This window comes from Mus caroli, unplaced genomic scaffold (genome assembly GCF_978045245.1).
Source record: "Mus caroli unplaced genomic scaffold, Mus_caroli_1 scaffold_10, whole genome shotgun sequence".
Taxonomy (NCBI): Eukaryota; Metazoa; Chordata; class Mammalia; order Rodentia; family Muridae; genus Mus; species Mus caroli.
In genome coordinates this window covers 124,297,469-124,369,557 of record NW_028227265.1, presented here as the reverse complement: position 1 = coordinate 124,369,557, position 72,089 = coordinate 124,297,469, and the positions used below count along the sequence as shown (strand labels likewise).

At 38.1% G+C, this 72,089-nt stretch overlaps 1 protein-coding gene and 2 pseudogenes across 1 annotated transcript; 1 reads left to right on the top strand and 2 right to left on the bottom strand.

The window, feature by feature from the left end:
* Positions 1 to 18,306: 18,306 nt before the first annotated feature.
* Positions 18,307 to 18,425, bottom strand: LOC115031855 (5S ribosomal RNA; annotated as a pseudogene).
* A 12,279-nt stretch (positions 18,426 to 30,704) lies between these two features.
* Positions 30,705 to 32,409, top strand: LOC110300657 (ezrin pseudogene; annotated as a pseudogene).
* Positions 32,410 to 37,243: 4,834 nt separating this feature from the next.
* Positions 37,244 to 56,233, bottom strand: Slc10a2 (solute carrier family 10 member 2). The gene is made up of 6 exons (XM_021170946.3): positions 55,712 to 56,233; positions 49,495 to 49,613; positions 44,191 to 44,279; positions 42,596 to 42,771; positions 40,149 to 40,306; positions 37,244 to 37,410 (listed from the first exon to the last, which is right to left on the bottom strand). The coding sequence occupies exons 1-6, from the start codon at positions 56,086 to 56,088 to the stop codon at positions 37,283 to 37,285; spliced, it is 1,047 nt and encodes a 348-aa protein (XP_021026605.1). The 5' UTR covers positions 56,089 to 56,233; the 3' UTR covers positions 37,244 to 37,282.
* Positions 56,234 to 72,089: the final 15,856 nt, after the last annotated feature.

Here is a 72,089-nt window from a genome sequence, read left to right as displayed (position 1 = left end):
AAAAATAAAATTAAAAACATGTGAAATCGTGTGATCTATAGGGCAGTGGTGCTTTGATGAATGAGATTACCCTTTCAAAGATTTGCAAATCAGTTTTAAGAAACTCCAGCTGAGCAGTTATTGAAGAATATGATAGTAATAGCAGGAACAGTCTGCTGAGACTCCTGCAGAAGGCTCTTGGAACCATCACCCAGCATACAGACAACAGGTAAGCCAAGATGAGGGAACTCTTTTCATAAATCTTTTCAAACGCAATTAGGAGGATGCGAAGTAGAATTGTTTTAAACTCTCATAACCTGTTGAGATAAAAAATCATGACTAAATAAAATTATGAAGTCAAAATACAATTCAAAAGGATCTTGTGTAATATTGCTCCTTTCTGTAAGTGACTCAGAGAGAAAACTATGTGATAAACCAAATCATTTCAATTTTCTCCTCAGGGATTTTATAACCATATACTTTTAAGTAGAAAAATGTGATTAATAAATAGTTCTGCCCCTAAGATTCCTCTTCCCAGTGGGGCCAAGCATAGACTCACTGTAGGATGTCCAGCTGACTTGCTTTGTCTCCTAATGACATTTTATGGAGTAGGAAAGGCTGTGCCTCTGTCCTTCTGAAGGGATTCATATTTAATAAAACTCTATGCAATAATTGTTGCTTTGGGTTAAAGTATTTTTCTAGAAAGGTCAAGTTAAAATTACAAGTATATCAGCAGGGATAAACAACATGTAAATTCAATTATAAGCATAAACAGCTCAATGCAAATATTCTTAAAATGTCTTTTACAGACTGTTATTCTGGCCAGATAAGCTTGGCAATTTCTGCATTAATACAGTGCTTACACTGCCTCTTTCATTCTTCCTTCTTCCTCTATCACTTTCATGCATCTCCTCTGACTTCCTTTTGAAACCATAGATTTCTGCAGTGCTTTCATGTATGCTGAATGAATTTCCCTGAAGGGAACACAGTGAAAGCATTTCTAAAATTTACCTGAACACAAAGAGGCCCTTGATATCAGAGAGACACAATTTGGCTTACCTTTATAACAGATGTGGAGCTCGAGTTCTGATTTTGGGAGTGGCAAGTATCTATGAGAGTAGATCAGAGCTTAATTCCTGCTATAGGGTGCTGGTTCCCTGGGAAAGGACCAACAGGAACCAAGAAAGACAAATTCTAAAATAATTCTTACTCTGATGAATATAATATCTTCTAGTTTACATTATTTTGTGGCTGTTTTGAGACAGTCTCATCTAGTTCAAGCTGATCTATAACTCTCTATTTAGTTGAGGCAAGCCTTGAACTCCTAATTGATTTGTTTTGGCCTCTTGAATTCTGGGCTTGTAGACATGTGAAACTCAGCTTGATACATTTCTGATATGTTAATATATTTGTATAAAATGGAGTCTAAAGGGGTAGGAGTTAATATGATAGCATTTTTAGGTAGAATTTGATTAAGGAGAATTTTGGTATTTATACACCTCAATGTTAACTAACTCTGTTTAGATAAGTGATGTATTGTTTGATAATGAAACTCTGAGTTAAGATTCTTGAAATTTCTGATTGAAACCATTTAATTATTAAAAGTAAGTGAATCCAGCTATGTGTCTGGGCATAGTAGTTTATGCTTTTATGTCAATATTTCTACGAGGCTCCAATTATTCACAAATGCTATCACAGCAACTCACAAGCATATTTATTAGAGAGTGTTATATGATTTATTTGCTTTCTTGATGGTGAAAGCAAGATGGAAAGAAGAGATCCTAAGAAACATTGAAGGAAGGGATATAACTTGGAATTAAGCCCAAACCATACAGTTTTCATCACCCATTGTGTCTAGCCTTCAGTGAGGAAAATAATGCTTACAACAATGTTTTGAACAGGTACAGCTGCTCGCGATAAGTCTCTTATCCATTTTATAAAGTAGAGGAAATACGGGGTTAAAAATTGAAGAGTGAGACTCTCCCTTCTCATTCCCAATCACTGAACTGAGAGACATCAGTCAATGCTTCTCTCCTCTCTCTTCTCTTGCTTCAATGCTTTACTCCTTATCTTATCACAATTTATATTAACTTCAGTTTCCTAGTTTGCCCTTCTGCATTCAGGGCCACTCCCTTTCTCTTAACCCAGAGGTTTTTTGTTGTTGTTGTTGCGTTTTTTTTTTTTTTTAATTTTTTTTTTGGTCTTTTGTTTGTTTGTTTGTTTTAATATTTTTAATTTGTGTTTGTCTCAAACAATCTGTACTCAACTCCATGTTTCTGTCTCTATTTGGAGGCTTTCCATATTATGGGCTCTTCTTAGTCATTTCTTGTGGCTTAAATAACAGAATTCCTCACAGCTCTGAAGACCAGCAGTCCAAAACCAAGGTCCTGGTAGTACTGATTTCACTCTAAAATCTTATCTCCTGGCTTATAGGTGGCATCAACTTGCTATGTGTTCATGAGACCCATATTGTTTCTTACAAAGGTACTAATCCTATCACACCACACCTATACCCTCACGTTATCACAGTTAAACTGTAATAACCTTCCAGTGACTCTATGTCCATATATCATTTTTAAACAATTATTTATTAGATATTTTTTCAATTACATTTCAAATGCTATTCCAAAAGTCTCCAATACACCTCACTGCCCCACCCTGCTCCCTGACCCACTCAGTCTTCCTGGCCCTGGCATTCCCCTATACTGGAGCATATAATCTTTGCAAGACCAAGGGCCTCTCTTCCCAATGATGGACGACTAGGCCATCTTCTGCTACATATGCAGCTAGAGTCAAGAGCTCTGGGAATAATGGTTAGTTCATATTGTTGTTCCTCCTCTAGGGTTGCAGACCCCTTCAGCTCCTTGGGTACTGAAAGACTCCAAAACTCCCAAAGGGAGGCACTTACTCAAGCCTCGGGTCAGCCGCGCACCCAAGAAGACACTGAGACCGGTACTTAAGATGTATAGATAGCAAGATTTAATACAGCAACGACAAGAAAGCAGACAAAACAAACAAAAAGCACATAAACCAGATATCTGGGGTCGGACCTCATGCAGCCTGCAAGGTGCAGAGGAGATCCGGCCCCTAGCCCAAATTTTCACAGGCTTTTATAAGAGGAGGGCAAGGGGGGGAGCAGGGCAGGGAAAATACAGTTTTTACGTCACTAAGTGATTCAACCAAGGGTTTTTCCAAAGTGCTTTTGCAACCGCGTCCCACACTTTGGTCATGTACTTGATTCATTGGGACTGAGGTTTTTACTCACACCCTTATCTCAAAAATGTCCCTGGCACAGTCCTTAGTTGGGAGGGGTAGGACTGGGTTCGTTCCAGGAAACCCTTATCTCAGAAATGTCCCCGGAACAGTTTTCATTTGAGAGGGGGTCTGACTCTGGTGTGAGAGTTCAGAATGTACTCTGGGGTGAAAGTTCTGGTGGTCAGTAATTTTCCTCTTTCAGGTACTTTCTCTAGCTCGTTCATTGGGGCCCTGTGTACCATCCAATAGACGACTATGAGCATCCACTTCTGTATTTGCCATGCACTGGTATAGCCTCACAAGAGAGAGCTACGTCAGGGTCCTGTTAGCAAAATCTTGCTGGTATATGCAATTAGTGTCTATGTTTGGTGGCTCATTATGGGATGGATCTCCAGGTGGGGCAGTCTCTAGATGGTCCTTCCTTCTGTCTCAATTACAAAATTTGTCTCTGTAACTCCTTCCATGGGTATTTTGTTCCCCATTCTAAGGAGGGATGAAGAATCCACACTTTGGTCTTCCTTCTTCATGATTTTCATAAGTTTTGCAAATTGTATCCTGGGTAATCTAAGTTTCTGGACTAATATCCACTTTTCAGTGAGTGAATATCATGTGAGTTCTTTTGTGATTAGGTTACTTCATTCAGGATGATATCCTCCAGATACATCCATTTGCCTAAGAATTTCATAAATTCATTGCTTTTAATTGCTGAGTAGTACTCCATTGTGTAAATTTGCCACATTTTCTGTATCCATTCCTTGGTTGAGGGAGATCTGGATTCTTTCCAGCTTCTGGCTAATATAAATAAGGCTGCTATGAGCATAGTGGAGCATGTGTCCTTATTACCAGTTGAGACATCTTTTGGGTATATTCCCAGGAGAGGTATTGCTGGATCGTCTGGTAGTACTAAGTTCAATTTTCTGAGGAACTGCCACACTGATTTCCAGAGTGGTTGTACAAACTTGCAATCTCACCAGCAATGGAGGAGTGTTCCTCTTTCTCCACATCCTCACCAGCATCTGCTGTCACCTGAATTTTTGATGTTAGCCATTCTGACTGGTGTGAGGTTGTAATCTCAGGGTTGTTTTGATTTGCATTTCCCTGATGATTAAAGATATTGAACATTCTTTCAGGTGCTTCTCAGCTATTCAGTATTCCTCAGTTGAGATTTTTTTTAGCTTTGTTTAGCTCTGTAACTCATTTTTTTAAAATAATTATTTGATTTTCTGGAGTCCATCTTCTTGAGTTCTTTATATATATTGGATATTAGTCTCTTATCTGATTTAGGATAGGGAAAGATCCTTTCCCAATCAGTTGGTGGGCTTTTTGTCTTATTGACAGTGTCTTTTGCCTTACAGAGGCTTTGCAATTTTATGAGGTCCCATTTGTCGATTTTTGATCTTACAGTACAAGCCACTGTTGTTCTGTTCAGGAATTTTCCCCCTGTGCCCATATCTTCGAGGCTTTCCCCACTTTTTCCTCTATAAGTTTTAGTGTCTCTGGCTTTATGTGGAGTTCTTTGATTCACTTAGACTTGAGCTTTGTTCAAGGAGATTAGAATGGATTAATTCACATTCTTCTACATGATAACTGCCAGTTGTGTCAGCACCATTTGTTGAAAATGCTATCCTTTTTCCACTGGATGGTTTTAGCTCCCTTGTCAAAGATCAAGTGTGTGGGTTCATTTCTGGATCTTCAATTCTATTCCATTGATCTACCTGTCTGTCATTGTACCAGTACCATGCAGTTTTTATTACAATTGCTTTGTAGTACAGCTTGAGGTCAGGCATGGTGATTCCACCAGAGGTCTTTTTATTGTTGAGGAGAGTTTTTGTTTGCCTAGGTTTTTTGTTATTCCAGATGAATTTGCATATTGCCCTGTCTAATTCGTTGAAGAATTGAGTTGGAATTTTGATGGGGATTGCATTGAATCTGTAGATTGCTTTAAGCAGGATAGCCATTTTTACTATATTAATCCTGCCAATCTATGAGCATGGGTGATCTTTCCATTTTCTGAGATCTTCTTTGATTTCTTTTTTCAGAGACTTGAAGTTCTTATCATACAGATCTTTCACTTCCTTAGTTAGAGTCACACCAAGGTATTTTATATTATTTGTGACTAAAATATCATCATTTATTAATTATGACTTTAATATATGAGTGTGGATGCTGTGTGTGAATGTGTGTCATAGAAATTTTGTTCCTAAGATGGATCATTTCTTCCATCTCTGTTGCCTCATTTCTATTTCTCTTTTGTTAAAGCATCTTTTATTCACCTGACTGAGGTAAATATCTCTGAGGATTATTGCCTCTATCTGCTAACCTAGACATACTCCTGGAAGCTTTTAGCCTCTGTACAATCTAATCTAGGCCTACAATATTTTCAGCATCTGCGACTTACTGCTGATTAAGCTCACTATTTCCTAGTTCTTTCTGATGTATGGCTGTCTGATTCAAACTCCTCTCAAAACTGACTGATTCAATTTGGGATTCTCTTTCAGAGTCCAGTTTTTTGCTCTGCTTGGCCTCAAACTAACTCTGGTAATCCGGTATAATCTTCTGGCTTCTTCACAATCTCTGACTCATTCTGTTTTCCCTGATGTCCAGCCTGTTCTCTCTTCTATCCATCTCTGTAAAACTCTCTTGGTAAAATTGCCTCCTCCTCTCATCCTCTGTGCTGTTCCCTCTTCTGTAACTTTTCTTTCTCTCTCTTCTCCTGAGAGTTGGGCATATCATATTCTCCCAAATCTTTCCCTGATTTGTCGCTTTGTCTACTACTCAATTATAGATAATTTTTAAGCATGGGTGCTTCCACAAATTAACTTTACCCTCATTGTTTGGGATTAAGTTGTATACTAAGGGCTTGTATATATTCTAGGCATAGGGTTTAAAGGTCTATGCTAAGGGCTAGGCTGCACAACAAGTAGAAACTTTTTTCCACTAAATAACATACCCTCAGTGTAATCAAATATCCAGCAACAGTCCTTGGTGTGTAACTTCACTGATTCTCACTCTCAATGGTCCTCTTAGCATGAAATGACAATTACCTGTATGTTTCTGCATCTGTTGCCTGCCAACATTCTTCATCTTCCAAAACCTTTTCTTAACTTGTTATACAGAAGACATTTTTCAAATTGTACAGATTCTTTAAAGCCCATCTCAAGTTTCAGATGCTATGGTGATTTTTCAGTTTTTTTCTAGTTTGTATAGATCTTCTATCTCTCTGAGCTCGAAATAGTTGTGATCACACTATAGTATAGTGTTTTATTATCTAATACTTTATTGGTGTTTTTAATCTGCAGGATATTTTTTATATCCATATCTTTCTGTGATCTTCTCAAAAACCTTATGAGGAAAAATGATTATAAACCATGTTTTTGGTTATGTTAAGAGACTTATGGTTATGGATGTAGTAGGTTGGGATATATGAATTTCTGAGTTGATGATCCATAGTTCACATTTTTCTTCCTCATTTAAATTATGACTCTTTGTGTTTTCTTTCTTATCGCTTCTAATTTATATCATCTTTATTTGTCTCTATAGGCTGTATTTAATACTTTTTGGTGAGGAGAAACAGCAAATGCAGTGAATTTCCATAAGGAGTTTATCTCAATTTAATTTCTTCATCCTCAACCATAAACACAGTGATCATGTGATAAGCAGTGGCCCACCCATTTCATAAATGAACAAACTCATGATAATAATGATTTCTGCATTGTTTGGTAGGTTAGGTAATTGCTGCTTCTCAAGTAAAAATGCTAATTAGAAATTCATGGCTAAGGTAACACATATTTTCTAGTTAGGTGTGTAAGTGCAATGTTTAAATTTTCTTTTTTCAATGCATGTCACAGAATATATTGACCTCCCACATGGAAGATGAAATCTGGGATTGTGGCTATTATATAGTGTTGAAGGGGTGTGAAATAATTTAACAGTGGAAACCTACCAACACACCTGATCCCAATCCATTCAGACATTGAGCAAAGAAACCACTTACAAATTCTTTTAGCATGATACCAAATCAGAAACATTTACTGTACTCCAAAAAAGGCAGGTGAAGAATCAAGTCCAGACATGTAGAGGTGTGACATCTGCAATCAGAGCCAAGGCAGAAAAGAGTTAGCTCTCTAAATGGCCAAATTAAACAAGACACAACCAAGGTTAACTCATCCCTCTAGGCACTTATAAAACTACTGTGAGAACTTTTGAAAATGAAGTTTGCACCAATTTTGTCTTATTTTTCTTGGCCACTTAATGGGCTAACGTTTTAGGAATTTGGCTCAGATTGGAGATATCACACTTTTTGTGTGTCTGCCCTTTTCCTTTGACTTTTTGGTATACATAAAAGTTTTAAAAAGTTAGATGTGGTGTTGGTTATTAAGCTTAGTAAGAGTGAAAGACAAAAGCAAAATATGGAAAAGGGAAGAATATGCTGACCTAACAATGTAATTAGTCTACCAGGGACACAGAGTTTTCATTCTAGTCTAGGGGTTGAGCTGTATAATAGTGGTCCAGATCAACACAGAGGCTATCTGGAGGAATTCTCAAGCCTAGTCTCCACTCTCTAAAGATGAATGACTAAACACACATGCTTAAAAGGCACAGCAGAGCACATGGAACAATAGGGATGAGTTGAGAGGTGCACAGGAAACAGGTACTGTAGCTAAATCCAAAGACTGCTTTGCAACAGCCTTGGGTTGAAGCTAACAGGTTGCATGCCATTTCTGAGGAACTGGACATCCTTAGTACTATGCATGCTTCTGGGAGACAGAAAGATCAGGACAGGAATAGTTTTGAAGGTTGTTTTGTTGCTAAGATGTTTTGGATAAAACTGTCAGTATGTTCCCCTTCCTGTGAAGCTGCAGGTTAAAACCCCTGATCACCAATGCAGTGTTGGTTCTATGGAGTCTGAAGAAAAAAATTTATGATACTTGATTAACTTAATACTTTATTGCATTGCATAAATAAGGGCTTCCCATTTGAAATTCCTTGTGCATCCAACCTGAGGCCACCATCTCAAGTGACCTCTTATAGACTCTCACTTATATAGCAAGATGATACTGCATTTTGCAGTAAATAAATAAGTAATTATGTTTTTACCCCTTTATTTTAGCAAGGCATGTAGTTGAGAGGAATGCAAGGCTAAATAAGTAAGATGCTATGTCATAGTTTCTACATCTACGTTATGACTGTTCTTTCCTTTTAATGTTAGAATTTCTTTTCCACTTTGCTGCTTCTAGGTGGGAAGTGGCATCAATGACATCTTGTGATATGATTGGTGATTTAATCCTGGGACTGAAAGCCGAGGAAAGGCTGTTTGCTACTGTGGAACATAGGTCATGATTAAGCTCTTGAATCTTAGGTGCTCTCTAGATATATCCATTTTAATCCTTATGCAGACTTTTCTTGTCATCCTGTTGCTAAAAATTATTCTCTTAAAGTTTTGTTGGCAAGTTTACTTGACATTCACACTGAGGTAAATGTTGGCAGGTGAACAGGCAGCTTTTGCTCCAGTGCCTGTCTGGTTCCAGTTTGGTGTAGGATTCTGGCATAATCTGAAGAGTGTCTGATGCCTTCTCCACTTCGGGCCAAGAAGGCATCTTTGGGGGAGGGTTGAAAGACAGCTATAGGCTGTCACTGACCTGTTTCCCCATTCTTTGCGTTATCTGTCCCCAAAATATATCTTTCTTCTGTGCCATTTCCTGGAGCTGTCACGTGTGACAGGAATTCCAAGAGACTATGATCTGATCATTTATGGATTTTTGTTTATAGTTTTTTTTTAATTTATAGAAAACTAGAGACTTCTTTGCCAAATGCCTTTGTTTCTAGTATATAACTTTAGAACTCAGTTATAAAAACAAAGGCTCCTTTCAAGTGAACCTTGTTATTAAATTACTATTTTTTTACTTTTGCCTTTCAAGCCACATGCAGTCAAAAAGTAAATTTAATTGACAATTAAAATTATACACAATTATCATGTACAACGCGATGTTTTTATTTTTATGTACCTTATGAAATGGTATAATTGGTATTCACCACTTGACCACTTGACTCTCTAGATCAGCTCTTCTAAATACCACATGTGACTTTTTATATTCTACAGATGAGTGAGTTCAAGTGCTCTATCAGTTTCTTTCTTTCTTTCTTTCTTGACATTGAAGTTTGTTTTTTTTTTCTTTTTCCAATTTTTTATTTGGTATTTTCTTCATTTACATTTCAAATGCTATCCCAAAAGTCCCCTATACCCTCCCCATCCCCTACTCCCCAACCCGCCCACTCCCACTTCCTGGCATTCCCCTGTACTGAGGCATATAATCTTTGCAAGACCAAGGGTCTCTACTCCTAATGATGGCCAGCAAGTCCATCTTCTGCTACATGTGCAGTTAGAAACATGAGCTCTGGGGATACTGGTTAGTTCACATTGTTGTTCCTCCTATAGGGTTGCAGAACCCTTCAGCACCTTGGGTACTTTCTCTAGACGCTGCATTGGAGACCCTGTGTTCCATCCAATAGATGACTGTGAGCATCCACTTCTGTATTTGCCAGGCACTGGTATAGCCTCACTAGAGAGAGCTATATCAGGGTCCTGTCAGCAAAATCTTGCTGGCATATGCAATAGTGTCTGCATTTGATGGCTGATTATGGGATGGATCCCCGGGTGGGGCAGTCTCTGGATGGTCCTTCCTTCTGCATCAGCTCCAAACTTTGTCTCTATAACTCCTTCCATGTGTATTTTGTTCCCCATTCTAAGGAGGGATGAAGAATACACACTTTGGTCTTTCTTCTTCTTGATTTTCATGTGTTTTGCAAATTTTATCTTGGGTATTCTAAGTTTCTGGGCTAATATCCATTTATCAGTGAATGCATATCCTGTGAGTTCTTTTTGTGATTGGGTTACCTCATTCAGGATGACATCCTCCAGATGTATTCATTTGCTTAAGAATTTCATAAATTCATTGTTTTTAATAGTTGAGTAGTACTCCATTGTGTAAATGTACCACATTTTCTGTGTTGAGGGACATCTGGGTTCTTTCCAGATTCTGGCTATTATAAAAAGTGCTTCTATGAACATAGTGGCACACGTGTCCTTCTTACCAGTTGGAACATCTTCTGGGTATATTTCTAGGAGAGGTATTGCTGGATCTTCCGGTAGTACTATGTCCAGTTTTCTGAGGAACCACCAGACTGACTTCCAGAGTGGTTGTACAAACTTGCAATCCCACCAACAATGGAGGAGTGTTCCTCTTTCACTGTATCCTCTCCAGCATCTGCTGTCACCTGGATTTTTGATCTTAACCATTCTGACTGGTGTGCGGTGGAATCTCAAGGTTGTTTTGATTTTCATTTCCCTGATGATTAAGGATGTTGAACATTGTTTCAGCCATTCGATATTCCTCAGTTACAATTCTTCAATATATGGAAATTCATCAAGGTAATCCACTATATAAACAAACTCAAAGGAAAAAAAACCCTACATGATCATCTCATTAGATGCTGAGAAAGCATTTGACAAAATCTAACACCCCTTCATGATAAAAGTCCTGGAAAGATATTTTCTTCATTTACATTTCAAATGCTATCTCTAAAATCCCCTATACCCTCCCCTCACCTTGCTCTCCAACCTACCATTTTCTATCCAGGGTCTCTCTGAGGCTGTTCCACAAGGAGAGGTACAGGCATCAGAAGGAACAGAGCTTCTTGGACAGGGACCCTTCGGGCCTTCATCCTCAGGCTGGAGGGAGAGCTGATATTCAGACCTCTGTGCACCTTCCCAGCCAGGGGAGAGCTTGCCTACAGGGAGTGATCTGACCCCCAGGGTTTAGGAGAGAGCTGGTCTCCTAGGAGTGCTGACAGAGACTAACAGACTCACAAGAGGAACAATCTCTGGCCAGAGATACCGAGAACATCTAATACCAGAGATTACTAGATGTCAAAGAGCAAACATAAAAATCTTACTAACATAAACCAAGACTGCACACCATCATCAGAACCCAGTACTACCAACACAGCAAGTCCTGAGTACCCCAACACACTATAAAAACAAGATTCAGATTTAAAGTCATAACTCATGATGCTGGTAGAGGATTTTAAGTAAGACAACAATAACTCACTTAAAGAAATACAGGAGAACACAGACAAACAGGTAGAGCTCCTTAATGAGGAAAGACAAAAATCCCTTAAATAATTACAGGAAAACATGACCAAACAGGTGAAGGAATTGAACAAAACCATCCAAGATCTAAAAATGGAAGTAGAAACAATAAAGGAAAACCCAAAGGGAGACAATGCTGGAGATAGAAATCCTAGGAAAGATACCAGGAGCCATAGATGTAAGCATCAACAACAGAATACACGAGATGGAACAGAGAATCTCAGGTGCAGAAGATTCCATAGAAAACAAGTACATGACAATCAAAGAAAATGAAAAAAATGCAAAAAAGATTCTAACTCAACACAGGAAATCCAGGAAATCCAGGGCACAATGAGAAGACTGAACCTAAGGATAATAGGTGTAGATGAGAATGAAGATTTTTCAACTTAAAGGGCCAGTAAATATCTTCAACAAAATTATAGAAGAAAACTTCCCAAACCTAAAGAAAGAGATGCCCATGAACATACAAGAAGCCTAGAGAACTCCAAATAGACTGGACCAGAAAAGAAATTCCCCCTGACACGGAATAATCAGAATACCAAATGCACTAAATAAAGATAGAATATTAAAAGCAGTAAGGGGAAAAGGCCAAGTAACATATAAAGGCAGACCTATTAGAATTACACCAGATTTCTCACCAGAAACTATGATAGACAGAAGATCCTGAACAGATGTTATGCAGACCCTAAGAGAACACAAATGCCAGCCCAGTTAACTATACCCAGCAAAACTCTCAATTACCATAAATGGAGAAACCAAGGTATTTCATGACAAAACCAAATCCACACAATATCTTTTCATGAACCCAGACTTTCAAAGTATAAAAAAAGAGTAAATTCCAACACAAGGAAGGAAATTATACCATAGAAAAAGCAAGAAAGTAATCCTTCAATAAACCTAAAAGAAGATATCCACAGGAACAGAATCCCAACTCTATCAACAAAAATAACAGGAAGCAATGATTACTTTTCCTTAATATCAATGGACTCAATTTCCCAATAAAAAGACATAGACTAACAGACTGGCTACATAAATAGGACCCAACATTTTGTTGCATACAGTAAACCCACCTCAGGGGCAAAGACAGACACTACCTCAGAGTAAAAGGCTGGAAAACAATCTTGCAAGCAAATGGTCACAAGAAACAAGCCAGAGTAGCCATTCTAATATCAAATAAAATCGACTTTCAACCCATATTTATCAAAAAAGACAAGGAGGGGCACTTCATACTCATCAGAGGTAAAAATCTGCCATGATTAACTCTCAATTCTGAACATCTTTGCTCCCAATGCAAGGGCATCCCTATTCATTAAAGAAACTTTACTAAAGCTCAACACACACATTGCACCACACACAGTAATAGTGGGAGACTTCAACACTCCACTCTCATCAATGGACAGATCCTGGAAAGAGAAACTAAACAGGGAAACAGGGAAACTTGCAGCAGTTATAAACCAAATGGATTTAACAGATATTTACAGAACATATTATCCTAAAACAAAAGTGTGTGTCTCCAAAAAAGAAACTAGAGAGAGCATACTGAAGCAGTTTGACAGCACACCTGAAAGCTCTAGTAGAAAAGGAAGCAAATTCACCCAAGAGAAGTGAAGGCTGAAAATAATCAAATTCAGGGCTGAAATCAACCAAGTGGAAACAAAAAGAACTACACAAAGAATCAACCAAACCAGGAGTTGGTTCTTTGAGAAAATCAGCAAGGTAGATAAATCCTCAGCCAGACTAATTGAAGGCACAGGGACAGTATCCTAATTAACAAAATCAGAAATGAGAGGGAGACAGAACAACAGAATCTGAGGAAATCCAAAACATCATCAGTTCCTATTACAAAAGCCCATACTCAACAAAACTGGAAAACCTTGATAAAATGGACAATTTTCTAGACAGATGCCAGGTACCAAAGTTAAATCAGGATCAGATTAACGATTGAAATCGTCCCATATACCCTATCGAAATTCTCCTCAAACTATACCACAAAATAGAAGCAGAAAGTACTTTACCCAATTCATTCGATGAAGCCACAATTAGTCTGATACCTAAACCACATAAGACCCAACAAAGAGAGAGAACTTCAGAACAATTTCCCTTATGAATATTGATGCAAAAATACTTAATAAAATTCTCACAAACTGAATCCAAGAACACAACAAAATGATCATCCAGCATGATCAAGAAGGCTTCATCCCAGGGATGCAGGGATGGTCTAATATAATTCAATATAATCCACTATATAAACAATTTCAAGACAAAATCCACATGATTATCTATTTGAAAGCTGAGAAAGCACTTGACAGAATCCAACACCCATTCATGATAAAAGTCTGGAAAAGATCAGTAATTCAAGCGACATACCTAGACATAATAAAAGCAATATACAGAAAACCAGCCAACATCAAACAAAATGGAGAGAAACTTGAACCATTCCCACTAAAATCAGGGACTAGACAAGGTGGCCCACTTTCTTCTTACCCATTCAATATAGTACTTGAAGACCTAGAAAGTACAATTAGACAACAAAAGGAGATCAAGGGGCTACAGATTGGAAAAGAAGAAGTTAAAATATCACTATTTGCCATATGATAGTATATATAAGTGACCTTAAAAATTCCACTAGAGAACTCCTAAACCTGATAAACAGCTTCAGTGAAGTAGCTGGATATAAAATTAACTCAAACAAACCAGTGGCCTTCTCTACACAACAGATTAAAAGGATGAGAAAGAAATTAGGGAAACAACACCCATCAAAAGAGTCACAAATAATATAAAATACCTTGGTGTGACTCTAACTAAGGAAGTGAAAGATCTGTATGATAAGAACTTCAAGACTCTGAAGAAAGAAATTAAAGAAGATCTCAGAAAATGGAAAGATCTCCCATGCTCATGGATTGGCAGGATTAATATAGTAAAAATGACTATTTTGCCAAAAGCAATCTACAGATTCAATACAATCTCCATCAAAATTCCAACTCAATTCTTCATAGAGTTAGAAAGGGCAATATGCAACGTCATCTGGAATAATAAAAAACCTAGGCAAGCAAAAACTCTTCTCAACAATAAAAGAACCTCAGGTGGAATCACCATGCCTGACCTCAAGCTGCACTACAGAGCAATTGTGATAAAAACTGCATGGTACTGGTACAGTAACAGATAAGTAGATCAATGGAATAGAATTGAAGACCCAGAAATGAACCCACACGCCTGTGGTCACTTGTTTTTTGACAAAGGAGGGAAAACCATCCAGTGGAAAAAAAGACAACATTTTCAACAAATGGTGCTGTCTCAACTGGCAGTTATCATGTAGAAGAATGGGAATTGATACATTCATATCTCTTTGTACAAAGCTTGAGTCTCAGTGGATCAAGGGACTCCACATAAAACCAGAGACACTGAAACTTATAGAGGAGAAAGTGTGGAAAGCCTCGAAGATATGGGCACAGGGGGAAAATTCCTGAACAGAACAATGGCTTGTGCTGTAAGATCAAGGATGACAAATAGGACCTCATAAAATTGCAAAGCTTTTGTAAATCAAAGGACACTGTTAGTAAGACAAAAAGGCCACCAACAGATTGGGAAAAGATCTTTACCAATCCTAAATCAGTTAGGGGACGAATATCCAATATATATATAAACAACTCAAGAAATTGAGTCCCAGAAAACCAAATAACCCAATTAAAATGGAGTTCAGTGCTAAACAACGAATTCTCAACTGAGGAATACTGAATGGCTGAGAAGCACCTGAAAAATGTTCAATATCCTTAATCATCAGGGAAATGCAAATCAAAACAACCCTGAGATTCCACCTCACACCAGTTAGAATGGCTAAGATCAAAAACTCAGGTGACAGCAGATGCTGGCAAGGATGTGGAGAAAGAGGAACACTCCTCCATTGCTGGTGGGATTGCAAACTTGTACAACCACTCTGGAAATCAGTTTGGCAGTTCTTCAAAAAACTGGACAAAGTACTACTGGAAGATCCACTAATACTGATTCTGGGCATATACCCAGAAGATATTCCAACTGGTAATAAGAACACATCCTCCACTATGTTCATAGCATTCTTATTTATAATAGCCAGAAGCTGGAAAGAACCCAGATGTCTCTCAACAGAGGAATGGATACAGAAAATGTGGTACATTTACACAATGGAGTACTACTCAGCTATTAAAAAGAATGAATTTATGAAATTCCTAGGCAAATTGATGGATCTAGATGATATCATCCTGCGTGAGTTAACCAAATTACAAAAGAACACACATGACGTACACTCACTGATAAGTTGATATTAGCTCAGAAACTTAACAATATCCAAAATACAATTTGCAAAACTCATGAAACTCAAGAAGAAGGAATACCAAAGTGTGGATACTTTGTTCCTTCTTAGAATGGGGAACAAAATACCCATGGAAGGAGTTACAGAGCCAAGGTTTGAAGGTGAGACTGAAGGAAGTACCATGTAGAGACTGTCCCACCTGGGGATCCATCCTATAAACAACCATCAAATCCAGAGTCTATTGCATATACTTTCAAGATTTTGCTGACAGGACCTTGATATAGCTCTCTCTAGTGAGGCTATGCCAGTGACTGGCAAATATAGATGTGGGTGCTTACAGTCATTTATTGGATGGAACACAGTATCTCCAATGAAGAAGGTAGAGAAAGCACACATGGAGCTGAAGGGGTCTGTAGCCGTATAGGAGACACAACATGAACTAACCAGTAACTTCCCCCCTCCCCCCAGAGCTTGTGTCTCTAGTTGCATATGTAGCAGAGGATGGCCTAGTTGTCCATCAGTGGGAGGAGAGGCCCTTGGTCTTGAGAAGATTGTAGGCCCCAGTATAGGGGAATGCCAAGGCAAGGAAGTGGGAGTGGGTGGGTTGGGGAGCCAGGCAGAGGGAGGGTATAGGGAACTTTCGGGATAACATTTGTAATGTATATAAAGAAAATATCTAATAAATAAATAAATAAATAAATAAATAAGAATTAACAACTAATAAGTGCATAAAATTTCCTTTAGCTTCCCATCTCTATTTGAAAAGTCTTTCTAGTCTACTATTGTTCTGTTTTTGTGTGAATTTTAACATACCAAACAGATTCATAATAAAGAGAAAGTGTCTCAAAGTTTAAAATGCTATTTACAGCATTTTCTTTTTGGAGACATTCAGAGCTAGGAGTTTTCATCTTAGGACTGCTTTCATTGTGTCCCATAAGTTTGGATATGTTGTGGCTTCATTTTCATTAAACTTTAAAATGTCTTTAATTTCTTTCTTTATTTCTTCCTTGACCAAGTTATCATTGAATAGAGTGTTGTTCAGCTTCCATGCATATGTGGGCTTTCTATTATTTATGTTGTTATTGAAGATCATCCTTAGTCCATGATGATCTGATAGGATGCATGGGATTATTTCAACATTTTTGTATCTGTTGAGGCCTGTTTTATAACTGATTATATGGTCAATTTGGATAACATACCATGAGGTGCTGAGAAGAAGGTATATCCTTTTGTTTTAGGATAAAATGTTCTATAGATATCTGTTACATCCATTTGTTTCATAAGTTACGTTAGTTTCCCCACGTCTATGCTTAGTTTCTGTTTACATGATCTATTCATTGATGAGAGTGGGGTGTGGAAATCTCCCATTATTATTGTGTGCTGAGGATCAGCTCCACCTCCTGGGTGCAGATGTAGGTCCATAGGAGCCCATCCCAGCTGCTCTGCTGCTTCTGCAACCTGTATCCTCCTTAGTGGACCCCCTTTAGAGAGTCACTGGAGATAAAATATTGCGTATTTTCTTACATCAAGAAAAAAATGAATGCTTAATAAATGAATCTTCTGGAGTAGCGGTGATTTCTTCTTTAATTGTGCTAATTAAGCATATGGAAAATAAACTATGATTTATAGTGTTTTAGTGAAAGCCATTTGACCTATTTTCCCTTCCTGGAACACCCTGTTTGCCTAATAAACAATTGATGCTCAGATGGATGAGGAGTCTAGATATATTACCTCGTCCTCTTTTTGGAAATTTCTGAGCAGACTGACTGTTGTTCAATTTCTCTTTCATTATACATTCACTTTGCAGTCTTAAATATTATTTTCAAACAATTCATAGAAATCTAGAAACTGTTCAGTATAGAAGCATCCCAGAGTGTGAACACTGCATTAAAGCCTGTGTGAAATATATTCACAGAAGCTGTGTCCTATTACCTTAGAATGAGAGAAAGGATTGAACACTGACAAAGCAGTGTTGTATATGTGGTAACTGCTTGTAGGTAAGATACCACAGGAATGTGTTGGAGGTCCTGCTTTATCATTCTTTATTCTATTGAACTACAATCTCTCTCTGAACCGCGCTTAGGCTGTCAGCCATTCAGTTCAAGCAAGCAATTCTGTCCCTGCATCACTCAGTGCTGGGATCACAGATTCAAAGGTGCACAAATACAGGTTTTCATGTGAGTTTTGGAATTTGAATTCAAGTACTCATGATAAAATATTGTTCCTACATTTTGAACCATTTCTCTTGCCCTAGATGGAAAACCTTTTAGCCCTATCATGTTTCTTTGTTATAAAATTTGAAAATAAGAATCACATAGGCATTAACCTTTCAGCCACCAGAGGAAAGCTATCACTTGGCTGCTCAGGGGACTTTTTGGTATACCTCAGGATTATGAACACATAAATATCAAGAGCAAGTAAATGTTATGTTTGAAATGACCAGGGATGCTTTTGAACTTTTTCCACTGGTTCAAGTGTTACAAGCTAAAGATTTTGGCCAAGGCAGTAGTGTACCATAAAACCGTTCCACAAACCAAGAATATTACTCATAAATAAGGCTGGGGACTCATCAAATGTTTGTTATAAAGTAAAGATCTTTGTGGCATTATTTGTGGAGAATCTTTTTTTTTTCTTTTTAAGCCTACTGCACCCGGTATTTCCAAACAGTCTCCCATCTAAGTACTAACCAGGCCCTACCCTGCTTAGCTTCCAAGATTAGACGAGATCAGGCACATTCAGGGTGGTTTGGCCATAGACTATTTGTGGAGAATTTAAGATAGAACATTTATATTAAAATATTTCCCTCCCTTTTATTGTTCCTATGTTTCCCTTTTTATGAGTTTGGATGAAAAACTTTAGAAAAATATAATTTCTGAGGAGTGTTGAATGGCATAGTTAAGATTTCTTAAATAAAAAGTTGTCTCTTGCCACAGACATGCCCTTCTTTTCTATAATAGACGTTTGAAGGGGACAACTAATATCATTTATTCTACCATAGTACTGCCAATAGTTTTGGATATGCAAATTCTACAGATGTGGGTCTAAGGTACATAGCTGTAATAGTTACTTTACCTTTCAGTTTGGCACATGTTAGAATTACCAGAGTAGACAGTCTCTCTCTCTCTCTCTCTCTCTCTCTCTCTCTCTCTCTCTCTCTCTCTCTCTCTCTCTCTCTCTCTCTCTGTGTGTGTGTGTGTATGTGTAAATGTACCACATTTTCTGCATCCATTCCTCTTTTGAGGGGCATCTGGGTTCTTTCCAGCTTCTGGCTAATATAAATAAGGCTGCTATGAACATAGTGGAGCATGTGTCCTTCTTACCGGTTGGGACATCTTCTGGATATATGCCCAGGAGAGGTATTGCTGGATCCTCTGGTAGTACTATATCCAGTTTTCTGAGGAACCGCCAGACTGATTTCCAGAGTGGTTGTACAAGCTTGCAATCCCACCAACAATGGAGGAGTGTTCCTCTTTGTCCACATCCTTGCCAGCATCTGCTGTCACCTGAATTTTTGATCTTAGCCATTCTGACTGGTATGAGGTGGAATCTCAGGGTTCTTTTGATTTGCATTTTCCTGATGATTAAGGATGTTGAGCATTTTTTCAGGTGCTTTTATGCCATTCGGTGTTCCTCAGGTGAGAATTCTTTGTTCAGCTCAGAGCCCCATTTTTTAATGGGGTTATTTGATTTTCTGGAGTCCACCTTCTTGAGTTCTTTATATATATTGGAAATTAGTCCCCTATCTGATTTAGGATAGGTAAAGATCCTTTCTCAATCTGTTGGTTGCCTTTTTGTCTTATTGATGGTGTCTTTTGCCTTGCAGAAACTTTGCAATTTTATTAGGTCCCATTTGTAGATTCTCGATCTTACAGCACAAGCCATTGCTGTTCTATTCAGGAATTTTCCCCCTGTACTCATATCTTCGAGGGTTTTCCCTACTTTCTCCTCTATAAGTTTCAGTGTCTCTGGTTTTATGTGGAGTTCCTCAATCCACTTAGATTTGACCTTAGTATAAGGAGATAGGAATGGATCAATTCGCATTCTTCTACATAATAACCGCCAGTTGTGCCAATACCATTTGTTGAAGATGCTGTCTTTTTTCCACTGGATGGTTTTTGCTCCCTTGTCAAAGATCAAGTGACCATAGGTGTGTGGGTTCATTTCTGGGTCTTCAATTCTATTCCATTGGTCTACTTGTCTGTCACTATACCAGTACCATGCAGTTTTTATCCCAATTGCTTTGAAGTACAGCTTTAGGTCAGGCATGGTGATTCCACCAGAGGTTCCTTTCTTCCTTCTTCTAAGTAGGATTGAAATAGCCACACTTTGCTGTTCCTTCTTCTTGAGCTTCATACTGTCTGTGAGTTGTATTGTGGGTGTTCCGAACTTTTGGGCTAATATCCATGGATCAGTGAGTCTATATTATGTGTGTCCTTTTGTGACTGGGTTACCTCACTCAGGATGCTATTTTATAGTTCCATTCATTTGCCTGCAAATTTCATGAAGTCATTGTTTTTATAGCTGCATAGTACTCCATCATGTAAATGTATCACATTTTCTATATCCATTCCTCTGTTAAGGGACATTACAACTGAGGATTTTCCTAGATCAAATTAACTTTTGTGTAAATCTAAGGGGGATTGTTTTAATTGTTGAAATATGAGGCCTAATCCACTCTGAGTGGCACCATGATCTAGGCAGATGGTTCTGAGTTGTATAAGAGTACAGCTCAGCATGATAAGTGAGTCACAAAGAAATGTTCTTCCATGATTTTTGCCTTTGGCTTGGGTCCTGTTTTGATTTCCTCTAGTGATGGACCATGGTTCGAAATTATAAAATGAAATAAATGTTTTTCTTCAAAAGTGTTTTTGGTTAGCAAATTTGGTCACAACAATGGAAAGGAAACTAGAACAGTAACAAAGCCAGTCACAGGAGGACATAGAAGAAGTGGGGAACCTAGGATTTGATTCTAGCCTTTTCCAACTCAGATGGCCACAAGATATGCACTGAAAAGACGTTTATAAAGTTCTTTTTTCTTCTTACTATGTTAATGTAGAATAGCACTGGTCACTGAGTCCTAAAATAAAAGGTAATCCCCAATAGAAGAACCTGTGCTTATGTTCTCCTCATGATGATAAATCATACTTAAGAAAAACCTTGTCAAGATCCAGTGCCGAGGGCCTTTCCACAGCAGACATCAACCAACAAAATGCATGGTGGTCTTGCCTGAAGACCAACCCGATGGGGTCATTTCCCCAAATAACGTCTTCCTAAATGTTTCTAGCTTGTGTTAAATTGACATCAAATCAGCCAGTGTAGTATCAAGGGATGGCACAGAATGTCTCTGCATGTTACATCTCTGAGCCCTATAGCATGGTCTAATGAGATCAAAAAAGGACACAGATGGTAAAGAAGCAGCATAAAGCATGTGTGAAAGGTGATTGTAAAACACTGGGTGGGTTGTCTTACTAGGGAACATGTTTAATGAAATTGTTCAAGATAATTTAATAATCATAGTGAAAACCTTGCATGAAGAGGGAACCATGGTATAAAGCAAGGGGGCATTTGAAATTCATATTACAGGTTAGCTTGAGTTTAGTCTGTTCATAGGATTATGTTTTTATCTAACAGGTTTTTATTTTTTTAAAAACCTCTAATTATAAAGTATCAAAGCTAAGTGAATCCTGTAGTAATTATCTGAAAGCAAACAAAACAGGGATTAAAACTCAAGGAAAGATTTCCTTAACAGCATGGTATATCCTGTGGCTAAAAATGTAAGCTATTTTCTTTATTATATTTAATATTTTCAAACTGCCCACTAGTCTTTGGAGGATTAAAAATAAACTTTTATCTTTGACCATACTTCTTATTTTTTGGGATGTATCCCATAAGAGTGTTTTCTACTTTCCCACTGTAAAAAAATGCATTCTTAAAAAGTTCTGTAACTCATTCTTTACTGCATGAATTTTATCTCTGGTGACTGTCTTTCCTTTGGCTTACTATTACTGGATGCTTTTAGGAAACAGGTTGTGGTGAAATTTTATTCTTAAGTGTATTTAAAAAATCTAATAAAATAAATCCTTTTAGATATTTTTATACAAAAATGGGAGCAAAAGCATATATTTCCTCTGATTGCATCTAATTGTTAATATTTTGAGTTAGCAGTCAGTTTGGGCACTTTTGTAAGAAAAGAATAGTAAAAAGAGAAAAAAAATTCTATTTCAGATTCTGGTGTTTGACTTCCCTGTCCCAAATCTTGTAGCTGGAAATGTAAACACTTAGGAAGCCTGTTTCTCAAGGTCCTTGTAAACCATGCAACCCATGATAATTCATTGATATAGAATGTGTGGTTTTCTCTCCTTTCAGTAGTTTATTATGTACAGATTTTTTTCCTGCCTTGAAGTTAGTTTCAGTTTTATTTTTCAAGTAACTACAGGAAGGTAAAATGAAGTATGAAGTCAGTTAAAGAAATGCTAAGGCATTTAAATCATTGAAGTAAGCGAAGAAAAGACCTTGAGACACAGTTTAGGTCTGCCACAATTATGCAGATCTCACTGATGCAAAAAGATAAGTGTATAAGAAATACCAAAGTGATAAGCAGATTGGAATGTCAGAATGGATTACTATTATGTGCAAAATGTTCCATAATTCGGAGAGAATGAAGGCTGAGAAGGAGTTGAAGTCATTCTAGACACCTGCTAATGGAAGCAATAGGGCACATTTTACAAGTGTAGAAAGAAAGGGGCATACTTTCTAGAGGTTGTAAGCTGCAGTCTGCATTGCTTAGGGAAAGCTTCCTGAGACAGTATCTTAGTTTGGAAACATATGGCAGAAGTTAGAGACATTTTAGATATATTTGAATCCTGGGTTAAGACATACTAGAATCAGAGTGACTATGGAGAGCTCCACATCTAATTTACATGGTGCTATTGTGGCCTCTCAGTTGTTATTTATTTCATACATTAAACAAATAGTACATGGTTATTAATATTTGATAGATATAATGTGTTGAATGCACAAAATTACATAAGAGAAAGAAAGGGATAAGGAGAATTAGGTGGATGATGTAACTATCTGATATGAAAAATGAGGGCCACTATTGGATTATAGAGAAAGAAAATTTCAGAATAGATTGTCTCAGATTTTCATTCAATACATATTATTGTTTGCATTATACAGGTGAAATATTATGTTGAGTGTTAAGATTACACAAATAAGCATACAATGTAGGTGAATTCAAGAAAAAATGGAATATTGCTTTCTCATGTGAGATAACAGACATTTTAATTAAATGACAGGGCATATTTTATGAACACTCAGATAAGCATGCAACTCTCTAACAATATAAAAATATTTTTAAATGAAACATTCTTTCCACTTGAGTTATGATTCAGTAACACCAATGACAAGAAACTAGTTATAAAAAGAAGATATAAGGAAGTGAGGATTGTACAGAACTTTATGTTTATGACTGATATGTATCTCAACCATCATCAGATAGAAGGCAATTTCTTTACAGGACCATAAAATGCCTGAGACCTTGAAAAGGGGTGGTTGTAAGAAGGGGTGCGGCAGGGACAAGGCTTAAGACAAGGTACTTAAGACATGCTCCATTGAGAAATAAAGCTGTTGAGTCACTTTTAACCACTAGTTTTGACCTCTAGTGATTTGTCAGAAAAGTGATAAGGAAAACAATACTTACGTATGATGTACTAAACTCATAATAGAGAGTTCTTTCTTTTTTATATATGCATTTTATCTCTGGGAGAACACTTGTCAGGATCCTGTATATACTAACCAGACACATGAAGCATGCACCTGTATACATGCACAGCTATGCCTTCACAGGCACATTCAACACTCATTCATTGGTAAACACCATCATACTTCATAGACTTTGCAAGGACTTTCTTAATCTAAAGAAGGATCCATTATATGTTCTATGTTCTATTTTTTAAAAATATTTATTTATTTGTTATATGTAAGTACATTGTAGTTGTCTTCAGACACTTTCTTTTCTCCCTGACCCCGCTCGCTCTAGCCCTGCTCACTCTGGCCCAAAGATTTATTATGTGTTAGTATTCTGTAGCTGTCTTCAGACACCCCAGAAGAAGGACATCAGATTTCATTGCAGATGGTTATGAGTCACCATGTGGTTGCTGGGATTTGAACTTAGGACCTTTGGAAGAGCAGTGTTCTTAACCACTGAGCCATCTCTCCAGCCCCTATGTTGTTTTTATAGCCAGAAAAACGTTGCATAAATAGCAAGGGGAACAATGAGTGGCCTCCTGATTAATATGTATGAAGCCAATATATAATTTTGTGTTATGAAATAATATACTGTAGGGATAATGATTGTCTGAAAGACAAGAACATATTGCTATGTGTGATTGAAAAGAAATAAAGACAATTTACCTTTGAAATCTATACTTTTTTTTTAAAACCAGCTATAGAAATGATTTAAGAATAGTCTTTTAAAACCCACATTACTTTAAAGCTGTGTTTTGGGGGCTGGTGAGATGGCTCAGCGGGTAAGAGCACCCAACTGCTCTTCTGAAGGTCCTGAGTTCAAGTCCCAGCAACCACATGGTGGCTCACAACCATCCTTAAGGAGATCTGACTGGTGTGTCTGAAGACAGCTGCAGTGTACTTACATATAATAAATAAATAAATAAATATTAAAAAAAAAAAAGCTGTGTTTCTCAACCTGTCATCAAACACCTTTGGGATCACATATCAGATATCCTATTTATCATATATTTACTGTATGATTCATAACTAGTAAAATTGAAGTTATGAAAGAACAACAGAATAATTTTATGGTTTGGAGTCACCACAACATGAAGGATCATATTAAAAGACCACAGCATTAGAAAGGTTGAGAGCTATGGCTTTAAAGTACCCATTATTCAGGGATTATTTATCAAACTTTATTTATGAAGTTTGGAAAAAGTGAGAAAACTAATAACACTTTGAGAAGATCAAAATGATTGTGCAGATAATAAAAGTTTTGAAGGGTTTGGGTAGAAACTAATAGGCATTGTATTTACTTTCTATGGGGGAGGCATGAATGAACACCTATTTAACCTAAAGAGGGTCTAGCTTACTGAACGAATGTTTATTGTGCTAACTTATTGAGCCATCATTGAGAGCATGCTTGTGACTACTGATGACCTCACAATAGTTGGATCACTGAAAAGTTCCATCCCAGTATGGGTGGTAGCCTCCTCAAACTGTATTGATGAAGTCTCACCTTTCAGTTAATCTACATGCCTGTAACCCTTCCTGAAATGCTGGGACAGCTGGAAGAAAGGTGCAGAAGACAGCAATAGCTAGAATCTTAGTCAGAAAGCTAATGGCTTTCCTCATTCCTCTTCTTTATGTGAAAGAATGCCAATAGGTCCTATTTTGCTAGAGTATCATTTAGATAACTATAGTAACTCTGATTAAGAAGATAACAGCTCTGTTATGTGCAGAGGACAGTATTTCCTTACATCAGGAAATGGCTCAGAGTATGTACTGCTATTGTTGAAGATCTGAGTGGTTCCCAGAACCCATATGGTGACTTACAACCACCTGTAATTTCAGATCCAGAGGATCTGATAACCTCTTATGATATCTATGGGGATTGAACACATGTGCATACACAACCTCCATAACTATAAATTAAAAGGTCTTTAAAAATAAAATTGACCCTTGTGCTACAGGATAAAGAATTCCCTACTGCCTCAGAATTTTGAAGACCACTATTTGGCACAGTACTAAAAATCCATGTTATAATAAAGATATTACTTTGGGATTTTATAGAACTCTAATGAATCAATTTAACATGTGAGCCATTCCCAAAGACCATGTCTAGATTCACTTGATAAATCAGATAGGCTTACTGTTTTTAATGGTCTTGTTCTGGTTGTCTGAGATTATAATAATGAGTACTTGAAACCTACATCTAATGTAAATGACTCAAAAGTCTTTTAAAAAAATGTACAGAAATTTAAGGTGCTAAATGAGCATTTCAAGCTTTGAAACAATCAAGCATTAGGAATTCATAGTTTTATTTTATTTTTTGTGTTCTGTCCGTCCCCATCGAGTTGGTATTTGATAGGAACTTAATTTTCCCTACAGCAAATTGTGTATTCATACCTCAGAGAAATATGTATAGTTTGGGAAGTGGTTATTGTTCTATATAAATTTGAAATATTAACTGCTCAGAGTACAAATTAATCCTTATGTTAATTACCTTTAAGTGCATGTCTATGAGGATTGTTTTAAAAGTGGGCAGGACTTGATAATCTAATTCAAGACCAATATTCTCAATTTCACAAATGCAATTACCTCCTTTTGTGATAATGAGAGATATGGCACATTAAATGTTAATCATTGTCTTTATGGAATTTCGCATCCTGTTCATCAGACAAATTTTTTTTTAGGAGAACTTTGTCTTCACATTACCCTCTACACTGTTTTTACTCTTGTCAGCCCTCACTGATTCCTCAAGCATTTGTGAAGGTGCATGCTACTTAAGGCAACTCTGGTTATAAGAGATCAGCAGATTTTAAGTTGAAAAATACTAGTTTCGAGTGGAATTGACTCTGGGCAACTACAGCTTAAGTAAACAGATGTTTAATTTGCTCTTGGGTCAATATAGTTAGAGGTAGCTACTGGCTGTGAGTCCATGGTGGCTCACTTGGTAGGGGTTTCTGTTCCTCCCTTCCTAATCACAGGAAGGTATCAGCAGGCAGCCTATTATCTTAAAAGCAGAAGGTAGAAGGGGATCAATGCCAGCATATATTGCCTTTTAATAGCATCAACACAAAGGTAGCCAACTGAGGATGACCTAAGCTTCAGACCCTGCTGGTTCCCCTTCTTGAGTGCTGGGATTGCCAGGGTGTGCCAGCCACCACAGCTGGTTTAGGTGGCACTGAAAAAGTTTCATGCCTGGTAAATAAGCACTTTACCACCTGTCATTCTAATTCAGGAAAGAATTTTATTTTAATGCAATGCACAATTGCAAGCTTTGGCATTCATTTACCTGTGGATATTCTACAGTTTAGTAATAATCTATAGAATGCAGAGCCTGATTTACTTAGTTCAAGTTTTGTCACTTTTCAGCTGAGAGATCTTAAAAATGTTACCTAGCCTTCCTGTGCTTAAATTCCCCCAACTATAAAAGGGGATAATTTGATAAGGAATTATTGTGGGAACGAATTGAGTAGCTCTGTGCAAATAACCTAGAAGAAAGTCAGGGGCAGTGGTAAAACTATATTGAAGTCTTCTGTTGCTGTTAGATGGAGACATATTTTATATTTAATTGAGAGTAAATGTTGTTTACATAAAGAATTAGATGGTATGGGAGACTTGGGTGTATGTATAATCTCTCATCCCTTAACCTCTCAAGTTATATGGAGATCTATCTTTTTTTAATTTTTTTTTAAATAGGTATTTTCTTCGTATCCCAAAAGTCCCCCATACCCTCCCCCCCAATCCCCTACCCACCCACTCCCACTTCTTGGCCCTGGCGTTTCCCTGTACTGAGGCATATAAAGCTTGCAAGACCAAAGGGTCTCTCTTCCCAATGATGGCCGAATAGGCCATCTAAGGTCAAATCTAAGTGGATCAAGGAACTCCACATAAGACCAGACAGAGACAGTGAAACTTATAGAGGAGAAAGTGGGGAAAAGCCTCGGAGATCTATCTTAGGATAGATCCTCATTGTGATCCATCATCAGAACAATTCAATGTTTGCTTTTGCTTTTGAGACAGGTTCTTACCATTATCACAGGATGCTCTGGAATTCTCTGTACTCCTGCCTCAACATAGCAAGTTCTGGGGCTGTGTATGTGTTCTGCCATACCTGTTTTTTTCAAAGTTTTTTTTCCTCCATTTTTGCTAAAAACAGAGAATTGGAGCTTTCAAACTGTTTCTCTAACCAAAGGTATTCATCACTTCAATTTCTGGAAAGTTGGCAGTCAAAGAATTTACTAGTTTTTGTTTTTAAAAATAGCTCTTAGTTCCTGCTATCTTTTACTCAAAGGCTCCAAATTTAGTGTAATGTTCCCTCGAAGGTGCTGGAAAAAATACTGATTGAATTTTGGTGCTTTGTCTCTGCCAATGAAGTTTTCAGTCATATTTATTATGGCAAAACTTATATAAAGCAAGATCCACCAGCTTTAAAAGTGTAATTGTTCTAGGCAGTAAGACATTATGACTGAAGACAGCATATGCCTGTCCATCATATGAGATATAGAAATCTAGCTTGAACTATTCTGAAAACATCCTTCTTGATGCTAGCTAGCTTTTATACTTTTAACACCAAGTGGTGTTATGCAGGTGTTGGGAAGGATTGTCACCAATACTCCTCTTCAGCTGTGGACCTTGTATGCAGTAATACTGAGAGGCCAGTCAAGATGGCTGCACCAGTAAAATAGTGGCAAGTCAGTTACTGAGGTAACTAATCACATTGTTACTGGATTTGAGGCCTGATTTATAGGAAGGATTGAATGTCTGGGTCTACAAACTCAGGTAAAATCTCTAGATAAGGAGGGTGTAGGCCATTAGTGCTGAAACTCCTGATTTTGTCTTGCCAAATGGGCATGATGTGCCTGTCAAATTGGCTTAAAAAATAACTGTTTATGCCCACAGAATAGTGTTAATGTCAGCTTTGGACAGGGAAGTTTTATTTTGCTGTGGTGGGTGGTGACTGCAGAGATTTCTAACTGGTCAAAGTTCAAAGAATAAATGACTATTGAAGGGACAGCCATAAATTGGACATTCATGTCATTCCCTCTAAGGCCCAGAGAACATGATGGAAGATGGTGCCAAAAGCTGAAGGAAGGGTGAGGGTATGGTACAGAATGCTGACTTCTTGGCATGACGTAGTTGTACTCTTGAACTCACAATGGCTGTGATTACCTACCTAAGACCTTCAGAATATTGGGCCTGTCAACACCCTGTTACAGAAGGGGAAGAGTTCATAAGACCTAGCTCCTCCCTGAAGATCCATACAGAATTAATATTTGATGAGGAAGGGAGAAACATTTTCTTTAGTGGTATTGTATTAATTACTTTTGGTTGCTGTGGAAAAATGCCATGATTAAAAACAAGTTATGGAAAAATTTATTTGGCTTATGGTTTCATGGTGTGAGAGTCTATAATAGTGGGAGAAGCATGGGGGTCAGGCTGCTGAAATAAAAAGCCAAGAGATACCATTTCCAACCACACAAAGAAAGCAGAGAGAATGAACTTGAAGATGAATGAAGCTATAAGTTCTTAAAGCCCATACCAAATGATGTTTATCTTCTCTAGTTTTCACATCCTAAAAGTTCTAGGATGTGAAACCTCTCTAAACAGCACCACTATCCTGGGACCAAATTCAAATGCATAAGGCTTTGTGGTACATTTTTCATTCAAATCACCATGTATAGACATTGGTAAGATTCCCAAATTCTTCTATACAACTATAAAAAATATATTGAGTTTCACACATAAAAAAGACATGAAAGCAGATGCACTGCTTGGAAGAGGAAGGGTATCAGTAGAAGGGGGAAGGGAGCAAGAGAGGGTAAGGGATATATTCTGTATATATATGAAAGTACCATAAGAATACCCACTATTATTTATAATTAACATATGCTAATAAAATTAAAAGTATATTTTACAAAAATGTAGTTTATGTTCATTGTACAAAATAATGAATGTTATTGTGACATTTATATATTCCTATCATGCACCATGCTTTGCTCATTTTTCCAACCTCCTTCCCTTCCCTTAACTTCTACTCATTTCAATAAATGTCCTTTCATTTTTCCCAAATATTCCCACTTCTGCTATCATAACTCATTGTTTTTTAAAAATCCAAATTCTGAGAAAACATGTAATATTTTTCTTTGTGAAATTGGCTTATATTCTGTAACACAATGATCTCCGATTTCCAGTTTCATCTATTTTCCTATAGATTACATTCTTTTCATAAAATCTATTGTGGTGGTGCAGGCCTTTAATCCCAGTATTTGGGAGGCAGAGGCAGGTAGATTTCTAAGTCCGAGGCCAGCCTGGTCTACAAAGTGAGTTCCAGGACAGCCAGGGCTACACAGAGAAACCCTGTCTCAAAAAAATCAACAAAACAAAACAAAACAAAACAAAACAAAACAAACAAACAAACAAACAAAAAAACGAAAAAATCTATTGTGTCTGGGTATTACATAAACTATGACAGATACAAAACACCCTCCAAAGTCAATATGATCTTAAATTGCTCCCTCATGTTTCCTTGCATCCAATCTCTTCTCCACATGCCTGAAGATTGGCCTTTTGTGTTAATGTTTGTTTCAGGTGATACTGCTGGAGTACATAGGGATGACATTGCTGGCTTATTCTTGTCTTCTCTAGTTTTCACATCCTAAAAGAAACTGAAAAAGTTTTTTGTTGTTGTTGTTTTGTTTTGTTTTGTTTTTAGCACCACCAGGAGTCTATTAGAACCACTGTTTGTTTCTTGTCATCTCTGCTGTCTTATCTTGCTAGCTACTTTTCTGGACATGCAGTGGTTTCTCACTGTGATTTAATTCATGCTTGCCTAACTGTCCTGGTGAGCAGCTTTTCATTGTTTGTCATTATCTTCTGCTCATTGGCTCCAGTAGCCAGGATTTGATGAAATCAGAACAATTAGCCAAATTAGATCTCTCTAACAGAAAAAATATTGAATTCAGTCTTCAACTGAAAAAAAAAAGTGTCATTGTAGAACACTATGGAAACTATCTCAAATTTAAATGCTGAGTCTGAGAGGTATAAGCTTCAGCCATTTGTTTAGTGTTTAGCCATTCTTTTTACAGGAAAAAAGTGATGTTCCAAGATTTTTGGAGAATCACAGCAGCTGTGCTCTGGTTGACAAAAATATTTCCACTCCCACCACATAGTGTTTTGAGATTAAAAATATTCAAAAATAGTGGGCTTCCCTCCACCTGCAGGTCCTGGCACATCTCCACCATCATCACCCAGCCAACTTTCTGAGGACCCATGCAGAACAATCAGACATCCAAGATGCCCAAGCCAATCAACGTCCGGGTGACCCCCATGGATGCAGAGCTGGAGTTTGCCATCCAGCCAAACCATCCAGCAGCAGATCATGTGGTAAAGACTATAGACCTCTTGGAAGTGTACTACTTCAGCCTCCCAGGATGTAGAGAATAAAGGATTTCCTACCTGGTTGAAACTTGATAAAAGGGTCTTTGCACAGGAGGTTGGAAAGGAGAACCCTGTCCAGGTCAAATTCCAGGCCAAGTTCTACCCTGAGGACATGGCTGAGGTGCTCATGCAGGACATCATGCAGAAGCTCTTCTTCTTGCACATCAAGGAAGGGATTCTCAGTGAGGAGATCTACTGCCCTTCAGAGATAGCCAAGCTCCTGGGGTTCTATGCGGTTTACGATAAAGTCGGAGGTTATAACAAGGAAATGCACAAGTCTGGGTACCTCAATTCCGAGTGAATGATCCCTCAGAGAGTCTTGGACCAGCACAAGCTCAGCAGGGATCAGTGGGAGGATTGGATCCAGGTGCGGCACCCAGAACACTGACGGATGCTCAAGGACAGTGCTATGCTGGAATACCTGACCATTGCCCGGACCTGGAAATGTATGGGACCAACTATTTCGAGATCAAAAACAAGAAAGAAACAAACCTTTGGCTTGAAGTTGATGCCCTTGGACTTAACATTTATGAGAAAGATGACAAGTTGACCCCACAGATCGGCTTCCCTTGGAGTGAAGTCAGGAACGACAAGCAGTTTGTCATCGAGCCCATCGACAAGACAGCACCTGACTGTGTTCTATGCTCCCGGCCTGAGCAGATCCTGTAGCTTTGCATGGGGAACCAGGAGCTGTACATGCGCCACTGGCAGCCTGACACCATCGAGGTGCGTGCAGCAGATGAAGGCCCAGGCTTGGGAAGAGAAGCACCAGAAGCAGCTGGAGCAACAACAGTTGGAAACCAAGAAGAGGAGAGAAACTGTAGAGAGAGGAAAGGAAGAGATGCTCCGGGAGAAGAAGGAGCTATGTTTTGGCTGCAGGACTATGAGCAGAAGACCAAGAAGGTGGAGAAAGAGCTCTCCGAGCAGACTGAAAAGGCCCTCCAGCTGGAGGAACAGAGGAGGCAAGCCCAGGAGGAGGCTGAACATCTGGAGACTGTCTGCATGGTGACCCTGCGGACCAAGGAAAACCTGGAGAGATAGGCACAGGATCAGAAAAAGAGCCAGGAACAGCTGGCTGCAGAGCTGGCAGAGTACTGTGCCAAGATTGCACTTCTGGAGAAGGTGTAGAGATGCAAGGAATAAGAGGTGGAGGAGTGGCCGGGACGACCTGGTAAAGACCAAGAAGGAGCTGCACCTGTTAATGACAGCTTCCTCACCCTCACCACCTCCAGTGTACTGACCTGTGAATTACCTTGCGCAGAAAGGACCCAGGAAAATGGAGCAGAGCCCATGGACTACAGCGCTAAGCTCTCTAGTGAGGGCATCCTGGATGACCACAAGGAGGAGAAGCAGATCACAGAGGCAGAGAAGAATGAGTGTGTGCAGCGACAGTTGCTGACTCTGAGCAACGAGTTGCTCCAGGCCCGGGATGAGAATAAGAGGACCCACAATGACATCATCCACAACACGTACATGGAGGCAAAACCGGAACAGTAAGATGCAGCAATAGATCAGGCAGGGCAATACCAAGCAGCTCATGGACGAGTTCGAGGCCATGTAGAGGCCAGGTCTGGACCAAGGGCTGAGGGTACCTCATAGCAGGCAGGTGTCACACTTGGCTCTTTATTACTCAAGTCTAGAAACTCCCTTGCTATGGTGTTCCAGTTCCTTTAAGAGCAGGTACCGGGCCAACTTTCTGCCCCAAGACTCAGTGGAATCCTCCCTGGTTACTTTCAATTGTATCACATAGTGCCAAACAGACCAGATTTTTATGACAGTTACCGAATCATTTCCTTTTTGGAGCAGGGATTTGGATAGCTGGCCGGTATGACACAAGATTCAGTGTCACTGGGGATAGCACTGTGCCTCACACATGGGTGCCATACTTTCTCCAGTTTTACAAAGAGCTCAAATAGATTTTGTTCTTGATCTCTATGAAGGATCCATCTTGGTGTGTTGAGGGGTGAAAATGATTTTGAAATTTGAGTCTGAAGCATGCCCTCACACAGTCTCCTTCTTCCAGACCATTGGCAGAGTCTACAGCGGTCCTTCAGAGTATATGGTACAGGACTTTCCAATACAAAATTCTCATGCTTACCTATTAGCACACATTGTTGGACTTATATACTGAATGATCTGTTGTAGAGAATAATATTTTTATATAAGTGATAATATGGATTTGTAACAGCTTTAAAAAGGGAAAGTTTTGTTCTGTATATTTTGTTACTTTTTACAGAATAAAAGAATTTAACATTAAAATAGAACCAAACCCTCTTTTCTTAATAACTCTTCAATATGTGTATAACTAGAAAAAGATATAAATCTTTCCCCCAGATATCAATATGTTGAATGTATTGGTTGATATTAAATGTTTTTTTTTTTTCTTCTTTGGGTCTTGTAGTAAGATTAAGGATGCTGAGAGCTAGCTGTGGACAGGAGTTGAGAAAGGAGGATAGAGATTAACTCAAGCACTGAGCGCATCAGACAGGGCAGATTTATAAAACAGAAATATGGAAAACATAAAACAGGAAGCTGGGTATCTTTTCATGTGTTCATACTCCTTGGAAAATTCCATGAGTTCCTAAGAATACCTAAGAGATAGTCTGATGACCTGTGTTTTAAAAGTAAGTCCTAGTCAAATGGTCTCAGGAAGAGATATTCAATCGCCCACTGTCTTTCTACGGGTGCCTCAGTGTGATATTAAGCGTTCTAAGGAAGATAAATATTTTTTGTTAGAAGAAAATGAGTGTCTCCTTCATTTTAATATATAATAGAATAATTTGTTTGAGGAGTTGAATAAGGTTCAGACTTTGAGTTTCTTTTCATTGGCATTGATAAGAGATTTCAATACATGGGTAATTGATTTCTCTCTCTCACACACACAGGCATATATCTCTTATATAGGGCAATGGCTTTATTATTGTGTCCATGAAGTACTTTTATTATTATTTTAAATTAGCAAGCATTGTCACATCACTTTTAAGAACCTTTGATTAATGTTTCTCCTGCATTATTTTCTTCTGGGAAAACCTTAGTTTCAGTGGGAGACCCAGTTATTAGTGTACTTAATTAAGAGTTTCCTTCATGGAAGACCGTGTGGATACTTCATTCCTCCTTAGAATAGGGAACAAAATACCCATGAAAGGAGTTACAGAGACAAAGTTTGGAGCTAAGATGAAAGGATGGACTCTCCAGAGACTACCCCACCCAGGGATCCACCCCATAATCAGCCACCAAACCCAGACACTATTACATATGCCAGCAAGATTTTGCTGAAGGGACCCTGATATAGCTGTCTCATGTGAGGCTATGCCAGTGCCTGGCAAATACAGAAGTAGATGCTCACAGTCATCTATAGAATTGAACACAGGGCCCCTAATGGAGGAGCTAGAGAAAGTACCCAAGGAGCTGAAGGGGTCTGCAACCCTATAGGTGGAACAACAATATGAACTAATCAGTACCCCCAGAGCTTATGTCTCTAGCAGCATATGTAGCAGAAGATGGCCTAGTCGACCATCATTGGGAAGAGAGGCCCTTAGGTCTTGCAAACTTTATATGGCCCAGTACAGGGGAATGCCAGGGCCAAGAAGTGGGTAGAGGAGAAGGGTGGAAGGAGGGTATCGGGAACTTTCGGGATAGCATTTGAAATGTAAATAAAGAAAATATCTAATAAAATAAAAAAGAAGAGTTTCTTTCATTCACTTTTCAAAGAAAAATTTAAGAATTCAGAAACTCCACCTTATTTATATCCCTAATATTGTGTACTAAGGACCTCTTGGCAGTATTCACAAAGACTCCACTAACCAGATAGTACACAATCATTTTTTTATTTATGCGTTTAAAATAAAAATATTCATTTAATATGAAACAGAGGCAATAATATACATGATTTCATCAACTTTTCAAAATCATTAAGAAAAAGAGATTTGTAATTTTAGAAAGCTTAACTCTTTTTCTCCCTTCTAGAATATTAGGGGGAAAATAAACTCACAAGCCACCATATCTGGTAAGAAAATGAAGTTCTATGTCACTCATATTCTTTAATCATTAGGGATGAAAACCGAGTTGATTCAGCTTCTGGCATCCAGACCCTTGATTTTGGGGGTGTTGAAAATTTGATAGAAATTCACATGGTGTCTTTAATGCATCTGTCTATTTTCTTCTTGATGAGGAATGTTAAGAGGTACTTAAGAACTAGACTTCATTTTGCATGTTAGGACGTACTTTCTTGACATTACCAAGAAGAAAATCCATTCTCCTATCTACCATTAAATGCCCAATGCCTTAAGACATTATGAGTTCAACTTACTGCTTTTGTCTAGTGATGGAAAAATGCTCCAAATGTGTGTGTGTGTGTGTATGCATGTGTGTGTGTGTGTGTGTGTGTGTGTGTGTGTGTGTGTGTGTGTGATGTGCATGTGGTCAGTGGCAAGTGTCTTCCTTTGTAGCTCTTTATTTTAGTTTTTTGCATGGTCTTTCACTGAACCCAGCGCTCACTGATTGGCTAGACTGGCTCTTATCCTCCTGGTTTCTCCTTTCTAGTACTGGGATTACAGCTGCACAATATCATACCTGGCATTTTTATATGAGTGTTGGTAGTCTAGTTCAGATCCTCACTGTACAGACTGTGTACAGACTGTGACAATATCTCCAGCCCAAATATTTTAAGTCTACAACGAGAAGCCCTTATTGTGATCTAAAGTCAGATCATTCAAATGCAGCATAGTCTTTGGAGCAAAAACATTATAAATTAAAGGAATCCACAAGACTTTGGCAATATCAAAAGTTGCCATAAGACCAACAACCAAAGACTAGTTGAAAACACATATCTACTTCAAAATGAAGAAAAGTAAATCAAGTTGGGTCTCAAGGAAAAATCCAAGCACTTGACAAATTCCATCCCTATGACAGCCATACAATCTTGCTGATTTTTAGCAAGTCTTATTTGGTTTCTATCATTTTAGATATACACAGGTATATATCTATATCTATGACATCTGAGAAATGATTTTCCTACTTTGTTGTCTGGGGACTTCTTATCTTCTTCAAATCTCACTTCTGACATGAATCTTCCTATAGCTACTTACTGTCACACATCAGATTTGCCATATTAAATTTTTGACAATATTTCTTTTATCTGTGCTTTTCCTTACATTTCTTTGACTCTTCATTGTATTTTGTCATTTTCGAGACTGATACCATTGTTCCTTTGTAACTTCTGACACCTCCCTGCTCATGGTGACTGGTATGGCACTTCATATGGGCTTAATATATATCATATTATCCCATTTAGACCTGCTTCATACAGATCATATTTGAACAAAGCTCTCCAGAGTTCCACAAATTAGTTGTCAAATTCAAACTGTATTGAATGAGCTCTATTTCTTGAAAGATAAAAAGGGCATCAGTGGACCCTAGAGGCATATGAATGGATATAAAATATGTTGATGAGTTAATCCAATTCTAGTTTGTTCTTGAGTTGATTAGCAATACTTTCTCTCATTTCTATTTCTGGAATATCATTTGAAGGACCTACTTTTCTAAAATACAAATACAGATATTTGTTGAAGTATAGTGCAAAACCACAAATATGTTGCAAATCTTCAAACTCATGATTAAAATGTCAGAGGAATACATTCATTCACATCAATCATTTTACAATCATAAACACTGAAGAAAATAATCATTTTACAGCAATAATATGTTATATTTTAACAAACTAAAGTGCTTGACTCTGAGTTCAGCTTACATATGACCAAGTTTCCAATTTGACCTATATCAAATTAGTCTATAGATCTATCTTTTCTGATAATATATTAATGATAATCAGTTATCTATCTATCTTTCATCTATCTATCATCTATCTATACATTCAATGTACATGCATTTGACCCCCGAAGGATAAGTTTGACATCTATGATTTTAACTCACTATGGCCAAAAATATCTGAAAAATGATACCTGTACTGAACATAAAATATCATAGACTTTAAAAAACATCATTTCCTAAACAATACAGTGAAACAACTATTTACACAACATTTACATCATGTTAAATATTTTAGTAATATAATATTGATCTGAAGTAATAAGAGATTAATATAAACACTTTGCCTTTTTTTAAAAGAGGCTTAAGCTTCTGTGAATTTGAAATCAAGGAATATCTTGTGATCAATCTGACTATGAATACAAAAAACTGACTCATGTACGCGCACGAATGTGCGCGTGCACACACACACACACACACACACACACACACATCTTTGGATCTTTGTCACACTAAAGAATGGATTACTAGTCCCTTTATACAAAAAAAAATAATTTCAATTTGAACTTAACTTTTAAATTTGTTTTTCTGATGATTATTCCACCCAAAGAAATAATTTCAGTTTTAGTTTAATGAATATTGTTCTGAAGTTTCTTTTTCTTTCTTGTCTACTTCTCATCTGGTTGAAATCCCTTGTTTGTCTCATGAAATGATGGCCTGGGGTCCATTTCATTGTCTGTTTTCTCTAGAAACTCAGCATCATTTTTTCCATGACATTTCCTATATGTGACATAAACTGCAAAAAACAATACATGGCAGGGGGAGATGACAAGTAAATTTCAGAATGGCACCTTGAAAACTTATTTTGAACAATGATTGCATTGTACAGCTCAGAAAGCAGTTTGCATTTTCTGCATACTGGAGTTATTGTGAGAAACTCACTTTCTTTGTTGTTGTTATTGTTATTGTTGTTGTTGTTCTATGATTACGGATATGGCAGCAATGACTGTACTCAAAAAGTCTGGTTGGAGAGCTTCAGAGGATGTTTGCTCAGTACAAGTACAGGATCTTCTCATGGCTTTAAGATGGATATGGTACTTAACAGTAAGGAAAAAAATATTTTGTGTTTATTCCACTTCAGTTAGTGTACTAGTCTTCAACTAAATATATGTATACCCGTGTGCAATGTCCAAGGCCTTGATTTGATCATTCCTTGTGGAGAGAATTGGATCAAAATTGCATGCTTGGTCTTTTGTCTCTACCTATTCCTTCCTGTTGTTGATCAGACTTTATTTCTCCTGTGGTACAAGTTTTTCTCAACATGTTTTGTCTTTCTTTGTGTCCATTTGAACCTGTGTGCACTTATATGTGCATATGTTGTATTTAGGTAATGTGTGAATTCAGATTCATTTCTATGTATGTATGTACTTTGTAGAGGTCCAGGGGTCATTCTTGGATGTTGCTCCTCAAGAGCTATTTATCTAGCTTGTTGAAACAGGTGTCAGAAGCCATCTAAGGCAAGTAAATGAGTTTTCTAGAAATGGTGTACCATTTTGGATAGCCTGTGATGGGTGAGCTCTGAGACTTTATCCTAGGTTGCTTCTTGCTGCTGATCTGCCTTTTCTGTCACTATTACATAGCCTAATGATCCCTGGGCATTATTAGCCCACACTATTTGGCAGATTTCCTGCAGATCAACATGACAATGTACTCTCATTTCATAATAGATGAATTGATGATTTCACAATTCCTGATAATGATTTTATAGAACTCAAACTGATACAAGTAATTCCAAGCCCCCTGTAGAATAAAGTTGTAAACAGAGCTCTGTAAACCTTCATGTGTCATGGACTAATTGCACTAGGATAAGAAAACGGGGTTGAAACAAGTTTGTGATCAAGGAAAAACATTCATTACAGGTCAGAAGCCACAAGTATGCACTATGGTAAAGTAAGGCTGTGCAAAATTGTTACTTTGAATTTACAGTTTATAGAATGAAACACTGATTTGAACTCAGCTTTTATGTAACATTTTGTCAGTGAGGTAATTTTATAAAGAACTTTTGTCTAAGAAGGTATACAAAGGCCAGAGAGAAGAAGTAAAGTATGGCTTTTGGGGCTCTGCCCCACCCACAAAATGTGTAACTGTGACATTTGGGGCTCAGCTCGATCCACCAACTGTATATATGTATATGTCTGTCTGTCTACATGTATTCATTTACATACATATGTAGGCATATAAGTATACATCTGCACTTGTAAAATTGATGAGACAAGTGGTCAGGCCTGACCAATGTGTGTGTGTGTGTGTGTGTGTGTGTGTGCACACATCTGACTTTTTTTTGTCTTTATCTGTGAAATTGCCAAAAGTCATCAGCTCTTGGCTCCAGAACAGTAAGAGTTATATTGACAGAAGATGGCTTCTGACCTCCAGATCAGTGTGTGTGAGAGAGAGTTACAAGGCCAGAGATCATCAATCTTTGGTTTTCATCCAACTCTGTGTCCCACCTCAGTACTTGACCCCTAACAGGGCTGTCCCATGGAAGACAAGTTTTCTGCTAGCCTGAAACCCACTGGTTAGGCTAGGCTGGCTGTCCAGAAAGCTCAAGCCACCTACTTATCTGCAATTCCTCAAATCCAGACCCCTAATGAATCCATGTGATGTTGTTTGAAAATTAACACTGAGATATTAATGTGATGGGCACCTGTAGGCACATAGATTCTTACTAGAGCTGGGGAGAAAAATAAGGCAAAGATAAGTGAAACTATCTCTGGGCAATTCACAACTTAATCTTCATAGTGATTTTTGTCATGCACTTCTACTTTCCATTTCCTATTAAAATGTCAAGAAATGTTAGAGGAAAGTTTCTTTCTCTGTTTTAAATAGAACTTTAAAACTGAGGGTTAGGTAGCATGAGGCTTTGGATAATCAAATGTAAGGAAAATTTCCGTTTGGTGAAGGCCAGTTGGTATGGGCCAAATGAGGATGAAATTATGCTATAACAGAACAAAATGAAAAACTGTGCTATCTTTGGCACATCTTTGCTTACACGTCTTCAGCTATATGGATATTTAAAATTGATATGCATGAACTTGAACATACACCTGACTTATGATTAAGCATGATAAATATGGTTTTCCATGTTCTGATAAATACCATATTTACAAAGCATATCAAGACAAGGCTTTGGGGAAAAAAATCACTAAAACCCAGGTTCCTTGGAAGCATTTAAAAAGATCCACAAGGAAATGTTCCTCACAGGTTAATAAGTCTGACTACTGAGGAAAAGAAAGTCAAGAAAGAGACTCTATCTCCTTAGCTTTTCTCTTAAAAAATCCCCACTATAACCTATATAAAATTGTAGTCTTCTTATCAGCATATGTGAAGTCATGATAAGTGACTTTGGTGAATACATTTTCTTTCAATTTGTACAATCCACTGCCAAAAATGGAGAATTTTAAGTCTATTTTTTTTTAGCAAATCTAGAATTTAAACAAAAAAAAATCAAAGAATTTGATTAGCATTATTCCTTACTTCCTAATATTATTGCTGCAAAGACGAGCTGGAAAACAGTATAGATGAGTGGGAAGGTGAACACGAGGTTGAGATCCTCAGGGGAGAAGGAGAGCTGTACAATGGTGGAGCACAGCTGAGTGTTCTGCATTCCAGTTTCCAAGGCTACTGTTCGGCACCTGGGAGGAAGATGGATATGACTTGTTATTTGTCTTATTATGATATAACAAAAAGGAAAGGTATAAAAGGATACACAAATTGTGATTTTTTTCTTTCCTCCCTCCCAATCCTTCCTTCCTTCACTTCCTCTGTCCCTACCTACAGTCCTTCTTTCCTTCCTCTTTCCCTCTTCCTATTCCTTTCAAGATAGGTTTCACCAAGTTAGGTTCTAACCTGTGGCAATTCTCATGCTTCAGTTTCCATGTTGTTGAGATTACAAGCACATACCTAAATTTTATGTCTGCTTTTAACATACATATTTGGTGTAATTATTTTAACATATAACTTTACATTGAGAAAGTGCATTAATGTACAAATACTATTATATATTATTTTAACTTTAATGTTGTGCATGCATGTGGGTATATTCATGTGTGTGTGTGTGTGTGTGTGTGTGTGTGTGCAAATGCACATAGTAACTAGAGACACTGGGTACTCCTGAAACTGGAGTTACAGGTGGTTGTGATACTAGGAAGAAAACTAAGCTGTTTTGGAAGAGCAGTACATGCTCTTAACTACTGAGCCTTTTCACCCTTCCCAATATATTTATAATGTGAGAGGTAGGTTCTTTTTTTTTTTTTTTTTTTTTTTTTTGGTAGCCTGACCTGCCTAAATTTATTTTTTTTCACTTTTTTATTAGATATTTTCTTTATTTTCATTTCTTTTTTTTAAACAATTTTTATTAGATATTTTCTTCATTTACATTTCAAATGCTTCCCTGAAAGTCCCCTATACCCTCCCCCTGCCCTGCTCTCCAACCCACCCACTCCTGCTTCCTGGCTCTGGCATTCCCCTGTACTGGGGCATAGAATCTTTGCAAGACCAAGGGCCTCTCCTCCCAATGAGATTTCAAAGGAGGTTCATTTCACCCTTTTCAATTATTTCCTTAGTAAAAGTGTATGAGAGAGCACAACTCAAAAAATGTTGAGCTATAGGCACTTATTTTAAAATAAAGTTTGTTCTAATTCAGTCTTGATTAAAACTCTGCAAGATAAAAATTAATTTTCTTAATCTTCAATAAAGAGAACTAAGATAAAATAAATGTATAGCCCAAAATCCTTCAGTGAGTGAGAAGCAGGGGTAGAATGAAGCCCAGTCTGCCTGGCTCAAGCCCAACACTTGTGCCCAACACTATTCAAGTGTGTTCACCTCATTCTCAACTGCATACTCCTACTTGTTTCTTTATCTAATTTCCTGCCTATCAACTTAGGGGGAGCATTTGGAAATAAATGATTTTAGATATATGACAAAAATACTTTAGTGTTTGAAAACTTTAGGGGATGAGTCTATTTGGAGATGGTTGGAGGAACGTATATATATCACAAGACTAAATTGACTGTTTGAATGAAACTTATTCTGCTTATTAAGCCAGTGTATGTAGCAAAAAAAGCTTTACTCCATGGGATAAGGACTAATGAAGAAGAATATCAGGGAGTTGAGGACAAAAGGAGCCAGTACTATTTAAATATTTGTATAATTTTTGAACAAATTATGCTAATTAAATGATGTAATCGGTGATTGAAGATAAAGGGTTTTGAACTTGGCACCAATAGTTTCAGCTTCCATGGGGTGAGTATGTCTCTCACTCAAATTCAAATATTGCCAACCTATATCTAACCCTTAGTATATAAGAATGTGATCTTATGTGGAAACAGAGTTACTTATATATAATTATTTAAGATGAGGATATTAGGGTGGCTTGTAATTTAATGTGACTCATGTACTTATAAAATGGGGGTAATTTGAACTCAGAATGCATGCACAGAAGTAATAAAACATGATGAGACACTAGGAGAAGATAGGCATTAAAACCTGTTTATTGGAAGTGAGAGACTTCCAATAAATCTTCTTCTACAGACCTCAGAAATCAGATCCATGCTGCCTTAATGATTTATGACTTGTGAAACAGTAAGAATGTGCCTTTTTGTTGCTAAAATGATTCACCTTGGGATAGTTTTTCTTATTTTTTAATTAAATATTTTATATGAATGGATATTTCTTCTGCATATATACTTATGTACCACATGCATGTGTGGTGTCTGTAGAGGTCAGAAAATAGTGCTGACTACCCTAGAACTGGAATTACAGGTGGTTATGAGCAGCCATGAAGATGCTGAGAAACAAATTTGAGTCCTATTGCTGAGCTATTTCTCTATGCCCTATGGTTGTTTCGTAATGGCACCACAGAAAACTAATGCAACAGATGTTATAAACTAAAATGTTCAATCTCATTTATCTAAATCTCATACCTGTACCAGGGTTGACCAGCTAGTCTAGCCAGGAAGAAACCCAGGCTGTAGCCAGCTATAGGAAATATTGTTCCTATAATCCATAGTTTGGGTTCAATGATCCAGGCACTTTGGTACAGTATTCCTCCAATCACAGCTATGAGCACAATGAGAATTACACCTGTGATGGATCCAATCTGGAAGAAAAGGCATAAGTAAACATACTTGTTTCAAAGTGAGTCCAGAAATGTTTGTTAGGAGTGAAGTTTGGGCTGTCCTTTGGGGAAAAAAAATAGAGCTTTGTATGTCCCTTTAGCTTCATAGGAAGAGAAGAGCTTCTTCTGTGTTCTAGAGATTAAGAAAACATCAGGACAGCTGGGCATGGTGGTGCACACCTTTAATTCCAGCACTTGGGAGGCAGAAGCAGGCAGATTTCTGAGTTCGAAGCCAGCCTGGTCTACAAAGTAAGTTCCAGGACAGCCAGGGCTACACAGAGAAACCCTGTCTCGAAAAACAAAAAACAAAAAACAAAAAAAACAAAAACAAAAACAAAAAAAAACAAACAAAAGAAAAGAAGAAAAGAAAAGAAAAGAAAAGAAAAGAAAAGAAAAGAAAAAAGAAAAGAAAAGAAAAGAAAAAGAAAGAAAATATCAGGACAATGTATTCATGCTTAATTGACCCAAGGAAGATTTCTGAACTTTGAAAACATCCTGTACTCCCATATAAAAGGAAGAAAAATCTATTATTATAAGAGCCTAGAAGATCTATTCCACCCCACCCCCAGGAGGACTTCTTTCTATTATAAGACTTTTTCTAAGCCATGAACCTTTTTCAATTTTGACTTATTTTTATTTGTTATTTGGGATAAGATCCTTCCTTAGTCACATTTTATGCTTTTATCATCATGAGAAATGGATAAAAGTTTTAACAAAAGTGCAATAAGATTTAAAATAAATTATTCTATTTATTTTTCCTTTTAAAAGAGTTTAATTTTGCTATGTGTATGTCAATGTGTACTTAATTTTGCTATGTACCTCCAGGGCCGTGGATCCCCTGGAGGTAAAGACGGCGTTAAGCAGCCTGATGTGGGTGCTCTCCAAGGGGAGTACACATTCTTAATGGCTGAGCTACCTCCATTTTCTTCTTCTTTTTTTCTATTAAACTTAAAACATGTGAAGATGAGAACTTTGTTTTTCCCTATATTACCAGAAATACCAAATATGTTACCCCTCCACTCCCCCTAACTAATATCTACCAGTTTTTGAGCACCGAGTTCTGTGTTATTTTAGGTATGAGAATGCTATTCTGTCTCAAAAAAGCTGCCTAAATATATTTTATACCATAAACTGAGCCTATATAACATCAAGATAATTTGAGAATAGATTAAAATTAAAGGGTCACAATTAAATTTGTGACTTAAAGGCTGGATAGAAATTTGTCCCTCAGATAGGATCAAAAAGGGTATTCTCTAAAGAAAGACTTTATGACTGACAAGGCAAATCTTCCCAAAGGTAGTGCGAGAATAGCAAAGCTGTGGAGATGAGAAGACCATCTCATTCCAGTTCTGACTACAGAGCACTGAATTGTGCAGTGTGATCCATGCATGGGATACTTACTTTAAGTATAATCTTCGCTTTTTGTGGCCATTTGTGATTTACAAACATTCCAATGGAAACAGGAATAACAAGGGCAACCAGAGAAATACCTAACAAAGATGAAAACAACATTAACGTGGGGAAGAGAAAATGTAAGTAGCTTGGAGAAAGCTTAGCAGTGTTTTTGTCTTCTTGAATGCTGAAAACAGAATGTAGAATTATGTGCATACAGATACACACATGCTCACACACAAAATCCCACATCCACATATATCTATACATCTCTCTCCATTCCAGTTAATAATAGGTATAAAAATGATGATATAATTTATATAAATCTAGGGATGATTATTTCCTTATATTAACAACTTATTTTCATTCTATATTGCCACACCCACTCCAGTAGTGACTCATGTGACAGGCCCAAAAGCTCGATGCAGTCCGGAGGCAAAAAGTTCATGGAAACTTAGTGTCCTGAAACTGTGGCATCCTGTAAAACGAATGCTCCAAATCTGTCCTTGCTTTAGTCAGGTGTATGGATCTGTGTGCTTTCTTTCAGTATTGTTTTATTATAAGTGCCTTTAAGGATTGATTTTGACATATAGCTAAGTTAGATTGCCTCCATCAGTGTTCCAATGTCCTAGGAAGTCCTTGAGCCGACCCTGGGTTTGGAATTCAGTAAGAATGTTACTTATTCAGTAACATTCAGAATTACCTCTAGTATTGTAAGGGAGACACTGAACAAAAATCAGACATTACAATTTACTTGAATAGAGCTAGGGTTAGTCTACATAGTAAATACTTAGAACAATAGCCGAGTCACTCCCATACACAGGAATTTACAATGGCCTAGGAAGAAGGTAGGTTGTGGTTTTAGGAGGAACTGAAGTATTATTCACGAAAGGATTAGTAGAACAGAATTCCCCTGGTGCATGTTTTTCACTAGGCCCAGAGGAATAGCATAATCAGGTATTTACTAAGGGACCCCTGGTTGTGGGTTTAACAATAGACTAACATTGCATCAGACCATTCACCAGACTCCTGTGTTTAGCTGATTTTAGAAAGAGCTGTTCCTATCTCAGTTGTAAACACTGCCTGGCTCCCCCTAGCTTTTTATGTATGCATTTTCTTTGTTTTGTGTAAAGAACCTTTATGAATGTACCTTGGCAGATGTATTTGCCTAGCTTTCTTGTTTTTCTTCTGTATTATGAGACTGGTGCTCACTTTGAGAAATGACATTCAGGTACAACACTCCCTTGTGTCCCTGTCTGTTTGTCACCCTTTTTGCTGACTCCCTGCCCACCTGTACCAGAACCCTGATTTCCCGCAGTTGGAGGGACTGACTAAGGTCAGTCTGCCGCACTCTTTGTCAAAATTTTTGCTTCTTTAATCTATTAGGTCTTTTTTTCTGACAACTTAGTCATATATACATGTTTATATATGTTCTTGAGGTGTAGGTAGATTATATTTTACAGTAGCCTGTTACTTCCTGGTAGTAGAAATAAATCTTTCTAAATTTTAAAATAGAAGAAAATATTAAAAAATGTTACTTAATAGCCATAAGAATTTTGAAGGCTAACAAACTCTAGTTAAAATTCATTTCAGCTGTTCAAATTTATGACAGAGTTGTGAGAGAATAAGATGAAAAACCATACCCTAAATTTTCTGTGAGATAATATACCTGGCAACCTCTCATGTAATTATGATTCTCTCATGTAATTATAATTCTTTGTAGCTCAGTGTTCACCCAGCCAGATAAAAGAGTCATACTTCAACTTCACCATGGGTGATTTACTGCCTTTCCTGTGACATACTATCTGTGTCTTTATATTATTTAACACTTGTTTGCCCTTTGTTTAACAGACCACTGGAGACTTTCAAATTCTCATGGGCAGTTTCTTTTTCAAATACTCTTTTAAACAAGTATGAAAAAGTGAGACCAAATGGTAAAATTTTGAGAATAGATATGTGCCTAGTATTGGATAGTTTGACCCAGGTCTGGGCAACAGACTATAGATTGAAAGCCCATACATATTAAGGTAAAATGAATCTAAAAACATAATTTTCATGACTTGTTTATACTCTCTGTGTAAGATGCCTGTCTGTACATATCCAAAAAGAAATGTTTACACATACCAAAAACTATCATGTGCTTTTTATTTAAGACTGCACAGTGGTAATACAAAGAAAGAAAGGCAAACAGAAGAGGAAGGATGAGAAGACAATGTGGACTAACAGTGTAACTTCCCTAGATTTCTCTACACAACAACGGGATGGAATGATGCCTGAATCACCATGCTATGGTGATATGTTTAGTGAAATTAACATCAGGAACTCACTGATACAGTACAGTTCAGTGGCTCAAGCTCTACAGGGATTGATTTTTAGTCACACGCCAGCATCTTCAGGGTTCAGCAGCACTTTTAGAGTAGGACAGACACACTGAGCAATATAAGCTGTCAGAGGCACAGTGCCTGTAGAGTAGACTGGAGAGCTTGCCAGTATCTATTCTCAGATCCCCAATAATCTTTGGCAAATTAAATTATCACCCCACGCCTCAGTAACCTCATTTATAAGTGATGACAACATCTCATGAGGCTGTCAGCTCATTTTTATACTCATTAAAAGATTAAAAACAAAGGGAAAATGTCAGTTTGGATAACAGCCTAGAAGACATTGTAAGCAAATAATTTTTGTGTTCAAAAGTCCATTTTTGTTTTCTTCTCTTTTTTTATTTAATAAAATATCTTGTGTTTTTCTATTCTTACTTTTTTTATGAGGTCATTCCCCATGGATTTTCAATCCATTTTTTATTTTCTCCTTTCAAAATTTATTTGACTTACTGGTCACCATGGCATACACTATGAATCACAGAATTCAGGAGGCAGACAGAAGCAGATCTCTATGAATTTGAGGACAGCCTCGTTGCTCTACATAGTATGTTCCAGAACAGCCAGAGAGCTATGTTGTGAAACCTTGTTACAAAACAAAGAAAGCAAAATCCAACTCAAAGTTCATTTGTCTTAAAATATATAGTACAAGTCATCCACATAGTCATTCAGATTTGTTAATATTCCTGTGGGACATTTTTCAGAAGGGACTAAATATCAATATCAATACCTATCTATCATCTATCTATCTATCTATCTATCTATCTATCTATCTATCTATCTATCTATCTATCTATCTATTAATGCTTACATTGTTTTAGCAATGAATAATGTCGAATTAAAATTGTTTAATCAGCTCTGAGATGCCTACAGTTTAGTTTAGTGTTTAATCAGATGGGATTATTTAACCTTAAGGAAGGTTTTCATTAAGGGAAGAGTATGAGATGCAAGCAGGAGCATACATACTTGGGCTTGGGTGTCATTCTAAATCCTATTTGAAGGAAATTCTGTTGTTACTTGGGAGTTTCTCAGGGGCCGATAGGAGAATCTTATACATACAAACATCCCCACTGAAATTAAGGGGAATCCACAACTAAATATACATAATAGGGGTAGAAGAGAGCAAAAATTCTGAAAAACTGCACTACAGATGTCTAGCTCACAGTCAGTCCTCACCACGTTTATTCTCACTTGTCTCTAGGATGAACCGTATTTAATCATTGAAATAATATATATATATTTTTTGAAATGGAAGAGACTTTTAGACTAGTTTCCTACTCCTACAGGAATTTCTTTTAGAAATATCTTTCTGTTTGACCTTGGATGTGTCCTTCTTTCTGTTAATAGTAAATCTAAGCCTTTTTGAGACAGCTTAGGGAAGAATGATTTGCAAAGTCAGCTTAAAAGTGTCATGCATTGTACCTGATGACTGGTACTAGTTACTATATTCTGTATAAGTCATTTATGTCAGGGTATTTCTGAGAGCTTTGCACATGCTGGTAGTTCTTTCAGTCGGTCCCTGACCCAATCTTCATGTTATACCAATTGTTTAATCTTTTATCATTTCTTTTCTTCCCCAAACAGAAACAGAAAAGAAGCTTCTTCAAAATGGGAAGGCAGTGTAGGAACTGACATGAGGAGAGGGAGAGTCATAACTCGCAAATTTGACTTCCAGGACATGAAAATAGGAGAATGCCATTAAATTGACTTTTTGATTCTGTCTGGAAGAAAAAAAATGCAGGGACAAAAATGGAGAAGAGCCTGAGAAAAAGGAGGTTCAGTGACAGGCCCAAAGTGGGATTCAGCTCAAGGGGAGGCCTCAAGACCTGACACTATTACTGAGGCTATGAAGTGCTCCCAAAAAGGGATCTATCATGTCTGCCTTCTGAAAGACCCAACAAGCAGCTGAAAGAGTCAGATTCAGATATTTACATCCAACCAATAGACAGTAGCTCCTGATCCCTGTGGTTGAATTAGGGAAAATCCAGAAGAAGCTGAGGAGGAGGGTGATCCAGTAGGAGGACAAGCAGTATCAATTAACCTGGAACCCCAAGATTTTCAGATACTGGACCACCAACCAGGCAGCATACACCAGCTGATATGAGGCCCCTAACATATATATAGCAGAGGACTACTGGGTATAGGTTCAGCCAGAGAAGATGTACCTAACCCTCAAGACACTTGGGGCCCCAGGGAGTGGTGAAGTCTGGTGGTGTGGGGGTTGGGTGACTAGAGACATCCTCATGAAGATATGGAGAGGAGGTATGAGATGTGGAACAGTCAGAGGGTGGTCCAGGAGGGGCATAAAATCTAGAGTGTAAAAAAAAAAGATTAAATAAAATTTTTAAAATTTAAAAAAATTAAACTTAAAAAAAAATAAGAAAAAGAAAATGGGAGAGTACCATTAAATTGATCTTTGTATCAAGATATGGCTCACAGTTGAGGATAGAGAACAATACATTTTATTCAGGAGTGTCCATTTTGCCACTCACAACTACTTACTATTCTTAAGTCTTGTTATGATTGTGTGTATTTGTGTATTTCTTTAATTTGAATGTGTTGTGTATAGACCCCTTTTCCATAAACTCACCACAGGAAAAAATGGTGGCTCCTACCTGCCAGCAGCCTAATTCTCTTCAGGGCAGATGATTAGGTAAAAGCTGAATTTCTAAAGCTGTTTCTTTTCCATGTTAATTTGAACTGAGACAAATTTAGTTTTTCTTTGTGGAGTCAAGTTTTGGAATTTACATTCTATCAACACTCTTACAAACTCCAGGGTAAATTTGTAAAGAAATTATGTGTGGGAAAATATCTACCCCTAGTTCCAAGGGAAATGATACTTAGATGTGAGCATGGATACTGACCTGGGTTCCTAGCAGGGACTAAGCATATAACTTGAGGGTAATAAGAAGTATCTTGCAGAGGAATTACTTACCAATGCTATCATAGGGAATCACAATCGTTCCTGAGTCGACCCACATCTTGGTATAGACGTAGAGGCAAAGAGGCATCATTCCAAGGGCAAGCAGTGTGGAGCAAGTGGTCATGCTAACACTGAAATGAAACAAATAACTTGAGGTGTCTACCTGTGTTTTCTAGGGGAGATGCTCTTTTATTTTTAAGTTCTGTGAGCATCAGACTCAACTAGCACACCATTCTTTATGAGAGAAATACACATTGGTTATATTTCTGAAGTGCCTGACTTTGGGCAGGGTCACAGGCACCTGGTGTTGTCTCATGTAATACTTCACTCAGTATTTGTTCTGAAAAATAGAGGGCAGTCAATGATGGTTAAAAATAACTATTGAAGAAGATCTGGGCTTGTGAACTGTTGTGTATGAATTTTTCATTTAAGCATAACATCGTCATACCAGGTTGTCTTGTAATAGAAATTACATTGGCTTACAGTAGCCATGACAATGAAATAAGCAGAATAGCATGATACTAACTAGTCTATGATAATGATAATGGAAGTGGTGATCATTTTCCTATAGAAAGCATGTGGGGAGGGTCATTAAATCCCATCCAGAATTCCAGTGTGAAGCCCATTTCCTTTTGCCCCATCCCTACTTCCTAGAGATATTGGGAACTGCTGCAGTACACAGGAAGCAGAAAGTGAATTACAGGTGGGACTCTCACCATAATGGGGTAGACTTTGTGGTGATACATGTTTTGGGGTTGTTCACACTTTTAGCAGTAACATCTTCCATGTGCTTTGCAAGTAAATTCAATAAAGTCATGGATTCACAAGTGGATTTTGGTGAAATCCTTTCCTCTGTCTCTTATCAGGGTAACAAGGTGTTTGTTCACCTCTTGCTGGGAAAGTTAATGTACTATCACTGTTTGAATTGACAATCAAAGAACAGCAAACACTTTGTTTACTATGGGTGACTAAGAAAGATTTTATCATTTGATCTGCAAGAATCTCTTAAATTAAATTAAGCTATTTTCAGCACTATGACAGAATGGAAGAGAGGTTTTGAGCACTAGATCTTCCTGGACTTCTTCAAAATGTTCTGGACACAAGGGTACTTTCTCTGTTTGTAAAATAGAGGGTCTTAATACCTGTGCTTTGAAGGCACACACTGGATTGGCAGAATGTGATATCCCTTAGTTTGCAAGGCATTGGACTTCTCTGTCACCATTACCTCACAGACTGCAAAGAATTAGATGGCCACTTGGTGGAGTTTGGTTAATATAACAATATAAAGAGGAAAGTCAGTTGTATTTACTGTCTGTCTCCTCCACAACAAATAAATATGCCATGGTAAGGAAAGTAGATGAAGATAAATGGTTTTATCTCAATGCATCTGTTAATAAATTTGCATAATTTGGGCAATATTGGAAACAAAGTCTATCAGAGGTCTTAACTCCTTTAGAAATCTTTTTAAATGAATGAATTTAAAATAGGTATAAAAGATTCCAATTAAAATGTTTGTGTTAATAGAGCTGAAATACCATGAAAGTAAACCAATACAAAAAGATGCATTTAAAACACTTTCTGAAGTCAGGGAGACTAATATGATATGTTTCTACCTACATAAAAAACCATGCCTGCCTGCCTGTCTGTCTGTCTGTCTCCCTGTTTGTCTGCCTGTCTGTCTGTGTCTCAGTCCCTGTTTGTAGGTCTATCATCTATCTATCTATCTATCTATCTATCTATCTATCTATCTATCTATCTATCTATCTATCATCTATCTATATCATCTATCTACGTTAGACATGATATAGCCAATTCTCTCTTGAACTTAACAGAAGGAAATATACGTATGACTGGGCCTATTAACTTTGGATCATGTCTGGGGTATGCATGTTCACAAAGCTGTGTATCTCCCAAGGACTTATACAGCCAATGGTTATTTGATGATGGAAGACATTTTCTTTAGTAGGGTAGCTAGTCCATGCTCTTGTAAGTAACATTTCACTCATGCTCCTATAAGAAATCCCAGTTAAACTTCTAGGTTCCTTTAGCTAGATTTTCATGAAATCATCTGTTTCTGTTGTTGGTGTCCTATCTGTGGTGAGTAGTTGTTTATTCTCATCTCCTCTGAAAAATGTTGCACTATGATATATAACAATCTGAGAGCAGAGTAGCACTAAACACAAGGGTAAAACTGTGGGGGAAGACATTGGGAAGTGAATCTTAGTGAAAGCACAATGATAATATATAAACTTGGATGTGATAATGATATGTGTTGTTTTACATACTAACTAAAATGAAATAAAAAGAGTTTCTTATAAGTTTATTTCTGCTAGAGATGAACTTTATATGGACAAATAAAGTTATCCATTCATTACTAGCAGTTCTTCATCCTATTTGAAACTAACACACTGGAATTTGCAAATTTACTCCACCTGCTTCCTTCTTTCATTGATCTGACATTCTTACTCGACAATAAAACCCCCATTTTTTCTGGTCATCTAGTGCATCCTCATAGTGAGGACGGAATTCAGGGTAACAGGACTCCTCACTGGCTCATAGTGAAGAGGAGGAGGCCAAACTACAAGAACAGATATTAGAAGGATGTCAGAATTATTCTCTCTTGTTTCATAAAAGTTTGAATGAGAATTATTGTCCAACTTAAGAAATTTTATTGTGGTATTGAGTTTTATGTGAGCAATTTCTCAGTGAAACTTTAAGGGAGAAAAAAAGATGGAAGTTGGAAAATGAAGTGTTTAGGTGTGGTAGAACTCTTGTAAATATGTTGAAGAATAAATGAAAGGAGTGTAGAAGTTGGTGTTATCTGAGCTAATAACAAGAACAAACAAAAATTATGTTGAAATGATCCACAGAGAATTTTCATAAACAGTAGGGAGAATAATAACTTCATGGAACAAAAACATATTTTATGAGAAAAAAGTTCTATAAAGGGCATAGGTGTAGAAAATATAAATACGTCTAAGAGATCACATTAGAATAATAAAATCTAATGAATTTGAAAATTAAAATATAATTTGGTTTTAAATCTTTTCAGGTTCATCTATTAACTGTTAGGGAAAACTTTTATGTAATTGAGGGAAAGAAGTTCATAAGTAAAAATCTTGTATGTGCTGAGGAATTCAGTGTAATCAAGCATAAGGAAATATAAAGACTGCAAACACATCAAAGCAAAACTTTACCTCTGAACTATCAGCAGAAGTGTGTAGACTAGGCAGGTGATAGATACAATATGATCACAGGTCAAGAGCCAAAAGGAGTATAGTAGCTATTATCTGTCTGAAACCCAAATTTGACACTGACAGTCACCAACCCAATGATGTTGGCAAAGGTTATAAGCCTCATTTTTTCTCTTGTGTCAATGCAGAGGACCCTAAGACTCTTTGGAGAGCTAAATAAACCAATGTTCTTTAAGAACTTAGTCTTATATTTAATGGCTCAGTGTCTAAAGAACAGTAGCTAGTAAAAATAAAATTCAAGTGAAGATGGAGCAGGCAACGTTTTAAGAATACAAAATTAGAAATATAAACAGTAGATTATGCTGCATCTATAGAAATTATTCTGAAACTTAAGTTGTCCAATACTCCAGAAGAATTTCATTTTAAAGGGCTGTTTCCTAGTAGCTGACCCTGTACCTTCTTTAAAGAAACGTTTAAACATGTTTTCTTAACATGAAATATGTAATATTCTCTTTTAAAAACATTTCTTTCTTTCTTTCTTTCTTTCTTTCTTTCTTTCTTTCTTTCTTTCTTTCTTTCTTTCTTTCTCTCTCTCTCTCTCTCTCTCTTTCTCTCTCCCTCTTTCTCTGTTTGTATTTGCACATGTATTTTGGTATAAGAGTGTATACTTCTGTGTATATGGGTACCTGCAGAGACCAAAAGAAGCCATTCTATGCCCTGGAGCTGGAGTTACAGTTTGATCTTCCTCATATGGGTGCTGGGAGTGAAACCTAGGTCATATGCAAAAACAGCAAGTACTCTTATTCCCTAAGATATCTGTCTAACCACTAATGTTACCTTGCATTATGACATGACCACCTCTTAATGACAGAGATCCATTATAATCTCTGTGTATAGTATGGTGATACTACTACACTACAGAGTGATTTTTTACCTCAGCATAAGTGATGTAGGGGAATTAATATGGTTCCATATTCAACTGATTTTATGTTCAGCAATAACGTATGTTCAGGTTCAGGTTGTACTGTTACAAGACTATATTATTTAAAACTTAAAAATATTAAGAAACTATTTAGTGTAGGTCAAAGCCTCAGGGTCATTTCCTGAAGTCTGGTAGTTCCTGGAACTCTCATTCTCTGTGCATGTTCAGATCAATGGTGTAGAAGCCTAAAAAAATCCTGATTACTATATTGTGGTTCACAGATTAACTAAATGTCAGTAGCACTTACTATTCTGTGTTCTTTCACTGAGCTTTTCTTTAAGACTAGTAGTATATGTTGCTAGGCAGTAATTCTATGTACTTATGCAAAAAATGAATAATACATGTTCTTTGTTTTCTAAATAGCACCAATTGGGAATTGGTGGCCAGTTCTCAACTGCTCACCAGGCTCCCCGGGACTAACAGAGCTGATGGCAGGTTGTCCAGCATTTAATGAACAGTAGCTGGAAACATGCAGAGACCAATAGCCAAATGCCAAGCAGAGCTCAGGGAGTCTCATGGAAGAGTGGAAGAGTGAGGGATAGAATTGTGGGGGCTGGAGGGGTCAAGGACACCATAAGAATACCTACAGAGTAAACTAACTGGGGCCAATGGGGGTTCATATTGAGTAAACCGCCAATCAAAGAACATACATGGCTGGACCTAGGCCTCCATGAACATATGTAGCAAATGTGCAGTTTGATCTTAATGTGGGTCCCAAACATAATGTGGGAATAGGGTCTGTCCCAAAATCTGTTGCCTGTATGTGGGATCAGTTGTTCTTCCTGACTGCCTTGTCTAGCCTCAGTGGGAGAGGATGAACCTAGCCTTACAGAGGCTTTCTATGGGCCAGCTTGGGAGATATCTTGTGGGAACCCACTTGCTTAGATGAGAAGAGGCAGAGGCATGGGGGAAAGATTGTGGAATGAGTGACTGAGAGCAGGGCAGTGATAGCGACGTAAAGTGATTAAGTAAAAACAAAACAAAACAGAACAACAACCGTCAAACTCCTGCTCTAGTCCCAGTAATGTTTCTTATTTCTATTAGTTACCAGTCCTCCCTCACACCCAGTGTTAGTTAAAACTGGCACAGGTTGTATTGGACAAATGTTAAAGTGAGATTACTCTGTTGAAAAAGAGAGACATTATTTTCTCCTTATTTTATAAAAAAAATAAGCATAATTAAAAATACTGCTGAAGAATGTTTCCTCTTAATGTCACCAGATTTAAAATGAATTTATGAATTCTTCATTAGCTTTTTAACCAAGAAGTATTTGTCCAAAGAACAGGCTTTTTGGTGGAGCTGATGTTGCCCAGAGTTTAATATTTGATGAGAAGTTTGAGTTTGTATTTGCACTAAGACCAACTTGTCATCACACGTTAAGGGTTAACGTTCACCCTTAATTCCATTGCAACAAGACTTTCTCAGTTGCAGTTTGTGGAAGAATTATTTAATGAAAAACTTTGAATGTTTTCCACGAGTAATACAACTTCTTGTTAACTGAGTTAGAGTTCAAAGTGCAAGCATATTAATACAGACTAGGAAGACAAATACCAAGTCTTCCTCTCAGAGGCTGATCTTGATTTAAATTTATATATACATACATACATAGCCATACATACACACAGGACTTGATAGAGAGGAAACTATCAGGGCAGATCAGGGCGGAAATAGGGAAGATAATGGAATATATGTGGCATGAAAGCAGGACAGGGAGTGGATAGGAACAAAACACAATGATAAACATGCATATAAAAGTCACTCAGAAGCCTACTACTTTGTGTTGTAACTAAAAGTGTTAGAAATACAAAATTAAAATGTAAACTACTGTTTGGTTTAGGATGAAAACTACAAAAAATACACAGACACAAATAAGAGTCCCCAATTCTAATAGCAAAGCGGCTGTTTCAAAAGTCACATGGATGCGCTTACTCTTCCCATTTAACTCCTTAGACATTTAGTCAGTGCAGCACATCAAATGGATGCTGAAAAAGATGCAGATTTTTCTAAGCTTAACTCCAGTTGGCTGTAACAGTTACAGATTTTTATATCTTACCTGAGGTCCATGTCGCCATCTATCCAATAGGCCAGGATATTGGAGCCAGTTCCTCCAGGGCAGCAACCCATAATTAGCACCACTACAGCCTGTATAGGAAGGATGCCGGAGGCCACAGACAGGATAAAGCCTGTGAGAGGCATGATTCCAAACTGACAGAGGAAGCCCACGAAGATACCCCATGGTCTCTTTATATGTCCTAGGAACTTGTGGACTTCCACATTGCACCCCATAGAAAACATCACCATGGCTAAGAGGATGGTGAGCACAGTGCTCATCACTGTACTGAGAATTTCATTGAAGTTGCTCTCAGGTACTACGCAGGAATCACCTTCGCAGATAGTTGCATTTGGGGGACAGACAGAAGAGTTATCCATCACTGCTTGTGCTGTGCAAATGGCCAAGTCCACAGAAGCACCAGTTCTGTCTCTACTGCCAGCTGAGTAATGCTTTCAACACGCCAAACTTTTAAACCCTTTCTCAACATGTAGTACTTGGTGTCTCTTTCAAAAGCCACCTTAGAGAAGCAATAAAAAACAATAAATGCTAGTATGTCAGTTTCGAGAGGCTGCATTACAACATAGCACAAATAATGAATCATAAAAAGTCCAGAAAAACTACTGGCCAAGACAGAAAGTTATAATTAATCATTTATTGGTATGATAATGAACTATGCCATACAGAAATATCCATGTTAATAATTAATGCCAGGAAAGTTTGCTGGGAATAATTTTAGTTAAACTCTGAATTGTATAGAACGTTCTAAGATTGAAGTGGAGGAAAGTATATTATTCTCTCCTTCAACTTTAAGTAGGGGGTATGAAAGCTTTGAAAATTATATTAAAACCAAAAAACAATAACCCTGTGCCAAACTACATTATAAGTTGACTGAAGAAGATTTTCAGCTTTCTTACAATAGTTCTTCCTTACATGAACTATGATGTCCACAAAACACATGCATGTTTCACAGACTTCTAGGGCTTGAAAAAAAACTTATGGAAGGGTGGTTAATCCTTGAGAGTACTGAATGTTTTCTGCTGGAGTCTGTCATATGGAGCCACCTTTAATTACTTACACACGAATTATACATATATTGACATGGCAACAAGGTGTTTTATGGATAGAGACAATACAATTAGTTAGAGGCATGAACTCTAGATTAGGTCAAAGTGACAGTATATCTCTTTGTGCTTAGAGCTAGGAATTAAAATTGTGTGTGTGTGTGTGTGTGTGTGTGTGTGTGTGTGTGTGTGTGTGTGTAAAATAGAAAGTATTATAAGAGGTTGTTGGAAATATCAAGTAGTTATTTTTATGATGGATGAACAGAACACTGTGGTTAGGTATGTAAGGAAGGCACAAATATAGGCAGAAGACAAATGTCCAGTTCTCGGGTATTTAAACCCAACACTAGAGTAGGGTGGGTTCTAGTTTATGTCTATAGACTTAGGAGTCTGAAGAGCATGAAGTATGAGAATGTGAAGTTCAAGACCACTATGGACTAGAGAATGAGGTCCTGTTTCTATCTCTCTCTCCCAGGAAGACAAACACACCAACACAAACAATTTAGAACAGTTTCTTAGAACTCAGTATGCTTAAGATCTCAGGAGGCATTTTTTAAATTTAGGTTCTGACTCTGGGCTTGACTTTGTTTTCTATGGAGCTCACAGTTGAACGTAATGATGCTGAACAGGGCACCCCTTTGAGATTGGGCAGGGCTTTGATTGTGTCTCTAGTTATATCACAATAGTGAAGTCTGACTGCTCACACTCAGAAGTTATGTGTGAAGAAAAACTCCTCACAGAAATAATGGCCTTCTTATCACGACTTGACCACCAGGCAGAAGAAAAACAGTTCTAGGTCCTAGCAGCTGGAGGACTGGGGACCCTTCCCCTTTAATCTATGCTTGAGTTAATGTCACGATCAGGGCCATTTCCTTGACTGATAACTGATTAATTCTCCTTGCTAATATAACTTCTGTTCCAGCAATGTCCTTTTAAGCTGTTACGTTGCTTTGTTTGTGGTTTCTTCCCTTAGTTGGTTATAATTGGCCCTGCCAAATCCAGCCTCAGATTGCCTAGATTGAAGTTAGTTGGCTAGAGGCTAGGTTCTGGAAGATTCTTTCTTCTCTCCCACTACCTGCCCTGCCTTGTGGCTAAATGATTAGCTAGGTTTCCCAGCAAGGCCTCTCCTCCCACTCCTGGCTGTGCCTCTCCAAGTACCTGTCTGATTGATCTCTGGTTCATTTCCTCACCTGGTGGCAGTCAGTCCCAAGGCATGTGAGGAAGGTGCGCCTCCTGCTGCTGCATTTGTGTACCTGCCAGTGCTAGTTCCTTTTTGCCTGGCTGCCCCAATGTTGGGGAATGTGAAGGCAGGGAGGCAGGAGTGGGTGGTTGGGTGGGGGCACTCCCTCATAGAATCAGGAGGAGGGGGGATGCGATAGGAGGTTTTGGGGGATGTGAAATCAGGTAAGGTGATAACATTTGAAATGTAAATAAATAAAATGTCCAATAAAATAAAATAAATAAAAAATAAAATTAAAAAATAAAAGAAAAAATAGTCAGAAAGGTAACCTAGGATCTAACTCTATATAGCCTATTCATTTTATCATGTCTCTTCTGCCAAAGGATATTTGAGCCCTAACCTGGAAGGATTCAGATTTGTACATTTCTTCTAAGTTGAAAGGCTTCACTATTAGGTCAAAGCACCTCACTTTCAGACTTCCTCCACTGAATGACAGGGCAGTAAACTTTGTGATTAGGACTGAGTTTGTAGCTAGGCTGGTCATCTGCAATCAATCCTATCCACATCTCCTTTTTTCATATAAATGCGTTTATTTGGCTTGCTCACCATGTTAAATGGCTAGACTGTTTCTAATAAAGAAGCTTTCTAATTGTGATTTTTTTATGGCTACACATTTGTCAAAATATTTTTAATTGGTATATATTTGTTGTCCATGGTGACAGGATTTATAAGGACATTTTCTTTTAAGTAGATTAAGAATGCTGGCTCACAACAATATCAACCAACCAGAACCCCCAAAGCTCCCAGGGACTAAATTATCAACCAAACAGAACCCATGGCTCCAGCTGTATATGTAGTACAGAATGGCCTTATCTGGCATCAATGGGAGGGGAGGCGCTTGGTCCTGTGAATGCCCCTTTTTCAGGGAATGCTAGGGCAGTGAGGTGGGAGTGTGTGTGTGTGTGTGTGTGTGTGAGCACCCTCATAGAAGCAGGGGAAGAGGGGATGGGATAGGAGGTTTGCGGAGGAGAAACTGGGAAAGGGCATAACAGTTGAAATGTAAATGTATATAAATAAAATATGTTGGCTCCTATCACATCCTCTCCTTCCCTCCAATTTCTTCCAATCTAGCTTTGTTTCTCTGTCATAAGAATAGATGAGTTTATATATCTGTATAGACTCCAGAATCTGCAGTGAGAATATGCGATGTTTTTCTTTCTGAATCTGAACTATTTTGTTTAATATGATGATCTCTGGTTATATCCATTTTCTGACAAAAATATGTAATTTTGTTCCTTTTTCTGGCTAAATAAAACTCTAATGCAATTCTACAATTTCTTTATCCATTTCTCTGTTGACATACCTAGGCTGACTTCATAACTGGTGTATTGTGGGTAATGATGCAATAAAGATGGATTGAAAATGCCCTTGTGATGTGTTGACTTAGTGTCATCTGGATACCCACCCAGGAGTGATTAGCTGGGACATAAAGGAGTTCTTTTCATTGCTTTTGGAGGAATCTCCCCCTGATTTTATATTTTATTTTATTTTATTTTATTTTATTGCCACAGTGTTGGAAGCAGAGAAGAGAAAATGAGTGCAGAAAGCTAGGCCAGAACAAAGCTGCTACTCAGTTTGAGACGGCTCGATGAGGTGATCTTAAGTTTCCAAGGGCAGAATGCTTTGCATGTAGACAACTTGCAAATGAGCAGTCTGTTTGACTAGACAGAGTGCTACAATTCTGACTTTAAAAAATGTGTCAATGCATATCTAATTTTCACATTGTTTTTACATAAATTTTCACATTAGGCTTGAGAGGCCATACTCAAGTGCTGGAATGATTCACAATTAATGAATATCCTTAACTTTAGAGACAGCTCTAATGCAAATATTTAAACACACAGAAATAACTGCTCATGTACAGAATGGTGGGACAGGTGCACATTTGACAGAGGAGGGTGGCATGTTGAAGCTTGGTTTTTCATTGTCATGGTTCTCAGTTTCCTCACATGAAGCTCAGTTTCCAGTGATTCTAAAGAAAGCAGCACCTCAGATCGTTGGAAAGCTGGCTCAGTAGTTGAAATCACTAATTGCTCTTCCAGAAAATCTGGGTTCTAACCCAGCACCCCCGTAGCAGTCCACAACTGTCTGTAATTCAGGTTCCAGGGGATCTGAGGCCCAATTCTGGTCTCTGTGGGCACTGCAGATGTGCTACACAGACATGCCTGCAGACAACACACACACACACACACACACACACACACACACATGAACACATGCTTGCATGCATGTGTGAGAGAGAGCAATACTTCATTGCCCTGGCATCCTTGGTGGGGACATAGAGGTTGTTCATTTACTTTACACTTAAGGTTTCCCTTCTAACATGTCAATTGATAGGGACTGGGCTTTAATAACTTGCCGGTGTGTCTGCCCAAAAGTTCAAATGATTTCCTCTTTATCTTCTGCTGTGTTCCACCAGGGCAACCCTATAAGAAGTCCAGCAGTTTTAAGTAACCTGGTCTGTGGGATCTCTCAGACACTGAGAAACCAATCAGATAGCATACACCAGCTGATATGAGGCCCGCAACACATATTCAGCAGAGGAGTGCTGTGTCTGGAATCAATCAGAGAAGATGCACCTAACCCTTGAAAGATTTGGGGCCTCAGTGAGAGGGGTGATCTGGTGTGGGGGAGTATTGGTAGAGGCATCATTTTGGGGGAGGTGTGGGATGTGGAGGGTGAACTGAGAGGGAGATACAGTCTAGACTGTAAAAAAATATTAAAAATGAATAATAATAAAAACAAAGTCTTATTAAAGTAGGTTTTCAAAAACCAAAGCCTCCAATGCTGTACATTCATTTTCATTGAATTGGAGGACATCTTTAATTTCATTCTTAATTTCTGTATTGATACATTTTCATTCAATTCGGTTTTCATGTGTTTGTAGATTTTCTGTTGTTTCTGCTGTCACAATGTAGCTTTAATCTGTGGTGGTCTGATATGATACAGAGAGTTATTGCAATTTCCTTATGTCTGTTGAGACTTGCCTTGCGACTGACTATGTGGTCAGTTCTGGAGAAACCATGGGGTGCTGAGAAATTATATTCTTTTGTGTTTGGGTCAAATTTTCTCCAGATATCTATTAGATCCTTTTGAGTCATAATGGCTGTTAACTCAGTTATTGTTCCATTTAGTTTTTGTCTGGTTGACTGTCCCATTGGTGAGAATAGGATATTGAGGTCTCCCACTATTATTGTATGGTGTTCAAAGTTTTGGTAATGGTTCTTTTACAAACATGGATGCCCTTATGTTCAAAGTATAAATATTTGAAATTGAGAAGTTACCTTGGTAGATTTTCCTGTGATGTGTATGAAGTATCCTTCCCATCACTTTTGATTAATTTTGGGAGTCTATTTTATAGATATCAGAATGATTCCACCAGCTTGTTTCTTTGTTGCATTTGATTGGAAAATCTTTTTCTAATCCTTTATTCTGAGGTAGTGCCTATCTTTGATGTTGAGTGGTTTTTCTTGTACATAGCAGAAGTGGATTCTGTTTTCACATCTGTTCAACAGATGTGCATCTTTAGCCTGCATCTTTTTATTAAGGGGTTGAGTTCAGTGATATTCAGAGGTATTAATAATCAATGATTGTTATTTCCTTTTATTTTGTTGTTGTTGGTAAGTGTAATGGTATAATGTATCTGTGTGTTTCCCTTTTGATTTTTCTGGTGTGAGATTATTTATTTCCTATGTTTTCATGGGTATTCTTTACTTTCTTGGGTTGGAGTTTTTCTTCTAGTATCTTCTGTAGGGCTGTATTTTTTGATGGATATTGTGCAAATTTGGCTTAGTCATACAATAACTTGTTTTCTTCATCTATGGTGATTAAACTTTTATTGGGTATAGTAGTCTGGGATGGTATCTGTAGTCTCTTAGGGTCTTCAAGTCATCTCTCTAAGTCCTTCTGGCTTTTAGTGTCTCCATTGAGAAATCAGGTGTAGTTGTAATAGGTATGACTTTATATCTTACTTGGAATTTTTTCCTTTGCAGCTTTTAATATTCTTTCTTTGATCTATATGTTTAGTGTTATGATTATTATGTAGCAGAGGGAGTTTTTTTTTTATTCAATATATTTGGAGTTCTGTAAGCTTCTTGTACTTATAGGCCTCTCCTTCTTTAGGTTAGGAGAATTTTTTTCTTTATTTTATATATATTTTTATTAGGAATTTTCTTCATTTATATCTCAAATGCTATTGCAAAAGTCCCCCACACTCTCCCCCCACCACTCCCCTACCCACCCACTCCTACTTCTTGGCCCTGGTATTTCCCTGTACTGGGGCATATAAAGTTTGCAAGACCAAGGGGCCTCTCTTCCCAATGATGGCCAACTAGGCCATCTTCTGCTACATATGCAGCTAGAGACACGAGCTCTGGGGATACTGGTTTGTTCCTATTGTTTTCGCACCTATAGGGTTGCAGACCCCTTTAGCTCCTTGGGTAATTTCTCTAACTCCTCCATTGGAGGTCCTGTGTTCCATCCAAGAGCTGACTGTGAGCATCCACTTCTGTGTTTGCCAGGCACTGGCATCTCCTCACAAGAGACAGCTATATCAGGGTCCTTTCTGCAAAATCTTGCTGGCGTATGCACTGATGTCTGCATTTAGAGGCTGATTATGGGATGGATCCCCGGGTGCGGCAGTCTCTAGGTGGTCCATTCTTTCGTCTCAGCTCCAAACTTTGTCTTTGTAAGTCCTTCCATGGGTGTTTTGTTCCCAAATCTAAGAAGGGGCAAAGTGATCATACTTTGGTCTTCGTTCTTCTTGAGTTTCATGTGTTTTGCCACCAACAGATTGGGAAAGGATATTTTCCAATCTTAAATCTGATAGGGGACTAATATCCAATATATATAAAGAACTCAAGAAGATGGACTCCAGAAAATCAAATAACCCCACTAAAAATGGGGCCCAGAGCTAAAAAAGAATTCTCACCTGAGGAATACCGAATGACTGAGGAGGCCCTGAAAAAATTTTCAGCTTCCTTAGTCATCCGGGAAATGCAAATCAAAACAACCATGAGATTCCAACTTACACCAGTCAGAATGGCTAAAAAAGAATTCTCACCTGAGGAATACCGAATGGCAGAGAAGCACCTCAAAAAATGTTCAACATCCTTAATCATCAGAGAAATGCAAATCAAAACAACCCTGAGATTCCACTTCACTCCAGTCAGAATGGCTAAGATCAAAATTTCAGGTGACAGCAGATGCTGGCGAGGATGTGGAGAAAGAGGAACACTCCTCCATTGTTGGTGGGATTGCAAGCTTGTACAACCACTCTGGAAATCAGTCTGGCGGTTCCTCAGAAAATTGGACATAGTACTACTGGAGGATCCAGCAATACCTCTCCTGGGCATATATCCAGAAGATGTCCCAACTGGTAAGAAGGACACATGCTCCACTGTGTTCATAGCAGCCTTATTTATAATAGCCAGAAGCTGGAAAGAACCGAGATGCCCCTCAACAGAGGAATGGATACAGAAAATGTGGTACATTTACACAATGGAGTACTACTCAGCTATTAAAAAAATGAATTTATTAAATTCCTAGGGAAATGGATGGACCTGGAGGGCATCATCCTGAGTGAGGTAACCCAATCACAAAGGAACTCGCACAATATGTACTCACTGATAAGTGGATTTTAGCCCAGAAACTTAGGATACCCAAGATATAAGATACAATTTGCTAAATGCATGAAATTCAAGAAGAACAAAGACCAAAGTGTGGACACTTTGTCCCTTCTTAGAAATGGGAACAAAACACCCATGGAAGGAGTTACAGAGACAAAATTAGGATCTGTGACACAAGGATGGACCATCTAGTGATTGCCATATGCAGAGATCCATCCCATAATCAGCTTCCAAACGCTGACACTATTGCATACACTAACAAGATTTTGCTTTAAGGACCCAGATATAGCTGTCCCTTGTGAGACTATGCCGGGGCCTAGCAAACACAGAAGTAGATGATCACAGTCAGCTATTGGATGGATCACATGGCCCCCAATGGAGGAGCTAGAGAAATTACCCAAGGAGCTAAAGGGAACTGCAACCCTATAGGTGGAACAACAATATGAACTAACCAGTACCCCGGAGCTCTTGTCTCTAGCTGCATATGTATCACAAGATGGCCTAGTCGGCCATCACTTGAAAGAGAGGCCCATTGGACTTGCAAACTTTATATGCCCCAGTACAGGCGACCCCCAGGGCCAAAAAGGGGGAGTGGGTGGGTAGGGGGTTGGGGGGGTGGTTATGGGGGACTTTTGGGATAGCATTGAAAATGTAAACGAGGAAAATACCTAATAAAATAATAAATTTAAAAAAAAAAGAAAAAAAAGACAGAAAAAAAGTATAAAATGGCAACGTACAGAATTCGAAAAGATTTTCACCAATTTCACATGTGACATAAAGTTGACATGAAAAATATATAAATAACTCAATAAACTAGATATCAACAAACCAAATAACCAAAATACAAGACCAATGGGGTACAGATATAAGAAGAAAATTCTTGACAGAGGTATCTCTAATGGCTGATAACCATTTAGGAATATTCAACATCCTTAGTCATCAGTGAAATGAAGGTTAAAATCACTCAAATTACATCTCACACCCATGCTAATAGATAAGATTAAAAGCAAAAAGTCATGCTGATAAGGATGTGGACTAAGAGAACACTCCTCATTGCTGGTAGAAGTGCAAACTTGTATAATCATTTTGCAAATCAGTTAGGTGGTTCTGAAGATTGGGAACAGATCTACTTCAAGACCCAGCTATACCACTCCTGAGCATATACTCAGAGGGTACACTATACCACCAGTACATTTGCTCAACTATATTCATAGTTGCTTTATTCATAATATCCAGAAAGTGGAAACAACATATATGGCCTGAAACTAAAGAATGGTGTCTTAGTCAGGGTTTCTATTCCTGCACAAACATCATGACCAAGAAGCAAGTTGGGGAGTAAAGGGTTCATTCAGCTTATACTTCCATCCTGCTGTTCATCACCAAAGGAAGTCAGGACTGAAACTCAAGCAGGTCAGAAAGCAGGAGCTGATTCAGAGGCCATGGAGGGATGTTCTTTACTGGCTTGTTTCCACTGGCTTTCTAAGCTTTCTTTCTTATAGAACCCAAGATGGTCCCATCCACAAGGAGCCCTTGCCCCTTGCCCCTTGATCACTAATTGAGAAAATGCCTTACAGCTGGATCTCATGGAGGCATTTCCCCAACTGAAGCTCCTTTCTCTGTGATAATTCCAGCCTGTGTCAAGTTGACACAAAACTAGCCATTACAAATGGATAAAGAAAATGTGGTGCGTTTACGCAATGGAGTATTACTCAGCCATTATAAACAATGATATCATGAAAATTTTCAGGAACATGAATGATCTCTGGTTCATTTCCTCACCTGGTGGCAGTCAGTCCCAAGGCATGTGAGGAAGGTGCGCCTCCTGCTGCTGCATTTGTGTACCTGCCAGTGCTAGTTCCTTTTTGCCTGGGATAGTGTCCCAATCCCTTCATTGAAAATTGTGCCTGGTTACTGGAGATGGCTGGTTGAGGCTCCATATCCCCCATTGTTAGAAGTCTTAGTTAGAGACATCATCATAGAATCCTGGGGCAGCCAGGCAAAAATGGAGATAGAAAAGATTGTCTTGAGTGAGATAATCCAGATCCAGAAAGACAATCATAGTATGTACTAACTTAAAGTGGATATCAGCCATAAAATACAGGATTACTATTCAACAAACCACAGACTCAAAGAAGCTAAGTAATAAAAACACCCAGTGTGTGTGTGTGTGTGTGTGTGTGTGTGTGTGTGTGTGTGTGCTTAAACTCCCAGGGAAGAGGAAATAGATCCATTGGGAATGGATGAAGGAAGCAGACCTTTCAGGGAAAGGTGATGGGATTGTGAATAGGAGGAATGAGGTGGGGGATGAGTGAAGGGAGAGAGCACTAGGAAAGACAACTGTATTGGGGCTGCAACTCTAGGATGAGCTAGAAATGTAGTACAGTGGAAACTTTCAGGATTCTATGATGATGTCTCTAACTAAGACTTCTAACAATGGGGGATATGGAGCCTCAACCAGCCATCTCCAGTAACCAGGCACAATTTTCAATGAAGGGATTGGGACACTATCCCAGGCAGAAAAACTTAGACCCACAATTTGTCCTGACTACAAGATGTGCAGGGATAAAAGATAGAGCAGAATTTGAGGGAGGGGCTAACCAATGACTGGCCCTGCTTGAGTCCCATGCCATGTGAAGGAGCCTACCCCCTGACATTATTAGTGATATTCGGCTATACTTGCTGACAGGAGCCTAGTCTGCCTTCAGAGAGGCTTCACCAAGAAACTAATAGAAAGAGACACAGCAACCCACAGCCAAACATTAATAGGTGCTTGAGGAATCCTGTATAGATTGGGAGGATGAACTAAAGGAACCAGATAGGTCAAGGACAGCACAAGAAAGCCTATAGAGGAGAACCTGGATGAAATGGAGAAGTTCCTAGACAGATAACAGGTTCCAAAGTTGAATCAAGATCAGGTTAATGATCTAAACAGCACTATATCCCCCAAAGAAATAGAAGCAGTCATTAATAGTCTCCCAACTAAAAAAAGCCCAGGACCAGATGGGTTTAGTGCAGAGTTCTATCAGACCTTCAAAGAAGATCTAATCCCAGTTCTTCAAAAACTATTCCACAAAATAGAAACAGAAGGTACTCTACCCAACTCATTCTATGAAGCCACAATTACTCTGATACTTAAACCACAAAAAGACCCAACAAAGATAGAAAACTTCAGACCAATATCCCTTATGAATATTGATGCAAAAATCCTCAATAAAGTTCTTGCTAACCGAATCCAAGAACACATCAAAACAATCATCCATCCTGACCAAGTAGGTTTCATCCCAGGGATGCAGGGATGGTTCAATATACGGAAATCCATCAACGTAATCCAGTATATAAACAAACTCAAAGACAAAAACCACATGGTCATCTCGTTAGATGCGGAAAAAGCATTTGACAAGATCCAACACCCATTCATGATAAAAGTCTTGGAAAGATCAGGAATTCAAGGCCCATACCTAAACATGATAAAAGCAATCTACAGCAAACCAGTAGCCAACATCAAAGTAAATGGTGAGAAGCTTGAAGCAATCCCTCTAAAATCAGGGACTAGACAAGGCTGTCCACTTTCTCCATACCTATTCAACATTGTACTTGAAGTCCTAGCCAGAGCAATTAGACAACAAAAGGAGATCAAAGCGATACAAATTGGAAAAGATGAAGTCAAAATATCACTTTTTGCAGATGATATGATAGTATATATAAGTGACCCTAAAAATTCCACCAGAGAACTCCTAAGCCTGATAAACAGCTTCGGTGAAGTAGCTGGATATAAAATTAACTCAAACAAATCAATGGCCTTTCTCTACACAAAGAATAAACAGGCTGAGAAAGAAATTAGGGAAACAACACCCTTCTCAATAGTCACAAATAATATTAGATATCTTGGCGTGACTCTAACTAAGGAAGTGAAAGATCTGTATAATAAAAACTTCAAGTCTCTGAAGAAAGAAATTATAGAAGATCTCAGAAGATGGAAAGATCTCCCATGCTCATGGATTGGCAGGATCAACATTGTAAAAATGGCTATCTTGCCAAAAGCAATCTACAGATTCAATGCAATCCCCATCAAAATTCCAACTCAATTCTTCAACGAATTAGAAAGTGCAATCTGCAAATTCATCTGGAATAACAAAAAACCTAGGATAGCAAAAACTCTTCTCAAGGATAAAAGAACCTCTGGTGGAATCACCATGCCGGACCTAAAGCTCTACTACAGAGCAATTGTGATAAAAACTGCATGGTACTGGTATATTGACAGACAAATAGACCAATGGAATAGAATTGAAGACCCAGAAATGAACCCACACACCTATGGTCACTTGATCTTCGACAAGGGAGCTAAAACCATCCAGTGGAAGAAAGACAGCATTTTCAACAAATGGTGCTGGCACAACTGGTTGTTAACATGTAGAAGAATGCAAATCGATCCATTCCTATCTCCTTGTACTAAGGTCAAGTCTAAGTGGATCAAGGAACTTCACATAAAACCAGAGACACTGAAACTTATAGAGGAGAAAGTGGGGAAAAGCCTTGAAAATATGGGCACAGGGGAAAAATTCCTGAATAGAACAGTAATGGCTTGTGCTGTAAGATCGAGAATTGACAAGTGGGACCTCATGAAACTGCAAAGCTTCTGCAAGGCTAAAGACACCATCAATAAGACAAAAAAACCACCAACAGATTGGGAAAGGATTTTCACCTATCCTAAATCAGATAAGGGACTAATATCCAATATATATAAAGAACTCAAGAAGGTAGACTCCAGAAAGTCAAATAACCCCATTAAAAAATGGGGCTCAGAACTGAACAAAGAATTCTCACCTGAGGAATACCGAATGGCAGAGAAGCACCTGAAAAACTGTTCAACATCCTTAATCATCAGGGAAATGCAAATCAAAACAACCCTGAGATTCCACCTCACACCAGTCAGAATGGCTAAGATCAAAAATTCAGGTGACAGCAGATGCTGGCGAGGATGTGGAGAAAGAGGAACACTCCTCCATTGTTGGTGGGATTGCAAGCTTGTACAACCACTCTGGAAATCAGTCTGGCGGTTCCTCAGAAAATTGGACATAGTACTACCGGAGGATCCAGCAATACCTCTCCTGGGCATATATCCAGAAGATGTTCCAACCGGTAAAAAGGACACATGCTCCACTATGTTCATAGCAGCCCTATTTATAATAGCCAGAAGCTGGAAAGAACCCAGATGTCCCTCAACAGAGGAATGGATACAGAAATTATGGTACATTTACACAATGGAGTACTACTCAGCTATTAAAAAGAATGAATTTATGAAATTCCTATCCAAACGGATGGACCTGGAGGGCATCATCTTGAGTGAAGTAACACAATCACAAAAGAACTCACACAATATGTATTCACTGATAAGTGGATATTAGCCCAAAACTTAGGATACCCAAGATATAAGATACAATTTACTAAACGCATGAAACTCAAGAAGAATGAAGACCTAAGTGTGGACACTGTGCACCTTCTTAGAATTGGGAACAAAACACCCAGGGAAGGAGTTACAGAGACAAAGTTCGTACCTGTGATGAAAAAATGGACCATTTAGAGACTGCCGTATCCAGGGATCCATCCCATAATCAGCTTCTAAACGCTGACACCATTGCATACACTAGCAAGATTTTGCTGAAAGGACCCAAATATAGCTGTCTCTTGTGAGAAGATGCCGGGGCCTAGCAAACACAGGAGTGGATGTTCACAGTCAGCTATTGGATGTATCAGAGGGCTCCCAATGGAGAAGCTAGAGAAAGTACCCAAGGAGCTAAAGGGATCTGCAACCCTATTGTTGGAACAACATGATGTACTAACCAGGACCCCGGAGCTCTTGTCTCTAGCTGCATATGTATTGAAAGATGGCCTAGTCGGCCATCAATGGAAAGAGAGGCCCATTGGACTTTCAAACTTTATATGCCCCAATATAGGGGAATGCCAGGGCCAAAAGAATGGGAATGGGTGGGTAGGGAAGTGGGGGGCGCTATGGGGGACTTTTGGGATAGCATTGGAAATGTAATTGAGGAAAATATGTAATAAAAATATTAAAAATTAAAAAAAAGAAAGCCTATAGAATTTAGTACCTTGGGCACACAGAGAATGAAATGCTAACCAGAGACCATGTATGGGACAGATCTAGGCCCTCTGCACATATGTAAGGGTTGTACAGCTGGATCTTCATGTGGGACTCCTAAAGTAGGAGCAGAGCTATTTCTGAATTGCCTGAATTTGGGTATATTTTGCCTAGCTGTGCTACCTTGTCTCACTTCAGTAGATGTACCTAATCTTACTGAAACTTGATATGCCAGGGTTGGTTGATATCCATGGGAGGCCTCCACCTTTCTGAGGAAAAGGGGAGGAGAAGTAGAAGGGGAGAGTAAGAAGGAGTACCTGGGAGCAGAGGAAGGAGGGGTAGCTATTATTGGGATGTAAATTAAATAAATAAATAAATATAAATAAATAATAAAAATAGAATTAGTGAAATAATAAGTTGGGCAATGACTAAAATAATAGTTTCCAAGCTTACTGATCTTTTAAAAGGATTCATGATACAGTTTTCCAGGTATCTTTTTTCAGTTCTACCTAACCTGTCATCTCACCCTCCTCCACAGATGTGCTTTGTGAGGCAAAGGTCACAGAGCTTCTGACACATTTAGCCTTTTGGTCATTGAACCTGTACAGTTTCCTTAAATGCCACTGCCTTTATAACCAACAAATATAGGACTGTGAGTTCAGTGAAAAGCACACATTTTAACACATTCAATAGCTTTATTGGAGCTCTTGAAAGCATGAACTGCCCACATTACTTTCTTTATATAGACTCAACCTTGGACCTTGAGCAGTGTTGTATAAATTAGTTCAAAGTCTCCTCCTCCCACAAAATCGGCAGTCCCCACCCTTCCTCACTCTTTTCTTCAATAGTTTTCACTCTCCCTCTCTCTTTTCCTAAATATTTTTCTAAAATATCTGAAAAAAAGAAAAACATCAGAGGTTTTCTGTTTATCACATATTTTATATTCATGTTTATCATGATAGCCTGAGCTACAGAGTTGGTTGCAGCCCAGCTTGGGTTACAGATTGTGACTCTGACTCAAAACAAATTTAAAAATGTAGCAGTTTGAATAGTACATTTTTTTCAGATGTTCCTCTTGAAAAGAAGCTAAAGCATCACATATATCTAGCTTTGAAATTAAATTAATATTATCTAGCTTTGTACTTAAAATATTGACTACAAAGTCCCAGTACACAACTATATTTACTGTAAATGTCTTGCTTTCTATTTTTTCAACTTTCAGAAAAGAAGTCTCAGATTTGGAAAAGAAATTACAGAGACCAAGACACAAAGTTGGGGAAGACTAAAGATCTACTAGCATTCATGATCTATGTTTATGCCAGATTTCATTACTCAAATTAAAAATATACATTTACAGTGTGACAGTAGAGAATTTTAAACTCCATGTGGGCTGTCTTAGTGTGGTAGTAGTGTAGTGAAAAATATCAGAGCATGAATAGTTCACAATGAAAGCATATTTGTCTCTTACAATTGGGAAAGTCCAATGTCAGGTAGCACCTGTTAAACACTTCTTGTATCTTACATGGTAGAAGAAGAAATCAAGGGAGTGTGTGTAAAAAAGACAGCAAAAAGGAGGCTTCCTTGAACACTGTTCTATTGTAACCAGATTAATCAACCTTCAGGGCTCTGCCTGTATGCTGCCACCCCATTCCTTAATTAGGCACTTTCTAATACAGTGGCATTTAGAAATAAATTTCTTTTTTTTTTAAATTGGGTATTTATTTCATTTACATTTCCAATGCTATCCCAAAACTCCCCCACACGCTTCCCCACCCACTCCCCCCACACCCACTCCCACTTCTTGGCCCTGGCATTCCCTTGTACTGAGGCATATAAAGTTTGCACGACCAATGGGCCTCTCTTTCCACTGATGGCTGACTAGGCCATCTTCTGATTCATATGCAGCTAGAGACACGAGCTCCGGCGGGGGCGGGGGGGGTACTGGTTAGTTCATATTGTTGTTCCATGTATAGGGTTGCAGATCCCTTTAGCTCCTTGGGTACTTACTCTAGCTCCTCTATTGGGGGCCCTGTGATCCATCCAATAGCTGACTATGAGCATCCACTTATGTGTTTGCTAGGCCCCTGCATAGTCTCACAAGAGACAGCTATATCTGGGTTCTTTCAGCAAAATCTTGCTAGTGTATGCAATGGTGTCAGCATTTGGAGGCTGATTATGGGATGAATCCCCTGCTATGGCAGTCTCTAGATGGTCCATCCTTTCATCTTAGCTCCAAACTTTGTCTCTGTAAATCCTTCCATGGGTGTTTTGTTCCAAATTCTAAGAAGGGGCAAAGTGTACACACTTTGGTCTTCGTTCTTCTTGAGTTTCATGTGTTTAGAAAATTGTATCT

What these genes read in the sequence shown, in the direction of transcription:
- Slc10a2 (XM_021170946.3), bottom strand. Translation starts at nt 56,088, where the DNA reads ATGGATAACTCTTCTGTCTGTCCCCCAAATGCAACTATCTGCGAAGGT. An exon ending in AAGCGAAGATTATACTTAAA is followed by an intron (nt 42,772 to 44,190) that starts GTAAGTATCCCA and finishes CTTTTCTTCCAG; the next exon opens with ATTGGATCCATCACAGGTGT. An exon ending in GCTGGTCAACCCTGGTACAG is followed by an intron (nt 40,307 to 42,595) that starts GTATGAGATTTA and finishes TCTTCCTCCCAG; the next exon opens with GTGCCGAACAGTAGCCTTGG.